General features: G+C 38.5%; 1 protein-coding gene and 1 pseudogene across 2 annotated transcripts; one reads left to right on the top strand and one right to left on the bottom strand.

Annotated features, from left to right (window-relative positions):
- The first annotated feature begins 23,190 nt into the window (after positions 1-23,190).
- On the top strand, positions 23,191-26,515 carry LOC144305104 (myotubularin-related protein 12 pseudogene; annotated as a pseudogene).
- Positions 26,516-43,343: 16,828 nt separating this feature from the next.
- On the bottom strand, positions 43,344-71,631 carry BTLA (B and T lymphocyte associated). 2 transcript variants are annotated; one of them, XM_077883779.1, is made up of 6 exons: positions 71,317-71,631; positions 56,512-56,826; positions 50,616-50,651; positions 49,308-49,448; positions 48,586-48,632; positions 43,344-45,674 (listed from the first exon to the last, which is right to left on the bottom strand). In XM_077883779.1, exons 1-6 carry the CDS (start codon positions 71,402-71,404, stop codon positions 45,399-45,401), a joined length of 903 nt encoding a protein of 300 aa, XP_077739905.1. In that variant the 5' UTR covers positions 71,405-71,631; the 3' UTR covers positions 43,344-45,398. The 2 variants fall into 2 exon arrangements, with proteins under 2 accessions (XP_077739905.1, XP_077739906.1); XM_077883780.1 differs by having other exon boundaries at positions 48,586-48,629.
- Positions 71,632-72,089: the final 458 nt, after the last annotated feature.

Genomic DNA, 72,089 nt, shown 5'->3' with positions numbered 1-72,089 from the left:
CGTACTACAGATTCAGTGAAAAATTTATATCTTGGTGATAAGCTAATGTCTCTAAAACTATTTTACATTAAGCTGGTGGCTCGAAACATACCTTACTCATCTTTTGAAATCACTGATAGATTCTTATAGGATTCAAGTACGGTGGCGCTGATGTTTTCCAAATATTATGGACTAAGGGAAATTTAATTATACCTTCCATATCAAGATGAAAGACCACACAGGCTTATCTGTCCTACCTTCTGAGAGTCCCACTGAAATGATAATAAAGCACCTTAAAACATTGCAAATATGCAATAAATAAGGAGAAAAGGTGATAATATATTTAAAAACCAGGGAGTTTTAACAAAATTATGAAAGATGAATATAGGAGTGCATGATGAAGCAGTGGGGGAAAAGGAGTAGCATAGAACAAGGAAGGCTCCAGAAGAGAGGAAAGTATCCTGAAGCCTGACGCAGAACTCTGGCGAGGCTCATAGTTCAGACAGAATGTTGGGCTGAAACTCTAAATCCAGGCCAACTGAGCTCATTCTACATTCTCTCATTTTCCCAACCACATGCAGCCACCTGGGAAGCCAGCTATTTGCACCTCATCTCAAAAAAAAAAAAGGTACTTCCACAAGGAAATTAAATAAATTATCTGAAATTACCTAATGCAGAGTATTTGGACATCGGTTCCTCCAGAGCAAAGACCTCTACATGTGGACCCTGGGGGTCCTAAAACATAACTGGCCTGCTCTCCACTTGTTTGCATAGTGTGAAAACTACCAGTTAATAAACCCCATCTACATTCTTAGAACAGCCAAGAGCCATAAATCACCTCCAGCTCTGTGAGGAAGTTTGGATCATGAAAAAATAGATCAAGTTAAAATCAAAACTAAAAATCTAATCATTTAAATTAGAACAAAGAGAAGTGACTTATGAAACCAAAAGAAACTTAGATAAAATTCTAGTTAGTATCTCAAGAGATTTGAGACGTTGCTTACATAAAACAAGCATAGGAGACTGTGAAAACAGAAAGACCTTGAAAGACCTCTTGGAAATGACAGATATGACTGATCAACAAAACAAACCAAAGAATCAGTGAAAGGTTTGAAAAATGAAACCTAGGAAATCTCTGGAAAAAAGAAGTAAGTAAAAAAAGAGATGGACAGTCTGAAAGGAAACACGAAATAAATAGATAATCAATTCTGGATGTTCAACAACAGACTAAAAGAAATTTTTTAAACGGTAAATTGACAAAATTATCACAGGAGGAAATGGTTAAAAATATCTAGGGAGAAGATAACTCCCACAGGTGAATGGTAACACTGAAAGGTACTGCTGAATGCCAAGGACAGTAAATGGAATGAAAACCCACATATATCTGTAGAGGTTCAAAATACTGGAGTGAGAGAGAGGGAAAAATTAAACCCAATTATCTAGCAATGAACAAGAAGAGAGATATTTCTATGGATCTCCAGGATTCCTGAAGCACTTCAAAGTCAAGACAGTTCTGGAGTTCAGGACATAAGCAATTATAGCTGAGGAGAATGAGATAAAAAGAAAATTAAATACAGAAATAAACCATATACGATTTCCATAGAGTCGATGACAGTAATTCCTAATTTTTTTTTAAATATTGGGTTAAAATATAAATTTAAGTTCCTAATTTTTTAAAATATTGGGTTAAAATATAAATTTAAATATTTTAAATTCCTTTAAAAAAATATTTTCAGTTGCTTCTAAGTTGATCTCCTATGTACCCTGACAAACCTTCCAATAAATGAAAACCAGTTAAGGTTATCTTTTTCACTAAACCCTCATGATGTTAAGTGTCTAAAAACAAAGACAAGAGATACGGTAAGAGGAACTACCACTCAATTTTTGTCTTTTGAAATGTTCATTGATTTGAAACAGAATAGATTTATTTTCCTACTGTCAGTTTTCATCCTTCTCCTCCTCTATATTTTCTTTTTTCTATTTCTTCTGCTGCTTTGCAAAAGTCATTCAGAGTATCTTTGTGATTCTTTTTTTTTAATATTTTATTTATTTATTAATGAGAGACACAGAGAGGGAGAGAGGGAGAGAGGCAGAGACACAGGCCAAGGGAGAAGCAGGCTCCATGCAGGAAGCCCGATATGGGACTCGATCCAGGGACTCCAGGATCACTCCCTGAGCCGAAGGCAGGAGCTAAACTGCTGAGCCACCCAGGGATCCCCTATCTTTGAGATTCTTACCCCTGCTAATAATGAATTGTCTGCTGGAAATAAAAGTAGCATGGAAATGACACAAAAGTACCTGTTTCTGTGGTCACTGTACCTGGCCTAGCTTTCCTGTCTGTAGCATGAGAGGCTTTGACTAGATACATCCAGCTGGTCTTCCAGCTTTAACATCCCTTCTCTGAATACAATCCTCAAAAAGTGAAGGCCCGGAATTTCTACCACAGAAAACTGCTCCCTCTGGAAAACATTAGGTTCTTAGAATAGTAGGTATGACTGTTCTCCATGGTTCCACGTAGAGACACAGTAAGGGAACATCTGTAACAAGCTTCATCCTCAAAAATCACTTCTTCTATGGCTGTGAACTGCTTTTGGTGTTTTGCAATGCAATCAATCTCAATATGGTTACAGAATTCCTCCACGTATTTATATCATAAATGCATTGTTTTTATCTAAGAATCTACTCTCCTTCCAGGACGTTCATGTACTGACCTGGTCAAATTGCAGAAAAGGGTCACGTTTTCTCCCAGCACATATGGAAAACCTAAAAATAAAACCCCTAATGAACAGGGAGCCACATATTTCTATCATTCTCTGGATTTAGTCATATTCTAGCACTTGTTCTTGTGTATCACGGTATCTTTATCCAGATCTCTCTTCTAGGGTTGTAAGGTAAGAATAGAACACGCAGGTAAATTTGAATTTCAGATCTACAGCACAAGGGTTTTTAGTATGTTCCAAATACAACACAAACATTCATACTAAGCTTTTAGTTACTTACCTGAAATTCTAATTTAACTGGGTGTCCTGAATTTTTATTTACTAAATCTGGCATCCCTACTGTCTTCCCACATAGACAACAAAATTCTTAAGAGAAGGGCCTCTATTTTGTTCACTTCTGTGTCTCCAGTCAAAGCACAGTATTTTCACATAGTAGATATTCAATTTTTGCTGAATAACTAATGAAAATACAAACAAAACAATTATTGCATAAGTAGTGTTAGCAAATATTATTTGTAATCTAGTATTTCACAAGGTGAAAATGAGTCATTCAAGTAGGCTAAACTCAGTGTATGGTTAGAGTAGACTAGGTCATAGGATGACTGCAAACAAATTTTGAGTCTTTAAACGCATGTGAGAGGAATTTCTCTGATGTCTAGTTCAATCTCTTCATGAACCCCTCAACTTCTGATACAGTGTTAAGGGTAGGAGTGGCTTCAACATACTCAGTATATCATTTCTAAGAGGTAAAATACTGAGTTGGACGATCTTGGAAACTCAACTGAACTGAGAAGTTTTGCTCTCTTTAGTAAAATTTTCCCTTGACATCTGGGACTGGTAATCAAAGACATAATTAAATTAATATAGTAATAATCAAATCATTTTCCACAGGCAATTTTAAATTAAAAAAATTTCCAGTCAGTAATAAAGGAACATTTGGGAGGAGATTTTACAGTGAAATACATGGTTTCAGCTTAGGTCGTGATCTCATTAGTCCTGGGATTGAGCCCCAGGTCTGGCTCTGTGCTCAGCAGGGAGTCTGTTTGAGGAGTCTCGCTTTCTGTCCCTCACTTCACTCTCTTCTTTCCTCTCTCTCTAAGATAAATAAATAAATCTTTAAAAAATAAATTTAATTTGCCTCTATGTATCATGCTTGATTTTGTTCATTTTCTTAGTTTTCTCTCTTATTCTAAAGTTGAGGCTATTTGGCTTTTAATTTTTAACAAATTACTGCTGACTGTCTGCTATACTGGTGTTTTAAGGACTAGCTTTTTATAAAAGGAGGTACACTCAACTTGTCATCAAAGACATGTCCATCTGCTACTTTCCAGAATATTATCTTGTGCCAGTCCCCTCTGAGCTTCTGTTTACCCAATGGCAAGATGGAGACTAAGATTCCTGTCTCACACCGTGATTGTACCGATCCAATGGGAATATATGCATAAAAATACAACTGCCAGCTACTACAGATATATTGGGTTCCATGCACTATGAGTGTGGTATGACTATGGGGAAGACAAAAGATAGACACAAGTGGATTCTACTTGGAAGCTGCCACAAGAGCATTTCTCTTGTAAATAGCCTGATATCTGATGATAAAGAATAACTCACCTATTCAATTACATTTAATCCATATCTACAACCACCTTTTGAGAATCTACTATGGTAGAACTAAGAATACTGAGACAAAAGAGATATAATTCCTTCCCAAAAGGAGCCCTGTGTGAATCTCCTTAGAGCTTTGTTCATTCACTTGATTCATCCCTCCAAGAATGTTCATTGTTTGCTGAGTTGACAGCTTCTGCTAGGTACTCGCCCTACAAGAAAGCACAGGACACTCTTTATCTTTGACAATCTTGTGTGAAACAAAATAAAGCTATCTCTCAGCTTCTTCCTCTATTACAAAAAATGAACACTGATGGAATAAACTTTACCAACCACTTGATCCTCAGTTGCTTTCAGTTGGGCCTATAGGTCAACTACGTATCTAAAAAGACTATTAAATATATAAACATATACACACAGGTACATCTTGAGATATTCAGTTCCAGACCACCACAATAAAGCAAATATCACAATAAAGTAAGTCAAATGATTTTTTTTGGTTTCCCAGTGCATATAAAAGTTCTATTTACTCTATACTATAGTCTAAAAAAATGTATATACCTTGATTAAAAAATACTTTATTGCTGGGGTGCCTGGGTGGTGCAGTTGGTTAAGTGTCTGACTCGTAGTTTCAGCTCAAGTTGTGATCTCAGTGTTGTGAGATTGAGCCCCATGCCAAGCCTCCTGTTGAGCTCCTCCCTCCCCCAGTGAGCCCCATGCCAGGCTCCTCACTCAGCACAGAGTCTGCTTGTGATTCTCTCTCTCTCTCTCTCTCCCTCTGCTCTTCCCACTCATGCTGTCTCACTAAAATAAATAAGTCTCACTAAAATAAATAAATAAATCTTTAAAAAATACTTTATTGCTTAAAAATACTATTATCTAGACTTTCAGCAAGTCATAATGCTTTTGCTGATGGAGGGTCTTGCCTTGATGTTGATGGCTGCTGGTGGATCACAGTGGTGGTTGCTGACGGTTGGGGTGGCTGTGGTAACTTCTTAAAATAGGACACAATGAAGTTTGCCATATCGATTGACTCTTCCTCCCATGAATGATTCCTCTGTAGTGTGTGGTGCTATTTGATTGCGTTTTATCCATAGTAGAACTTCCTTCAAAGTTGAAGTCAACCCTCTCAAACCTGCCACTTAGTTGCTTTGGCAACTAAGTTTATGTAATATTGTAAGTCCTTTGTTGACATTTCAGCCACCATCACAGCATCTTCACCAGGAGTAGTTGCTACCTCAAGAAACCACATTCTTGAGATATGTTGCTTCAAAAGAAGTAACTCTTCTTTCATTAAAGTTGTATCATGAGATTGTAGCAATTCAGTCACATCTTTAGGCCCCACTTGTAATCCTAGTTCTCTTGTTTCCCCAGCATCCGCAGCTACTTTCTCCACTGGAGTCTTGAACCCCCCCAAAGTCATTCATGAGGTTCTTTCAAACGCCTGTTAATGTTGATATTTTGACCTCTTTCCATTAATCACAAATGTTTGTAATGGTATCTAGAATGGCAAATCATTCCCAGAAGTTTTTCAATTTACTTTGCCCAGATCCATCATCAGAGGACTCACTATCTATGGCAGCTGTAGCCTCATGAAATGCATTTCTTAAGTAATAAGACTTGAAAGCCAAAATGACTCCTTGGTCCATGGGCTAGAGACTGGATATTGTGCTACCAGGCATGAAAACAACGTTCATCTCATTGTGTGTCTCCATTAGGTCTCTTAGGTGACCAGGTGCATTGTCAATGAGTAGTAATATTTTGAAGGGGGTCTTTTTCTCTGAGCAGTAAGTCTCAGCAGTGAGCTTAAAATACTCAGTAAACCATGTTAAAAACAAATGTGCTGTCTCCCAGGCTTTGTTGTTCCATTTCTAGAGCCCAGAGAGAATAGATTTAGCAGAATTCTTAAGGGCCTAGGATTGTCAGAATGGAAAATGAGCACTGGCTTCAACTTCAAGGCACCAGCTGCCTTAGCCCCTAACAAGTCAGCCTGTCCTTTGCAGCTTTGAAGCCAGCCATTGACTTCTCCTCTCTAGTTATGAGTCCCAGATGACTCAAAGAAGTCCCAGACTTCTTTCAATAGAAGTCTGTTTCATCTGGGATCCCTGGGTGGCGCAGCGGTTTAGCGCCTGCCTTTGGCCCAGGGCGCGATCCTGGAGACCCGGGATCGAATCCCACATCGGCTCCCGGTGCATGGAGCCTGCTTCTCTCTCTGCCTGTGTCTCTGCCTCTCTCTCTCTCTCTGTGTGACTATCATAAATAAATTTAAAAAAAAAAAAAAAGAAGTCTGTTTCATCTATGATGAAAATCTGTTGTTTAGTGGAGCCACATTAGCTAATCACCTTAGCTAGGTCTTCTGGATAACATCCTGCAGCTTCCACATCAGCACTTGCTGCTTCCCCTGGAACTTTTCTTTATGGAGACGGCTTCTTTCCTTAAACCTCATGAACCAACCTGCTATCTCCATACTTTTCTTCTGCAGCTGCCTCATCTCCTCAGCCTTCACAGAAGTCTCTGTGATTAGTTGTTCTGGATTAGTTTTCAGGTCAAGGGAATGTTGTGGCTGGTTTGCTCTATCCATATTAACAGTAAGACTGTTTCACTTTCTTATCATTTGTGTGTTCACTGGAGTAGCACTTCAGTCTCCTTCAAGAACTTGTCTTCTGGATTCACAACTTGGCTAATTATTTGGTACCAGAAGCCTAGCTTTTAGCCCATCTTGGCTTTCATTATGCCTTCTTTGTGAAGCTTAATCATCACTAGCTTTTGACTTAAAGTGAGAGACATGCAACTCCTCCTTCACTTGAACACTTAGAGGCCACTGTAGGATTGTTAATAGGTCTGATTTCAATATTGTGTGTCTCAGAGAATAAGGAAGCCCAAGGAGAGGGAGAGAGGTTGGGGAGAATCTTAAAAAGAAGAAAGAAATACTAGGAGAATTATCCACATGTAACACAGAGACATGAAGTGAGCATAGGCTGTGGAAAAATGGCACAAGTAGATTATTTTTTAAGATTTTTCATTTATTTATTCATGAGAGAGAGAGAGAGAGAGAGAGATTGAGAAGTAGAGACACAGGCAGAGGGAGAAGCAGGCTCCATGCAGGGAGCCCGACGTGGGACTCGATCCCGGGTCTCCAGGATCACACCCAGGGCTGAAGGTGGCACCAAACCGCTGAGCCACCAGAGCTGCCCAAGTAGATTTGCTCCATGCAAGGTTGCCACAAAATTTCTATTTGTAGAAAATGCAGCATTTGTGAAGCCCAATAAAGCAAAGGGTGACAAAAGGAAGTATGTGTATCTGTGCTTGTGGTACAAATGTATACATTTGTGGTACATATGATATTAAAGTTGTGGTACAAATGTATACATTTATGCACATATGATATTAAAGCTTGTTGATCACTACTTTGTTTCTAGATGAAAAACAGACTGTTAAAATGATTTCTGGACTTTGCCAAAGATTTATGCGGAGCAGCATAGCTATCATATGTGCTTTTGGCACCTGCCATTTCAAGGTCAATTGTTTTTCCCCTTCTTCCATTTCCCCTTGCCAAAAGACTGTGCTATTCTTTTTCACTCTCTGTCATGGTTTATTGGTACTAATTAGCCTAAGATGCTAATCGGTGTTCTTAGAATGCAAACCACAACATGTATTATGTCTACGATAATTGAAAAAGGAAACATAGTCTGGAGCTATCAATTTTATTGCTCCTTTCAAGTAGTGTTGGTTGATGTTAACATTTTCAATGCCTCATCATTTAATATGGATAAGTTGGATACTTCTGGAATAAAAAGTATAAACTCTGGAAAAACTTATTTTTATTTTTTTAAGATTTTGTTTATTTATTCGTGAGAGGCACGGGGGGGGGGGCAGAGACACAAGCAGAGGGAGAAGCAGGCTCCATGCAGGGAGCCCAATGTGGGACTCAATCCAGGGTCCCCAGGATCACAACCTGGGCTGAAGGCAGTGCTAAGCCGCTGAGCCACCCAGGCTGCCCGAAAAACTTTTTAAAATGTGCAAATGTATGCATATTCCTATATCTTTCATATAGTTTCTAAAATATATACCCATGTACATTTACATTTTATCCTTCTGTGTATGAATATACATATAAATGTACATATTTAAAGGAGGACACAGGTGTAAAGTGATACTCGAAAAGTGGCCCCCAAGACATCAAGTATTAATGCCTAGAACCTGTAAATATTACCTGATTTGGGAAAAGGTTCTTTATACATATGATTAATTTAAGGATCTGGAGATGGACAGATTATCCTACATTTAGCCAGTTGGGCCCTAAATGCCATTACACATATTCTTACAAACGGTAGACAAAAAGAGATTTGACAGAGACAGAAGATGAGGAGGCATTGTGACCAAGGAAGCAGAGATTGCAGTGATGCAGCCACCAGCCAAGGATTGCTAAAAGCCAAGAGAAGCTAAAGAGGTAAAGATCAGATTGCCCCTAGAGCTTCCAGAGGGAGCACAGCCCTCCTGACACCTTGATATTAGCCCACTGAAGTTGATTTCAGACTTCTGACCTCCAGAACTGTGAGAGTATAAACTTATATTGTCTTAAGCTACCAAATCTGTGATCATTTCTTACAGCAGCAATGGGACACATACACACAGTATGTACATCTCCTCACTTAAAACCATCACCGTACTTGAAAAGAAAAAGGTGCACCCTCTTTGAAGGAACCAGAGTGGGGAAGAATCTCTAAAAGACAAAAATCATATTGATTGAATTCATTAAAAGTCATCACCCAAAAAAATCTGTGCTTAGTTAAACTTTGAAAATGTGGGATTTGGTGTCCACAAGCTCCATGCCTGGAGGATAATGGGAACCAGAGGCAATGAACATTGGGAAGTAGGGTCTTTGGGAGATGATTAGGTCATGAGATTGGAGCTCCCTTAAGTGGAATTATAAAAGAGCCCAGAGAGTTCTCTCAGCCCCTCTGCCCTGTGAGGACTCAGAGAGAAGACAGCCATCTATGAAGCAGGAAGCACATGCTCACCAGGTACCAAATCTGCTGTTCTCCAATCTTGAACTTCCAGAACTGTAAGAAATAAATGTTTGTTAAGTCACTCAGTCTATGGTATTTTTTTGTTATAGCAATATATATATACATATATATATTTTGAATTGAGACACAACCCAAATATTCATCAATCGATGACTGCATGAACAAAATGTGGTGGATCCAGACAAGGGAATATTATTCAGCCATGAAAGAAATGCAGCAATGACACATGCTGCAGCATGGAAATGTGATGTTGAAAACAACATTATGCTAAGTGAGGAAACCAAATGTGCAAAGCCACATATTGTAGGATTCCACATATATGAAATGCCCAGGATAGGAGAATCTATGGACACAGAAAATAGATTCTTGTTGCCAGGAGCTGGGGAATGACTGCTAACATGCATGGGATTTCCTTTTTGGGGTGGTGGAAAAGTTCTGGAATTAGGTAATGGTGATGTCGCACAACCTGGGAAACACACGAAAAGCCACCTAATCATACACTTTCAAACAGTGAATTTTATGTTATGTGAATTCTAGCCCAATAAAATGACCAAAGTAAATATGATCTGAAGATGCTAAGGTTAGAATCTAGCTGCCAACTTTAAAATCTTTTCATTTTCACCGTATATTTGAAAATGCCAAAATGTCGTGAAAAAAAAAATAGAGGTCTGACTTTCCTGATCTTAATCCCTATTTCATGGCCTGGATTTTAATAGATCTTTCTTGCTTAGCAGAACTTTGCATCTGATCACACCATGACTCCCTCAGCTCACCTCATTACATGCTTGCCACTCAGCAGGGCATGAAAGAGAGACACAAGCATGGCATACAGATCACCTTTAAGTAATACCTAAAACCAACAGCCTGGAAGAGCAGACACCCACACAAGAACGCACCTTCCCAGCCGGAAAGGGGGGGTCTGAGGAAATGGAAATCCACTCAAGGATTCTGAGCCAGAAGGAGGCAGAGAACAGGGAAGGAGAAATGAAAGTAGCTCTAGCCATGAGACTTTCACACTGAGCCAAACTTCTGCCTCAGTTAGGATTTTAAAATTGTTTCCCATGAACACAGACCCTATTCTCCAAATGTGACCAGCCTAGGACGTAGAGAAAAAGCGAAACTTTCTAAGTGGAAAGTGGGAGCAGAGAGAGAAGAAATCCTTATGCCCATAAATTTTGTTCTCTTACAGGATAAGAACTTGTCGAGGCAACAGTATCCTGGGTCTCCACCATGATGTAAGCCTCTCAACAAGGTGTGGCCAACATCACACAGTTAAGATACGTTAATATAAAATTCATGTGTTTTGGGGCTTAGCTGTGATCCATTTGCTGAGTTCCTATAAAGACATGCCAACATCTGGAAGCTTACAGTACCCAGAAGTGGCATTCTTCCTGTGTATTAAATCTACCAGATATAATTGGAATGTTAATTTTTTTCTTCAAATATTTTCCACTTCCATCTATGACCATGGGTTCCTCTACATTTAGTATTGAGTGGCTACTATTATTAGAAGTTCCCAGTGAGGAGAGAAAAATTAGAAAGGAGAAAACACTTGTATTTGAAGTGAGTGATTGGGTAAGGCTTTGAAAATCTCCTCTACGGAGGAATGCAATGAGCAGCGTCAGAATCTGGTGCTACCAAGATTTGGGGAGATAGAGAGTTAGACTCACAGCTCGCCTGATAAAGATCAAAATTTACATATATTGCAACCAAAGCAGGATTGGAGTAATAGCTTAAATATGCGGCCTCAGTGAGTTCCGGAGTACTTCACCCCAGGCTTACACTGAACCTCCCACACGGTTGGCCTCTCCCTCGGAGGCCAGGCCTGCTCCCCAGCACCAGGAGTAAGGCGACCAGACTCCCATGAGCCTGTCTGCAGCCAGGCAGATCCAAAGTTCATTTTCATCCCATATATTCACTCCTTTTCCCATAGAAGGTGTGAGGAAGGGGAGGAGAATTAGAAGTGTTTCATACGTGACGTTCCCTGTTGAATGGAGTAGAGTAAAAGCTCATTTCCATTTTATAAATATAAGAGTCAGAGATTGTGTTCTTCCATTAGCCATCGACCTATCCAAAACGAATTCTTGTAATAGTGCGCGCTTTGTGACATTTTACTATTTACAAATATCTTTCTCAAAAAAAAAAAACAACAACAAAAAAAAAACAAATATCTTTCTCATAACTATCTCATTTGGCTCTTCCAGGGTTCTTCTGGGAACCTGGGGACTCGAAACAGGAATTCCAGGAGTTAACTGTGAGCACCGCAGTTCTAAGATCTACACATAGATTCCCATGACACTACTGTTCTACGATCTGGGATTGTCATGAATGTCGCATTTGTCATAACATTTCAGGCCCATTTAGCTTCAGTTTAGGACCATATGGCCTAAAAATAAAAGAGGCATTAAAAAAGCAGAGTGTGAAACATAAGTGGGGTTACATAGGCACAAGTAACCAAACGAATCATCATCCTTGACATCCTTCCTTTCCATTAGTATTGATAGTCCCCCTGGCCAGATCCTGGGACTCTTTTCTCATTCTTCCCAACCCCTCTTATCTGGTGACCAAGTTCTGATACATCTACTTCCCTTCCCTTATTCACTTAGGACCTCTCCCCCCACACCTACCACCGCAGGGTTAGTTTCAGCCTTCATCACCTGCTCAGCCCCAGAACCCCGCCTTATCTTGTCCATCTTCTACTCTATGGAAACAGTGACCTTTCACAGACATAAATCTGTTTATGACTTCTCACTCCCAGTGGAAGATGCTGTTAATGGGGTAAACCATTGGCCCGGTCAACTCTTTTCCTTAACACTCTCAGCATAGGGGTGCCTGCATCTGACTCTTCATTTCAGCTCAGGTCATGATCTCAGGGTTGTGAGATGGAGCCAGGCATCGGGCTCTGCTCAGCAGGAATCTGCTTCTCTGTCTCATTCCCTCTCTCTTTTCTCCCCCTCCCCTTCCTTGCACTGCCCCCCACTCCGCCGCTAAAGAAATAAGTAAATCTTGAAAACAAAAAGACACTCCCAGTTTAAGAGGCAGTTGAGTTCCCTTGAATCCCTTGCACCTAGTAAGAGCCACAGTGTATAATCATGCCTCCAGCTCTGAGGAATTCTATTGAATGGCTTCCAGGAAAGTCTTATTATTTTAGTAAAAGCAACTATATTTACACAGTAAATTCTCCCAATATTGGCCAGCACTAGCTCTGAGAGAGAGAGCCAAGAATATTATTCTCTTGCTCTGAAATGCTCTCACAGAAATAGTATGATTGCACTCCTTCCTGGCACTGTGACCCCTTTGCAAGTGCCCTTTCCTTCCTCTATGATCTCGCACTGATCGCAGTTATTGCCTTTCTGACATAACCCTGCTCTCTGTGGTTGATTTTTTTGGCCCAGCAAGTGTACTGTTTATCTATATTGCTGTTAAGAACAGCAGTTATGCTCATGGATTCTTAATTTTTTTTCCCTCAGCTTTATCAAGATATAGTTGACATATAACCTTGTGTAGGTTAAAGGTGTACAATGAAATGATGTGATTTATGTATATATCGTAAAATGGCTCCTGGCAACCACCAATCTGCTCTGTTTCTAGGAGTTTGATATATATTTTTTAGATTCCATGTATGTGTGAAGTCATTGGTATTTGTCATTCTTTGATTTATTTCACTTAACACAATGCCCCCAAGTTTCATCCATATTGTCGAGAATGGCAGGATTTACTTCTTTCTAGCTAAATAATATTCCATTGTGTGTCTCCATATATTTTTTATCCATTTGTTTATTAGTGGACATTTAGGTTGTTTCCATTTCTTGGCTATTGCAAATCATGCTGCAGTGAACATGGGAATGCAGATATCTCTTCAAGATAGAGATTTCTTTTTTTTTTTTTAAGATTTTGTTTATTTATTCACGAGAGACACACAAAGAGAAGCAAAGACACAGACAGAGAGAGAAGCAGGCTCCTCGCAGGGAGCCCAATGTGGGACTCGATCTCAGGGCCCGGGGATCACGCCCTGAGCCAAAGGCAGATGCTCAACTGCTGAGCCCCCCAGACGCCCCCAAGATAGTGATTTCATTTTCATTTCTACCCAAAGGTAGAATTGCTGGATCATATGGTGGATCTATTTTTAGTTTTTTGAGAAACCTCCATACTGTTTTCACAGTGGCTGCACCAATTTCCATTCCCACCAAGAGTTTACGCGGGTTCCTTTTCACCACTTTCTTGTCAGCACTTGTTATCTCTTATCTTTTTTATTTTAGCCATTCTGACAGGCATGAGGTAGAATTTCATTGTGGTTTTGTTTCTCATTTCTCTGATTAGTGATGCTGAGAATCTTGTGTCCTGTTGGCCATTTATATATCTTCTTTGTAAAAATGTCTAATTCAGGTTTTTTGCCACTTAAAAAAATCTCCCTCCCCCTTTTTTTTTTTACTGTTGATTTGTATGAGATCCTTATATATTTCAGATATTGAGGTCACTGTTTAAGCTCCCTGGCTATGTGGGGCCAGAGGTTATACTTCACAGTTGGGCGGTACTGCTGGCCTGGCTCCCTAAGCACAGCTATAGGATGAGCCCTACAGGTGCTCAGATTCTTTGGTCAGGCTTCTGGGTCAAGTAGGACTAGAGACTATAGTCAGCAGTTGGGTAGGGCTGCAAATTTGCTTCCCTGACAGCAATGGGCTCATTGCTTGCATGGCTTGTTGATTGAAAACTTGAATTAGACAGAACTGCCCACCAAGCTCCCTGGTCAGATGTGGACGCTGCCTCGGCTCTGGACAGAGCTGCTGGCCAGGAACTCTGCTCAGGTGCTCTGGACAGAGCTGCTGGCCAGGAACTCTGCTCAGGTGCTCTGCTGCGAGGAAGAATGTGGTCCTTTAAGATCTGGGTGCTGTTGGTGTAAACCTTGCCCCCACTTCTCTCTATCTAATCCCCAGTGATCAAGACTTGAAGACTCCCCCAGTGATCTTCAATGAGTTGAGACCTGAAAAGGCCTCCCAGGAAGTGTTTCACAACTCTGGGGGAGCTGTATGTCCACTTTGGGCTTTTATCTGCTGGGGAAAATGTAGGCCAAGAGGGCACAGTATGGCACAGAGCCAGTCTGGAGGAAGGAAGATTTGGTCAGTGCATAGCTACGGCTCCATACCCTTCTAATGTGGTCCTGGGTCTCTGTGATCCAAGGGAGGTTGCTTCAGCCTCCCCCTGGGTTCTGGGATTTCCTCAATGGAAATGTCTTAGAAATTGAATATCTTGAATATAGTTGTTTGTTGGTCTTCTTGTGAGAGAGACTGAAGTCTGTCATGATATATGCCACCAACTTCTTTTCCTCCATTCCTAATGTCATATATATTTTTAAAGATTTTGTTTATTTATTCATGAGAGACAGAGAGAGAGAGAGGCAGAGACACAGGCAGAGGGAGAAGCAGGCTCCATGCAGAAAGCCTGACGTGGAACTCGATCCCGGGTCTCCAGGATCACGCCCTGGGCTGAAGGCAGCGCTAAACCGCTGAGCCACCCAGGCTGCCCTCTAATGTCATATTTGAAAAGTAAAGAGACACAGGACTAGTCCTGCTGCTGGGAAATGGAATCATATTTACAGTTAGCCCAAATTTAGTTACTTAAGTTGAACTTATGACCTACTCAAAATTACCTTCAGAAATACATACCTTCGGAAATTCATTTATATGACCTTTCTTGGGAACGTATAAATTTAAACCCAGGCTTGGTATCACTACAAAACTTCTCGGTCTTCTTCTTTACATTCTTCCCCACCCACCATTTGCATCTCCAGATCTAGAAATAGATCCAGTAGAGTCCTCATTTAGTTTCTTTTCATATTCAATCATTTGAAATCAATCTACCCCTGAAAATATTCTTTTTCAACAGTTCTTGAGAAACAACGGTTTTGGATGCCATTACAATTTTGTCATGGAACCACTGCTCAAATAGTAAAAAGAAGTGTGGTATAGCTATGCAATATTCTTTTCCTTTAATTTTTTTTTCTAAATTTCTACAGGAAATTCTAAATCTGAGTTCCTCATAGAGGGATAATATTCCTTATGTTCAGTCATTTGGCCTCATTTGCCTGACCATATAGCAAGGCCACTGGCTGCTACTACAGAGTTCCTAAGTATCTAAACCATTACGAGAGGACAGAAGCTTTATTCCACTTTCAGTGTTGACAACCCTCAACTCTGCCCATTGTGTAGATCTGTGTTGCCTTCTTCCCTTAAGGTTAACCCTCTTTAGAGAGCTGCTGATTTCAATACAGCAACATGGCCCTCAACCCAAGAACTCCAGTCAGTGGACTGTGAACAAGACCAGCAAACCTGGCCTTCCTTCAGCTGGGATAAAAATCACAAGATTCAGACAGCAATGGGGCCAGGGAGTCCTTGGATGCCTCTATCATTGTCCCTACCGGTAATAAATCAGTTTGCTCCTATATGTGCTGGACACCCCTGAACATCCCCCTTTGGCATGCTCTTGAGTGTACCACCTCCATTTTATGAGAGAATCTTCTATGCTTATTTTTCCTTACCGGACAGTCTCTTTTGCATCACCCAAGACATGGTTTGTATCACTGACCTCAAATTATTTGATGCTTTTCTATGTAAAGGGAAGTTTTGACCTAGGCCAAGTAACAAGCTGGCAATTATTCTTCTAAATGGGCAGTTTTTGAGTATAAAACTTGAGAGTTATCCATTAAGTAACATATTTTATTTCTGCCAAAAGTGCCAATCCTGCATATATCGTGGTTGTAGTTATTTCCAATATCATCTGAACAATTGGTTCCTAAGAACAGAATAAGACTATCTGTGCCACTGCTTTTTGTAATTTTTTAGAACATTTGTTTCTGCTCAAAAAGTCATTGAAATTCAAATTTCTTTCGGTGAATTATGTCCAACAAGATTTCTAAGAAAAGAATATGACTTTTCCCCAAATCCTAGTAGCCAGTCCTGCTTACCTGTGATATACTTGTTTATTGGCTGGGTGTCCCAGAGATGACTCCCTTCTAACAGTTTGAGGAATGTTGCTAGTTGCTCCAGACCACATAATTCCCGGATTGGGCTGGGCCTTTGATTTTCACAGCAGTTATCAGCCATGATTTCCTTATCATAAGGGTTCTTGTAGCCCAAAAGTCTCTTGAGAATCCTCTAAGGGGGTGATTCTCATGATGTCAGGAGTGTGGTGCTTTCACTTGCTCTTAATAGTGATCAGATCTAATATCATCTCATTAAACTATGACAGTATGTCAGAAAATTCAAATATTTCAGTGTCAAAATAGTAAATGCATATGGTTTCATTCTGTGAGAATGCCAATGTGCTTAGCTGGACCCAGAGATAGAGATTGAAAAGAAGTCAAGACCTAAAATGGCATACTAATCCCCATTAGCCTTTCTACATAGTCTTTACCATATCAGATATTGCTAAAACTATCAGTAAAACCAGTGTCTTTTCATCCTCACAGTCTACTATTAATCACCAGGGTCCATCTGTCCTACATACTAGAGCCAAATAGGACTATTAAGGGAGCTAGTAGGAATCAAATCTCCCACTTCAATTATTTTCATCAAAGAAGTGATCTCTTGAGCTTTCTGGAATTCTGCATTTCTTAATGTTTACTAGAAAAGAGGGCTAAGATGATTCCAAAAGTTTCCATGTGGCCTGACCAATTAAAATTGGGCAAAGGTTGAGGGCACCAAGTTCCATTCATGTATGAGATTATTCCAGATATATAATCAGGTTAAGGTAATGACCACCAAATAACTTTCCAAAGTGCAACATTCCCCCTGTCTTTGTTCCCTTCATCTCTGGCATCTTCCTGACCTCCCAGTTTTACTTTCAGGCCTTTTGGTGTACTTTCTTTGTCTCCTGTGTTTATCAGGGGATTTGTCCTACTAATCAATCTTCTTTCTTGGGAGTTCACTGCTTAATAATTTCCTTACCAAGCAGCAATCATTAGCTGCTCTGTCTTCTCAGCTTACATCTCTATAAGACAAACAAAATACATAACCACTATTTTATGAAGTTAACTGGATTGGGGTAGATGTTCTTAGAACACAGCCAAGAACGGGATTTGTATAAACAAGTTTTGCTGAGAGAGTGATCCTCAAAATGAACCTCTTAAGAGGCAGTGTAAGCAAAAGAGGGAAGTGGAGAGAGATAACCAGGGTGTGACCTCAGGTATAAAATAGCCTGGACTGGATTCCCCAGGGGTGGGGGTGCACTGGAGCATGAACTACACCACAGAGTTGTTTCCCTTTGAGATAAGGGGTTGGTCTAGTATACCTAGTATCAACTAGTCATTCATTGTCTGTAGCCTGTGGTGCAGGAGTTGGTAATCTCCTAGAGAGGTGACTACCATCATCCGAGGGCAATTTTCCAAGGAAAATTGGGTATGGGGCTGTTAATCCACACTTACAACAGCTTGGGGGATGTGTGTAACTGCTGGTATAGCAGGTGGGAAGAGGTTGCAATGCCATCAATATACATGCCCTATTCTATTTCTCAAACACGTAATTGACTTGAGAACTCTCCTTTTTTTTAAAAAAAAAAAGATTCTATTTATTTATTCATGAGAGACACACAGAGAGAGGCAGAGACATAAGCAGAAGGGGGAAGCAGGCTCCATGCAGGGAACCTGATGTGGGACTCAATCCCAGGACCCCAGGATCATAACCTGAGCCAAAGGCAGATGCTCAACCACTGAGCCACCCAGGTGCCCCATGACTTGAGAACTCTAAAAATGTATTAGAGAAGAAACAGAAAATAATTTAGAAATGATGTTGATGAAACCACACATGCACACATAATATGAAGGAAGTTGATGGTATATTTTGTGAAATGAAACAGACTACACTCGGGGTCCCCTCAGAACGGTGGATGCACACAGATTTAATAAGCACAAGCATATTGATAAGTATGGGAGCTCACCAGTTAGAGTAGAACTCTCAAAATTCTGGTGGCAGAAAAGTTATCAAACATACACAATTTGAGCTTTTTTAGCACCCATTCCTTTTGAAAAATCATTACCTGTGCCCAATCAGGTGATTTTCAAAAATCTTTTTTTGAGTATGGTTGTCTCACAATGTTACATTAGTTTCAAACATACAACATAGTGCTTCAACTTCTTTATACATTATGCTATGCTCACCACAAGAGGTGATTTTGGAAAAAAAAAAATCCGGAGCCAGCGTTTCTTTATTTCTATATAAAGATGAGAAAATTGATCTCCAATGTATACATTTGTTATCTATTTTTTAAAATATTTTATTTATTTATTCAGGAGAGACACATAGAGAGAGAGGCAGAGAAACAGGCCAAGGAAGAAGCAGGCTCCCTGCAAGGAGCCTGATGTGGGACTCGATTCCAGGACCTGGGGATCACACCCTGGGCCAAAGGCAGATACCCAACTGCTGACCACCCAGGCATCCCTACATTTGTTATCTATTACAAGCTCCCCATCACTATACCTCTAGCACTCTTGCACTAATTTGTCTCCACCCTGCTCTTCCTCTCTTGGACTCTAAGTTCCTTACAAGTAGAGCATGTGTCTTACCTATTTTTGTACTTAATTCCCAGTGGAAAGTCACTATACCTTTGCCACATAAATGAAGAAATAAATGGAGTACTGAGCTTCTGTGGGTCCACAATTCCATTGGAATAAGTCATTATTACCGTGGGGATGTGTGTAGGATTCTAAGGTACTTTTAGGTTTTCAGGGAATGATTGCTTCTCTTCCAGTAACTATCTATCAGAATTTATGGAGGCAGTTTCACTTTTCAAGTTTGTTTGGTTCACCCTGTTTTCACTTAGGATAAGCAGGCCAGGGATCCCTGGGTGGCGCAGCGGTTTGGTGCCTGTCTTTGGCTCAGGGCACGATCCTGGAGACCCGGGATCGAATCCCACATCAGGCTCCCGGTGCATGGAGCCTGCTTCTCCCTCTGCTTGTGTCTCTGCCTCTCTCTCTCTCTGTGTGACTATCATAAAAAAAAAAAAAAAAAAAAAAAAAAAGGATAAGCAGGCCAAAGTTGAATTCTCATTATGGCTTGATTCTCAAACACAAAGGGTAAAGGGTACAGCTAGGAAATAAGTGGTCAATGAGATTTTCCAGTGTAAACAAATTCTTTGGAAAAATAATATCTAATTTCCTCTTTGAAGAAGTGAGAAGTGAAAGTAAATCTACATATGGGACTTTGACAGAATAGTTTTTAGAGTTATTGACACTGCATTATAGTTGGACAGAACCTGAAAAAAATCAGGAATTTAAATCTTTTAGTTTCAGAAATTAAGCAGCAATACTGAGTGTTTTCCTTATTAGCAAGAAATCAAGTTTTTTCCTGGGGTGCAGCAGAACTTTATTAAAATGCCAAGGGATTTCTTTTTGGAAATTTACCTGAATTAGGGCTTTTCACAGAAACAGCACCAATAGGAGATATAGATATGTGTGCATATATATCTCTTATTGGTTCTATTATTTATATCTATCTATCTATATCTGTATATGTATATACACATTTATGTGTGTGTATATATATATATATATATATATATATAGAGAGAGAGAGAGAGAGAGAGAGAGAGAGAGAGAGAGGGAGGGAGAGGGAGAGAGATTGATTTTAGGGAATGAACTTACAAGTAAAGGCTGGCAAGTCCAAAATCTATAGGATGAGCTGACAGGCTGAAGACCTAGGGAAGAGTTGATGTTGTAGCTCTTGTCCAAAGGCCATCTGGTAGTGGAATCCTTCTTTAGGGAAGGTCAGTGTTTTTCTATCAAGGCCTTCAACTCATTGGATGAGGTCCACCCTCAGATTATGAAGAGCAGTGTTTTAGCTCAAAGTCTACTGATTTAAATATGGATCTAATCTAGAAAATACCCTCACAGAAACTTCTAAAACAATATTTGACAATGGCCTAGACAAATTGACACATTAAATTAATCATCATATTGTCCCAGTCCTTTATAAACCTGTCAAGTGTTCTGCTCCTTTTCTTCTCTCATGTTTCATAGTAAATTTCTCCTATTCTGAGCCTTGTGCGTTTATCCACCAGGTCACCATTTAATTCCTATTCTTAAGTTTTTCTGGTTTAGTGTATTTCACACATCAATCACATCTTCCCCTGAATTAGTTGGAAAGTAAAATGCTCTGTGCTTTTGCTGGCTCTATCACTAAAGTATAACTATTTGGGGAGTTATATTTTTAAAAAGCTGAGGTTAATGTCATAGCAATGAAAAGCAACAATGAGCAAATAGTCATCAACTCATCTGACATTGCTAATGTATGATTTATAGGATAAAGCTCACAGCACAGGTTACCACACACCATTAATCAAGGGAACTAGTCAGAAAAAAATTTCATATAAAATTTCAATGTTTTTCCCATCCCAAGAGTTTATTTTGAGCAGATAGCTTTGGCTTAGAGATTTGGAGTTATTTTAAAGGATATAAAGAAAATAAATGACTTAGGAATATGAATGTTTCTATTTACAGTAAATATCCACCCAAACCAGACAAATAATGAACTGCGAACATGCTCAGAGAGTTCTCTTGCTTCACAACTTTGGTTATTCTTCCCCTTGACCTGAATGAACTTCCACCTGCCAAATTCCAACTCCCTCCGTCAAGGCATAAAAAAAAAAAAGAAGAAGAAAGAAGGAAAGGAAAGTAAGAAAAAAGAAAGAGAAAGAAAAAGAAAGAAAGAAAGAAAGAAAGAAAGAAAGAAAGAAAGAAAGAAAGAAAGAAACAGAAAGAAGAAAGAAAGAAAGAAAGAAAGAAAGAAAGAAAGAAAGAAAGAAAGAGAAAGAAAGAAAAGAAAGAAAGAAGAAAGAAAGAAAAAGAAAGAAAGAAAGAAAGAAAGAAAGAAAGAAAGAAAGAAAGAAAGAAACAGAAAGAGAAAGAAGAAAGAAAGAAAGAAAGAAAGAAAGAAAGAAAGAAAGAAAGAAAGAAAGAAAGAAAAAGTATGTATTACATTTTCTTTATCCCTTCATCTTTTATGGACACACAGATTGTTTTCAATTCTTGGCTACCTGAATAATACTGTAGGAATGCAGATATCTCTTCCAGACACTGATTCTGTTGGATGAGATCACTAGCAAGGAAGTGGTGTCACTACCAAATCTACATGCTGATGATCACTGTGAGCCTCATCCATGTCTCTACTTCTAGACCCCAGGATGTCTATCCCTGCCAATTCCTCCAGTGCTCCCCATGAGGCAAGATGGAAGTGGATCTGCCAGTGGGCCCTCCAGGACCCAGGGGAAGTTGGTTACCTGCCTTGGGCTCTCTTCTACACGTTGAAGAAGAGGGACACCTCTGGGTGTGGCACTGTGCTTGCCTTGTGAAGAGGCAGTGGGTGAAACGTAAGGTGGCTTTTTTAGGTTCTTATTCCTCAAGAGGAGGCTCAGAGTCACCTCCAGGTTCTGAGATTTTCACAAAAGTATACTTGTCTGGGGATAGTTGCTATTTGCTTGTGTGTGTGTGTGTGTGTGTGTGTGTGTGTGTGTGTGTAGGGGAACAGCGCCAACAACCTCCCATTCTGCCTTCTTTGCTGATATCACTCAGAATCTCATTACTGTTTTCTAAGAACATTACCTAGGCCGAATCCTGTAAGATGTATTATATTAAGTCTATCCCTGGAAGAGAATCCATGTTTCATTAGGCTAAAATTTTACATGGACCATGCGAGTCAATTAAGGAGCAGTTAACAATCTAGAATAGGGACAACTTAAGATTTTGGTCACTGTTTCCTCTTAAATTACTATTTTAGTCACTATTCACTCTGGAAAAATGACCATAGTTTTTGATATTTTTGGCTATGATCAAAATCGAGGAACTATCTCGTATTTTTATTAAATGTTATTTTTGGTTTTAGGGTTATCTCCAAACCTCTGCTTATGGTATCCTGTGTTAATTAGGAGTGATAAACCTGGATGAGATATGATAATACGTTTGGGGAATTTGCTTCATGTTAAGAGCTATGTGTGTGTGTACATGTGTGACATCTGTACTGTTTAGTTAGGTTCCTTTTGTGGCCACTGAAGAGATTCTGAAAGATTCATGGTTAAAGCATAGCTAATTTGGAGTGTTTTAAGTTCAATTTTAGAAATTTCTTATTTGAATAATTCAATCATTATAAGAGGTTAAAACTGTATTGTAGCATGATTTAGAGAATTTAGAAAATTGGATAGTTCTCCACAGTAAATAAAACTTCCTTTGGTGATTATGCTATTTGGCCTTTATTATGTGGGTATGATTGTTAATTATCAGTATTTTCAGGTCAAGTGGTTTGTCAGCATTTGGTAGTTTTGAATTACTATAAATATTAAATAATTATTGAGAATCCAAGAGATCAGAATTGAGAAAAGACAGGAAGTACTACATTTATAATTACATAAACTGGATGAACCAATTTCTCATGATCAATTTTTAACTATTTTGAGATGCACAAATATGAAAATTAGTGTATAATCATTGAAAGATATCCAAGTAGGTAAGAGAATCTATGGGACTCTGAATGTAAAACAAAGAATGTTCATAGTGAGGGGCATTTAAGTAATCTCACATGTGTGTGGACTGGCCAATGTTAGAATAATATTGTGAATAAGAACACTGAAAAAATGCTTCTGTTATGTGACTGAATTTATAAAGTAATGAGCGATTCTCATAAAAGTAGCATTGGAAATTGTGAATGACCGTAGAAAATAAAGAAAATATTTTGAGTGCTATAAATAGATATGGCAATTAAAGCGAGTAATTTTGTACAGTTTAATTTGTGTTTGTGGCTTCCAGATTAGATATTTGGAATAGAAGTGTGCAAAGAATAGTGTTCTTATTAACATTAAATTTCCAATTAATAATGATGACGTGGGGGGGCGAGCGATGTCGGCGGCGGAGCCGGATGCGGGCGTCGCCGCGGCCGCCGCGGCCCTGGGGATGGGCGCCCAAGCCCTCGTTCGTGTCGTACGTGCGCCCGGAGGAAATTCATGCAAACGAGAAGGAAGTAACTCTTCACTTGTTGCCAGGTGAACAGCTGCTTTGTGAAGCCAGTACAGTGCTGAAGTATGTCCAGGAGGATTCCTGTCAGCGTGGGATCTATGGGAAACTTGTGTGCACGGACTTCAAGATCGCCTTCTTGGGCGATGATGAATCTGCGTTGGATAATGATGAGGCCCAATTTAAGAATAAGGTTATAGGAGAAAATGACATCACACTCCACTGCGTTGATCAGATTTATGGAGTGTTTGATGAGAAAAAGAAACCTCTTTTTGGACAATTGAAGAAATACCCTGAAAAACTCATCATCCACTGCAAAGACCTTCGAGTGTTCCACTTTGGTCTGAGGTACACAAGAGAAGAGGAAGTCAAAAGGATTGTCAGTGGCATAATTCATCATACCCAAGCTCCTAAACTGCTTAAAAGATTATTTCTGTTTTCCTATGCAGCTGCTGCACAAAACAATACAGCCACTGATCCCAAGAACCATACTGTAATGTTTGACACCCTTAAGGACTGGTGTTGGGAATTGGAGCGGACCAAAGGCAACGTCAAGTACAAAGCAGTGAGTGTCAATGAAGGCTATAAAGTCTGTGTAAGATTGCCAGCATACTTTGTTGTCCCTATTTCTCTTCCTGAAGAGGACGTGCTACACTTTCAGGGTCACAGCATACCAATATGGTGCTGGTCCTGCCACAATGGATGTGCCCTTTTGAAAATGTCAGCACTGCCCAAAGAACAGGATGATGGCAGTTTACAAATCCAAAAGAGCTTCTTGGATGGAATTTACAAGACCATCCACAGGCCACCCTATGAAATTGTTAAAACTGAAGACCTGTCAACCAACTTCCTGTCCTTGCAGGACATCCAGACTGCATACTCTAAATTTAAACAGCTGTTTCTGATAGATAATAGTACGGAATTTTGGGACACAGATATAAAATGGTTTTCTCTGTTGGAAAATAGCAGTTGGCTTGATATAATCAGACATTGCCTGAAAAAAGCAATAGAGATTGCAGAATGTCTAGAAGCACAAAACATGAACGTTCTTCTTTTAGAGGAGAATGCTTCAGACCTCTGCTGCCTCATTTCCTCTCTGGTACAAGTGATGATGGACCCCCACTGCAGAACCAGGGTTGGTTTCCAGAGCCTCGTCCAGAAGGAGTGGATCATGGGCGGCCACTGTTTCCTGGATCGCTGCAACCACCTCCGTCAAAGTGACAAAGAGGAGGTTCCCGTGTTCCTGCTGTTCTTAGATTGTGTGTGGCAGCTGGTGCACCAGCATCCCCCAGCATTTGATTTCACGGAGACTTACTTGACTGTTTTGTCAGATAGTCTATACTTACCTATTTTTAGCACCTTCTTCTTCAATTCGCCTCATCAAAAAGATATTAACATGGGTAGGGAACACCAGGATACACAGAGCAAGCCTTTGAATCTGCTCACCGTGTGGGATTGGAACCCAAAGCCCAGATGTTGCTCAAAAACCCTCTTTATGTGGAAAAGCCAAAACTGGACAAAGGCCAACGGAAAGGAATGCGTTTCAAACATCAACGACAATTGTCTCTACCACCCACTCAATCTAAATCATCTCCCAAAAGAGGATTTTTCAGGGAAGAAACAGATCATTTAATTAAAAACCTTCTGGGCAAGAGAATTAGCAAATTAATTAATTCTTCTGATGAGCTGCAAGACAATTTTCAAGAGTTCTATGACAGCTGGCACAGCAAGCCCACCGACTACCACGGACTGCTGCCGCCTCACATCGAGGGGCCAGAAATCAAAGTCTGGGCCCAGCGCTACCTGCGCTGGATTCCGGAAGCCCAAATCCTGGGTGGTGGTAGAGTGGCCACCATGAGCAAACTCTTGGAAATGATGGAGGAGGTAGAGCGCTTACAAGAGAAGATCGAGGAGAGACACCACAGCCAGGGGGCCCTCCCTGCAGAGGGCCCCTCGTTGCTGAGGAGCTCGGCCCGCTTGTCCTCTTTGTTTCCTTTCGCTCTGCTGCAGCGACACTCCTCAAAACCGGTCCTTCCCACCAGTGGCTGGAAAGCTCTGGGTGATGAAGATGATCTGGCCAAACGAGAAGATGAGTTTGTGGATCTAGGAGACGTGTGATTGTCCACTTAGTGGTCATGAAGGAGGGACGTTGAGGGTTGGGACAGGCATCGAACCCCTTTGCTCTCTGGATGAGTGGGTCACACTGCAGCTTACCACTGCAGCAGGCAGGGAGGCATTTGTCCAGGGCTCTGGAGCAGGAAACCCGGAGCTTCAGGAAAAGAGCTGGTTCTCATGTTTTTATGCTCCTGAAAGACTATGCAATTAAAACCGGATCTCTAGTATTATTAATTGAAAGGAATTATTACTTGACCCATAATCGAACTGTGGCCATTGTCTGATGCATATTATACAGAACCGGCGGTGGCTGGTTTACTACTAGAAAGGGCTTTGGTCTCACATTCTTGGACTCAATATTTTCTTCAGATCTTTTCTGTGCCAAGATAATTTATCCAGTCATTGGGAACAGTGTGTATCTTGCTACCCATCTTACTTCGGAGCAAATTCAGCTTTATCTGATGTGTGTATGGCAAATTGAAAGACTCAAGTAGAGATATTCAGATGTATGGCATTCATTTAAACCCTAGCATTTTTCCTTTCTCTATCCTCTTGCCGGAGAAAAGCTGGGGAAATTCCACTCATGTTACCCATCCTGACATTTCCAGCCGTCCCTCCCCCTGAATAGACTGTGTCACTTTGTGTGGGGCTGGTGAGCTAGCCAACCAGCCACGCTGCCCTTTCTGTGTGCCGACAGCTCCAGGTCTCCCTCTGCCCACTCCGGACCCCTCGCTGCCGTCCCCCCATGCTCCCTGCCATGGTGTGCGGAGTCCCAGGATCTTGCTGCTAAATCTGTTGGTGAAACTGGGGGAATCCCTTTGCCCGAAGGAGCTTCCATTCTTCTGGAACTTCTTCAATGTTTGAAAGTGCTTTGCCTTTTTCTAACAGTGTGCCGAGGCTTGGGGACATTTGTGACGGCAGCCCTCTGCATCAACCCTCACGCGGTCTCCCCGAATCTCTAACCGCACATACGTGAGCAGGATCACTTCAGAACGTGGCTTTCAGAGGGAAGCCATTAAGCAGAAATATCAGAAGTGATGGTTCTCCTTAGTACCTCAATGATTTAAAAGCCATAGAAGAAAAAAAAAAAAAAAAAAAAATAAAAGCCATAGAAGAAACTTGACTATGCCTGGTCACCTTGGATCTGCTGTCTAAATGGTATATATATATTTTTAAATGCAGGAAAGTACACTTTTAAGGACGAGTTGTTTTTCTCTCTCAGTGGAACCCTTGTTAAATCCCACAAAAGGAAAGGGGGAAGCTAATGTTGGAATGTCTCAAATTGAATGTTTGCCTTTTATATACATTTGCTCTCCAGTATAGATCCCAATTTGAATGTTACATGTTTAGAAAAAGTTCAGTTGCTTGAGGGCAATAAGAAATTTTCAAACTATTGACAAAGAAATTTCTCAGTTTGCACTGAATCGTCTTTTTGTATGTAGAAGAAATTGCTTTACTCTTCTCCCCATTTGTGTTGACACATGAGCCAGGTTGGTCTATTAAAATGACAGAGGTTGAGGAGAGGGCAGGACTCGGGCATTGGGGGCCAAACACATGTCCGGTCTTGTTGCCTTAAGCGTCTCACTAGTGAGTTCAGTGTTAGGCTTGCAGTAGGGATTTTTAAAATACATTAGTTCATTAGCTACCTTAACATGCGCTCTGTGGGCCTTCCTAAACTAGCACTAGCCTCCACTTCTCTGCCCCACTGCCTCCCTGATACACTATGGAGCTAACTATTTTTGTTACCATATTATAACGTGAATATTTATACAGTAGCCTCTTCAATCTTAGAACCTTAGCAGTTTTCATTCCAAAAATGCCCGGTGTGATGCTTTACACTCCACAAAGTATGGTTCAAAGGCACAAGGTCATGGCCCTTGTCATAGCAGTTGAATGTGCATTGAAATATTTTTCTATGATTTTTTTTTAATTACAATAGAAAAATAAGCTGTTGTAACATGTGAGGTCATGACAATTTATGTATTTATATTTGAAATCAGATTTCTATAAACTTGTATTTGTGTACAGAATTCTCAGTGGGTTTATATATTGTGACATTTATATTCAAGATTGAGATATGGATTATGCTTAACAGTAAAAGCTGAAATGAGACCTTTACTTTGTTTAAAATGCTGCACTGTGCAAGTTTGGAAATGTACATTAATTTACTGTATATAATATCTTGAGTTTGTTTATACCTCCAAGTTTTTACACTGAAGATGAATTAGCTTTAAAAACATTCAAAACCTTTTTTTTTTTTTTAAAGGGAATAAGCTGTTGGGCTTTATCTGTATAAATGTGCTTTTTATTTTCCAATGTACAATGAAAGTTTATACTTATATTTCACTGCATCATATCTGATTGCAGAAATTAAAGCACAATTTACAAGCAAAAAAAAAATAATAATGATGACGTGGTAAGTAACTCATCTGAAAGCTTTATTTTTTATGGGATAACTTGTTCATAATTTAGGTTTTGAATAATGAATCCTGAATATATGAATAGCTTACCCATGAAGAATGTTTTAATACAGTTATGTAGAAATGCTAGATGTGAGCGGTTCTTATTGTACCATCACTAATCCTAAATGCCTGGAAGTTGAGAAAGTCACAATTTTTATACCAATTTGTGATAAAGCATAGACAGCAGGAAAATGTATTGCTGTGGGAGTAAGCATGAAGAAGAATTTAATATTAAAAGGTTTATGGCTATGTTTGTTCTAATTAGAAATATCTGTAATATAAATAGAATTGAGATAAAAGTATTTTATTTTAAAAATTCTAATAGGGATCCCTGGGTGGCGCAGTGGTTTAGCGCCTGCCTTTGGCCCAGGGCGCGATCCTGGAGACCCGGGATCGAATCCCACGTCGGGCTCCTGGTGCATGGAGCCTGCTTCTCCCTCTGCCTGTGTCTCTGCCTCTCTCTCTCTCTCTGTGACTATCATAAATAAGTAAAAATTTAAAAAAAAAAAAAGAAAACCAAGAAAAAAAAATTCTAATAGACTAACTGGGTTATCAATATTGACAAGGGTTGAAGATAAAGCTGTCAAAATCTATGGGAAATGTAGACTTTTTCAAATTATTTTTATTTTTTAATTAATTAATTAATTAATTAATTTATTCATGAGAGACACACAGAGAGAGAGAGAGAGAGAGGCAGAGATACAGGCAGAGGGAGAAACAAGCTCCATACAGGGAGATATGGGAGATGTGGGACTTTCCCGGACCCCAGGATCACGCCTTGGGCCAAAGGCAGGTGCCCAACCGCTTAGCCACCCAGGGACTCTCTCAAATAATTTTTAAATAATTAAAGGCTATTTAAGCTAATTAAGAGGCTATATTAACTAAAGTTAATATAAAGCTTAAGTTTTTTGATAGATCATTTTATTGTTAATAACATGAATGTAGATATAAAAAGCATTAACATCGAAGTAGACTGGTAGATTGGGCATATAAGACTGTATATATTTGATACTATTACTAAGAATGCAAAGCCTACACTGGAACTTCAAGCTACAAAAGCTAATAAAATACGTGGCATCAAAGTCAATGATGTTAAATATTTGTTTAGGGTACGCAAAGTTGTATAGAGATAATGTTATGCACTCTAAATTTAATAGTGGAGATATTATTCGAGACTGGTAGATGAAAATTCACCTTATACCTACTATGAAACTAGTGAGAAGTTCATTTAAATGGTGTGAGGAGGTGCATTAGATATGATGGCATGAGTGAGTCATAGTCTAATGAGTCAGTATTATTTGCTTGTTGTTACATTATTTTATTAATTTAAGCCTTTTGAAGAATAAGCTCTTATAAGAACAAATGGCAGAGCAAGCATAATTTGTAGATTATATTTTTAGAATACTCAAATTAGTGATAAAAAGACAATTCCTGGGTTAGAAGGCAGGAAGGCAATAGCTAATAGGAAAAATTTTTGTTGGAAATAAGCATGTAGATTCTAATCAAGTCTATATTCAGTGGTTTTTCTGCATATGCACTTAATTATCAGTCATAATACAATAATAACTAATACTAAAGCTAATAATTCAAGAGGAATAATGTTACTATTTGTAAGTTTATTCTTTTGTATTATCCTGAAAATAACTAACTGGAAGTTGATTGTTGTAATTAGGGTTTTCCAGAGACATTGAACCAATAAGATTTTACATATATATGAATATATGTATATATTACATATACATAAAATATCTATATCATATACACTATACAATACTATATATGTATAGTACTATACAACACTATATATATAATACATATATATGTAAAATCTTATTGGTTTATATATATATAAAAATATATATCATATATACTATACAATACTATGAGATATATATCCATATATGTCTATATAAGATATATATCTAGATAGAGATTTACTATAAGGAATTAGGTCACATGGTTGCAAAGGCTGGTAAGTCCCTGAGCAGGCTAGAGTCAAGAGCCCTGATGAATCAGCCTCAGTCTGAGTCTGAAGGCTTAAGAAACAGGAGAACCGAAGAGGTAGTTGTGGTATGAAGGCTGGCAACCTTGAGACCCAGGAAGAGTCCGCATTTCAGTTTGAATTTGAAGGTAGGAAAAAAAGCCAGTCCTAGTCTCAAGTCCAGTGGGAGGAATTCCCTCCTACAGAAGGGAGGATCAGGCCTTCAGCTGATTAAATGAGGCCCCCGCCTATGAGGAGGGCAACCTACTCAGTCTACCGATTTAAGTGTTAACCTCATTTAAAACCACCTCACAAAAACACCCAGAATAATCTTTTACCAAATATCTAAGCACTCTGTGGTCTAGTCAAACTGACACATAAAATTAGTGATGATAGCATCATAGCTCTCCTAAACTAGAAGGATATAATTTTAGCAATAAAGCGATGTGAATGAAATCTTAAAAATGTCAATATTAAGTGGCAGTTTCCTGTCTAAAATGGTATATATACATATATATTCATATATACAGATGTTATATATCTGTTAATTATATTCATTTAACTATAACTTCATTAGTCCTACATTGTTTAAAAATACATTAGAAATGTTGCTCCTATTATATATAAACCACAAAATCCCATCTTTCAAAAAATGTTGTCATACCTACCATTGGAAATGATGAAATGGTGTTTTGAGTATTATTTGTAGCAACATTAAACAAAAACTCTAGGAGAACATTTTTAAGATTTTACTTATTTATTCATGAGAGACACACACAGAGAGGCAGAGACATGGGCAGAGGGAGAAGCAGGCTCCATGCAGGGAGCCCTATGTGGGGCTCCGTCCCGGACCCTGGGATCATACCCCGAGCTGAAGGTAGACGCTTAACTGCTGAGCCACCCAGGCATCCCAATGGCAAGAATTAATTAATGTCTTTTCATTATTCATAAATTGTAAATATATTGGTTGATATTCTTAGTATTAGTAAACTTGACCTATTAATTAAACTTTATCATATGATTCTGGTGGCTGGCCCAGAATTTACCACCGTAGTTTCCCATGGGAATGTGGTTGAGCAAGGTGTAATAAACCACTTCAAAGAGGGTATGAGGCCAGGACCATCTGACCTTCTGTAAACCCAAGGGTATTTTTAAAGGTTGATGGGGGGATCCCTGGGTGGCGCAGCGGTTTGGCGCCTGCCTTTGGCCCAGGGCGCGATCCTGGAGACCCGGGATCGAATCCCACATCGGGCTCCGGTGCATGGAGCCTGCTTCTCCCTCTGCCTGTGTCTCTGCCTCTCTCTCTCTGACTATCATGAATAAATAAATAAAATCTTTAAAAAAAAAAAAAAAAAAAAAAAAAAAGGTTGATGGGTATTGAAAGCTGTAATACTAATAAAAGAACCAAGACCAAGTTTCTATGTTTATGGGTATAAAATAACATTTTCAGCACTTAGATTCAGATTAAACTATATGACTCATTTTTTTTAATTATGGAAAATCCTTCTTATGAGGGCTGTCAGGAGTTTAAGTGCTATGGCAACACCTACAGAATGAAAAACAGTCTATATACATTTTAAAATGCTTCTGAAAAAAAGATCCAAACTACTGAAATAGAAAAAAAAATTAATGATGAAATTTAAATATTTGTCATAGAAAATAAATATTATATTACTTTTTTCTCGTTCTTCTTCCCCAGTATTATATTACTTATATAACTCCCTAAGATAATCAAGTGTTAGCAAGTAATTATCATATTTGGGTTGTAAATTTTAATATTGAAGTATAAGTTTTATTATGCCTTTTGTTTTTAATTTGTGAAATTTACAAACATAAATTTATATTTAAGGTATATTAGTATTTTAATTTGTAGTTATCTACATGCTTATTATACATATATGAGCATGTGTATATTTATGAGGGTATATGTGTATTACATGTGTATTTGAGTGGATATGTGTGTTACATGTGTACATGTAGGTGTGACAATCAGTGAACTTACATCCAAGATTATCACTACATGTGTATTTGCTGGTATATGTGTATTATGTATGAACATGAATAATAGTTTGTGTGCGTATGTATTATCAGATAATATTTGATATTTGTATGTAAAATTCTTGTGTCCATTAGGCATTAATTAATTAAGTAACATCTTACAGAAAATACTGCTGATAACAATTATTTGAAGTCTCGCTACAGATGTTTACCTATTGACAGCCCTTGCCCACCCTAATTTTAAACATATCAGGTGAAAGCCACTACAGTTAAGGGTGATTGTGGGCTGACTGTCATCAGTTCCTGATTATGTCATAGTTAAGAGAAAATTGGAGATTTTAAATAGGAAGTTTCTGAAGAAAATACCAGATGCCGCTTTCCATTATAGAACTGTGGAGAAGGGTCTTATGTAAATGAGTTGCTGGTTTCTTGATGCTTGGTTAGTAAAGAATTCCATTGGAGATCGTATGCATAATGATAAGGTCTTCATAATGGTATATGATATGTACAATTAAAGGTTTAATCTTATGTAGTTAAAAAATTTAACTACTAGAATTTAGAAACTGTTTTTATTTTATTCTATTTTTAAAGATTTTATTTATTTATTTATTTATTTATTTATTTATTTATTTATTTATTTATTTATTTTAGAGCAAGAAGGAGAGAGAGCCTGTGTGCTCAAGGGATTGAGGGGCAGAGGAGAGGTAGAGGGGAAAAATATCCCAAGCAGACTCCTGGCTGAGCACAGAGCCTGTCATGGGGCTTGATCTCACAACCCTGAGATCATGATGTGAGCCGATCCAAAATCAAGGGTCTGATGCTTAACCAACTGAGCCACCCAGGTGCCTCGAGAAACCATTTTAAATAGCAAAGAAAAGCAGAAACAAAATTATAGATGAAATCTAAATTACAAAATAAGAAATGATTCTTGTAAAATGTCAACTCTCCTAATCTCTGAATGTAATTTAATAAACTAATAAAAACAATAGTAGGTTTAAGGGTAGTGGTGATATTTTTGTTTTTTTAATTTTTTGTGTGTTATTTTTAGAGTCAATCAAAATTTGTTGAAGTACATATTAAGTTACTTTTACGGATTTCTTATGACTCATAGCCTAGATGAATGGTTTTTATTATTTCAAATACCTTCATGTCATATTTTAATTATGGTTTGAGTATCAGTGGACTCATTAATTCAATCAACATATAACACATATTATTTAATTCTAGCAGAGCCAATGAAAAGGAAACATTCACAAGAATTATATTTAAATTATCTACATTCAAAAACACTATTTTAGGAAATATAATTCTATCAGAATTCAGTAAGAGCAGCTGTAGAATCAATTAAGTAACTGCAGTTATGTTTTTAAAAAGATAAATCAAACTTTTAAAAAGAGACAACTTGCAAATGTCCTGCTGTGATTTGGGGTGCTTGGGGTTGGCTGCTTTGAAAGCTAAATCAGATCCACCTGTGACTCCAGATCCCTGAGGCCTCACAGCCTAATCCTCCAATTCCTCTAGGTCCCAAATACCCAGGGGACCTTCTGATGCTCTAGGACCTGTGGCTCAGGATTGTAAAACAGCAGAGCCAAAACAGCCACTTGGGAAAAGGTAGACTTAAATCACTTCTGTTATTTTTATTTTCACTAAGACCATTTTCTTAGTCTGTTGAGCTTTTTATCAATCAATAGAGCTGTCAAAGAGAAACTTTCTTTTTTTATTTCAATATTTTATTTATTTATTCATGAGAGGCAGAGAGAGAGAGAGAGAGAGAGAGAAGCAGAGACACAGGCAGAGGGAGAAGCAGGCTCCATGCAGGGAGCCCGATGTGGGACTGATCCCAGGATTCCAGGATCACACCCTGAGCCAAAGGCAGGTGCTAAACCGCTGAGCCACCCAGGTGTCCCAAAGAAAAACTTTCTAAAGCTCTTTCTCTCATGGGAGATAATCTAGTTTTGATTTAAAAAGAAGTGGACTTTTCTAATTCTTTCTCAGGGATATATGTATAGCAAACAGCCTTGGAAGAGAGATAATGTCTGCCCCCAGAGCAAAGGGATCAGGTTACTCAAGTTTGGAGTTCCCGCTGATTGCACAGGCATCCATCTGGGCACATCCTCATCATCCTTTGGGCTTAGGGGGCTGGGGGAACTCACACAAGTATGCTGATGCTCGTGTTGTTGCTGTGCCATGAATGAGAACACCTTTTTCTCTGGTCCAGGTCTCTCCTGTCTTCCCACAGCACCCATGAAACTATAGCAGATTTAACTTGTCAACTTGCAAGTAAGGTAAAATCTTAGACCTTTTATAGTTCTTGACATTAAACTAAAATGTATATATACTGTGTGATTCTATTTGTATCAAGTTTAAAAGCATTAAAACTGGCTACCCCCTCTCCATATATGAACAACTAGTATATGGTGTAAGAAGTAGGGATGGTTCCCTTGGGGAGCAGGGGTATTGCTTGCAGGAAACATTAGGGGAGCTTCTGATATGCTGGCCATGTTCTGTCTCTCAGTCTGAAAGGGTACTGATTACAAAACTCATTAATTCAAACTCAACAATCTTTGTACTTACTTATTTTTGCCTTTTCCCTCTTCTATGAATGTTTTACTTCTACAAAGGTTTAACTTAAAATTTAAAAAAAGAGCAGAGGTAGTGACCAGGATTGCCACACCAATGAATTAAAAAACATGTAGAACTAATTATCCACAACTCAAAGAAAAGGGAAAACACACCAAATATTATTAGCCAAAAGATAAGGAAAACAGAGGAGAGATCCAAGAAGAAAAACATGCTTTTAGTTGAGATTTCAGAGGTAGAGGAGAGTCAAAGATATATGGCTATTTGAATTTCAGAATTTCAAGGATAGAGAAAAATTTCTGCAATTTTCTAGTCAGGAAAAAGAAAAAAAAAAGTTACCTAAAAGGGAAAAAGAATTGTATTTACAACAGACTGTTCCCATAATACTCAATGTCGGAAGCAAATGAAACAGTAGCTGGACCATTTTGAAAAAAAAAAAAAAATTACCCAAGAAGGCCAAGTTACCATCCATCCATGTGACAAGAGAAATAGACTCTCAGATGTGGGAGGATTCAAAAACTGTATCACTCACTTACCTTACCAATATATATATTGGTATATATATGGTATATATATATTGGTATATTCCAGCTGCCCAAGAAATGAATCTAAATCGATGTCCAAGAACCAGGAAGACCTAGTGCAGAGGTCAAAACAACCATTCAAAGAACACTGAAGAGTTCTAACAAGTTTCTAAATTGCTCGGAGATGGGTACATGGCACACAGGCCCTGCAGATGGCCCACTAGCGGCATGCCCCTGCCGTGGTTCTGCCCCCTGTGAGTGAGAAATCTACGGAGATTGAGAAGCAATCTTTGCAGTTGTTGGAGTTGTGAGCCAGGAATAGACTACAGAGCCCCTTGGCCCTCTCTCTGCCTGACTCCTTCTAGCTTACCGGCCTACCCCCTCACCATGTGTAGACAACTGGTATAAAGCAACCCCAAGACGTTTCCATCAGGCGAAACCAAGACCAACTTCTGAAGCTCGTCCTTTAAGTTCAGGTATTAGGTTTGTCTGAGGTCCCGTCCTTCACATAATCCCTCTGCCATATTTAGCCAGGAGATCTAGGCGAAGCCATTCCCTTCCCCGCATGTGTCCCAGCAGGTACAATAAAGGTACAGATGGCTGGCAGTTTATATCCACGAAGCCACCTGCTTTGACCATCCCCAGCTGAACATTCCAATAGATATGATGGGAAGAGGCCCAGGAGAAGGCTCTGGCCAGGCTCCTAGAGCAGCTTGCATCAAACACGTCCATCAGGTGGATTTGACTTCCTATTCACGCTTACAAAGCCTCACTCTTTAAACTGATAATTTCACTTCTCCATTGAAATGGTTTACCAAAAGAGAGAAGCATCTGTCACTTCCTGTTGTTGAATCTGTACATTTAAATGGGGATAAGAGTTTTATCTTGTATGAAACATCCTTGTTTGTTTTAGTGTAGTCAAGCTGCTATAACAAAATGCCATTAACTGGCTTGTAAACAATGAACATTGATTTCTCCCAGCTCTGAAGGCCGGAGGTCCAAGATCAGGGTCACAGCATGGTTGGGGCAGGGCTGTCTTCAGGTTGCAGACTGCACATTGTATCCTCATATGGTGGAAGGGAGGTAGGTCTCTCCGAGGTCTCTCTTATAAGGCATTGCCCTCATTCAGGAGGGCTCCCTCCTCACCCTAGTCATCGTCCAAAAGCCCCAGGGATTGATATCATTAGCTTTGCGGTTCAAGGTTTTATTTTTTTATTTTTTAAAAATATTTTATTGATTCATGAGAGACACAGAGAGAGAGGCAGAGACACAGGCAGAGGGAGAAGCAGGCTCCCTGTGGGGACACCGACATGGGACTCACCCCAGGATCACGCCCTGAGCCTAAGGTAGGTGCTCAAACTGAGCCACCCAGGTGCCCCTTAACTGAGATTTAAATTGCAGATCTGTTTACTCCTGCCCTAAATCTCTCAGTTTTTGTTTCATGTATTTTGAAGCTCTACTATGAAATTCGTACACATTTAGAATTGTCCTTCCTACTTGAGAGACTGACTCTTCCATTACTCTGAAGCGTCCTTTATCTCTGACAAACTCCTAATCTTGAGTTGTACATTCTTTTTTTTCTATTTCTGAACATCTGCTTTATTTTTTTAATAATAAATTTATTTTTTATTGGTGTTCAATTTGCCAACATACAGAGTAACACCCAGTGCTCGTACATTCAATGATAACGCAGCCTTTACAGCTTTATTGGGATGGATGTTTGTGTGATATCTCTCTCTACCCTTTTACTTTTAACCTACATAGTTTTACTTAAAGTGCATTTCATAGAAACTCACGACCTGAGCTGAAGGCAAATGCTCAACCACTGAGCCACCTCTGTGCCCCCCTGCTTTTATTTTTTTTTTTCAATTTGAAAGTTTCTAACTAATTGGAATTGGGTTTAAGTTTACTATCTTAATGCTTGTATTTACTTGTCCTATATGTTTTCTGTCCATTTTTCCTTCTTTCTTGACTTCTATTGAGTATTTAATATTCTATTTTTATCTCCTTTGTTGGCTCCTTAGCTTGAGTTATTTATTGAAAATTTAGTGATTGGGACGCCTGGGTGGCTCAGGGTGTGAGCCCGGAGTCCTGGAATTGAGTCCCATGTCAGGCTCCCTGCATGGAGCTTCTCTCTGCCTGTGTCTCTGCCTCTCTCTCTCTCTCTCTCTCTCTGTCTCTCTTATGAATAAACAAATAAAATCTTTAGAAAAAAATAAAAAATAAATGTAGTGATTGCTCTAGGGATTTTAATTTGCATCACTAACTTATCACCCTGTATTTTAATACTTCCATTTACCACTTACCCATTCTTTGGACTGTTACTGGCCTATATTTTACTTCTACATGTTCTATAAAATTCACATTACGTTATTATTTTTCTTTAAACAGTCAACTATCTTTTAAAGAAATTAGAAATAGGATTTCAAATGTGTCCTATGTTTCTTTACATGTTTCTCATGTTGCTTTGTTTCAGTAGTCAGATTTGAAATAGTTTTTAATAGAAAAAAATCATGATTTTATGCTTAGATTTCTAACTCAAAACTTAGATTTCAGGATTCTGAACATCTTTAATTTAAATTTTGTTGTACAGGAAAACTTTTTCTTCTAAATATACTAACATAATTATATATTTGCTTTATCCTGTGTTTTCCACATATTTAATTTTTTAACATTTATGTATGTATGTGTGTGTGTGTGTGTGTGTGTGTGTATTTGAAGTAGGCTCCCTGCCCAATGTGGAGCCCAACACAGGACTTGAACTCACAATCTTGAGATTAGGATCTGAGCTGAGATCAAGTGTCAGATGCCTAACCAACTGAGCCATCAAGGTGCCCCCACATATTTATTTTTAAAACAAGAATATCAGTGTAGCTATGAATAATACCAAATGCAGATTAAAATATCTATATGGTTCTTTTTGTTCTTATAATCTGCAGGGATGTATAGTTGAAATACTGATCAAGTCACATATCATAATTATTTTATATGCATGGTTATCAATCTGATGCATAAGCTTGATTCAGTCTGTTTTCAATTTGGGGGCATTTTTTTTCTTTATGTATTGTTATTAACTATGCAACTAATTTTCATGATCCAGATTTAAAATTAAAACCCTGTATCAACCTACATTCACTGAAAGTCTCATTTCTATTCTTGACTATTCCACACTATTCTTTTCCCCCCTCCAAGCAGTACCCATAAAAATTAAATTAACAAATGATAAAATTAATTAATTTTTGTTTTCATTTTCAAACATGTATATATTTATATGTATATGTCTGTGTATATATATATGCATGTGTATGTGTGTAGATATGTTACATCTTCTGCTAATAGCATTTTTGAGGTTTCTGAAGTAATGTAAGACCCTGGAGATACTTGCAATGCAGAATAGGGCAGTACCTTTTTTACGACAAAACCTAACAGTTTGAATTCAGAGGTTGTTCTAGCCTCCTGGAGAATCATAAACCACACGGTTAGCATATTTTTAAAAGAGTTGCCAGCTAAAAGTGATGAAAACTAAGATATTTTGTGATATGTGGGTTTTAGCAAATGGGACACCTTCTGATTTTCCCAAGGCCACCAAGGTGCTTTTATAACTCAGGAGTAATGAGACTTACCTTAACTGAAATTTTGGTCCAGTGATTTTCTCTTGAGCATCTGGGCCCTTTTTTTCTTGGTTTCATCACTGTTGTCTACTTGGTTTTTTCAACACATTGATGCTTCTCAAGGGGAGGGAAGATGGAGCCGTGATGAGAAATGTCAGGTCTGCCCAAGCCCCATATCTGTCCCCATCACTGTTGCCGGCAACCTCCAGATTCTCTAATTCCTCAGTTTCACACAAATATGTACACTTGTTTTTTTATCTTCAGTTTTGAGCCCACCCCAGGGACCAGGCCTGAGTAAGACCAAAGTTAGAGACTCCTACATTCAAATGCAATTGGCACAGATCCAACTCCATTCTGGCTGCTGGGCCTTGTGCTGGTCTTCTACCCCAGGCCTGATCTCTGGTCACTGTTTTGGATTACTGACATCCTCATTATGGCCTGTCCATTTTTGTATCATCCTTTACATTCTTACTCTGGTGACCAGAGTCCTTGACATCAGCATCAGTGCAATACTCTCCAATGTAGTTTGAAATCCTTGCCTGATACAATTCCTTTCTTCTCTCAATAGCCCAGAACTACTAACTGGCATCACCAGCTTACACAATGTTATGCAGTGATTACAGGGTTTAATCCAACAGTTCTGGGTCAGCTTCAGCAGATAGATCTAAGGCATAATAGATTGAGTCTAGAACAGCGCAAATCCTTCTTTAAGCTCAAGTTGATGCTGCAGTAAGAAAACATAGGTTCTGGAATCAGATTGCTAGGTTGCGATCCAGATTGTACCACTTATTGGCCCTATAAACGTGGACAAGTTACTTGACCACTAGGTGCCTGTTTCCTGATCAGAGGAATGAGTATGACAACTACCTACTCCATAAGGTGATCATGTGAGTTGAGCAAGTCATACATTTAAAAGGCTTAGAACATTGCTTGACACATAGACAAGCACTCAATAAATAGTAAACAGATATCTGTTAGGATAAATAGTATTATTGTCAAAAGATCATCAAGAATCACAAGAGGTGAAATATTGTCTAGTGATTATTAATGCTTGGTTATGAACCATAGAAAGCCCTGGAGCACAAGACTCAATTTAATATAGCAGTCGACCTATAGGCTCTAGCTCCACTATGGATCCAACTCTCCTAGGATTACTTCCTTGGAAGAGATTCATGGTAATATTATTTAATTTGCACTTATTACCTTGAGATACACACTACATATTAATATCACTCAAATAAAACTTGAGATCCAATCTCTACATAGAGTATCACTCAAAGAAAACACAAATTCCCAGCAGTTTGAAAAACAATTCAACCTGTGGTTGTCCAGTTTGGAGATATTATCACTTTTAGACATTTTAAGGGTAGCTTGAGAAGGTTGGAGGTTTCTAACCTGATAAAATTCTGGCCCATCCCAACCCTCCTTTTTTTAACCTCAAATAAAATTATTTCTCAATTGTCAAACTTTGATTAAGACTTGAGTAAGTTTATAATATTGTCTAAAATAAAAGTGAAGTGTATGACCATATCAGCATGTTAGTTACATACATTTTGGACAACCAAGAAGTATAGAGAAAATAGTTGCAATTGAGCTCTCACAGTACATAAAATGTTTTGTATAATATAGAGGAAAGCACTTTGTAACTACATATATATTATTTAGATGACAATTACAGCTAAAATTTGGCTCATATCCTGTCACTTCCTCTAGTAACTTAATACCCAGCAGGCACTTATCAAAATTAGGGAAAAAAGAATCATTCTTTTGCTTGCCTCATATTTTACTTTAACTTGTGAAATAGGGTCTTCCACTGATCTACTCCCTTGCAGACTTCTTCTTATGGAAAGAGGAGAGATGAACGGAACCTCTCACTCTTTTTACCAAGTTAACTTTGGGATGGAACCCTTGCATTAAAGGCTAAGGAGGCTGTCATCACAACCCTGGCTCTCATTCATTTACAACTCGGAAGGCTTGAGACAGACACATCTCCCACATGGCTGGTTGGGTGTTTCTTTTTAAATCTAACTCTTCCTATGTATATATAAGTCCAAAGCCAAGCAAGATTTGAGTGGAAGAACTGGTATGAAACTTATGCTGTCATTGGACCCAAGCCATGCTCACTAATGTACCATTACCATTAATACTAACCTTTCTCTCAATCTGACTTCCGTATGTTTCAATTGATCAAAGACCGGTAGTGACAGGGGACTGAGAACACCTCAACTATCAGATTACTTTTTGTTGTTTTTGTTCAGTTTCTACTTCTTCGTCTATAGAAGCGTGCTATAAGCAGTGATGAGCAGTAATGGAATCTTTCTCAACCATGTCACTTCAGAACCTAACAAACTAGTAGGCGCTTAGTATGTGGTCATAGATTGTTTGCAGATAAAGCGATTCCCATGGAACGTTTACCCTGACTGACTTCAGAATGGGGCCTGATTTTTAAAGATTAATCCCCAGAACTTGCTTTTGAACCTGTCACTTGATTTCTAACACAGGATTTTCAGTTCCTGTGTTCTCAAATTCAGGGCAAATATTCTATAAAGTAGTAATGTTTTCTTTCTCACCTGCCATTTTTACTTTCTGGGCTGGGTGGTGAGGCTCTTCCTGTTCCTGCCTAAAATAGAACTTTCCAAATGAGTCTGTCATGAATATAAGTTGGCTTCCTGCCACACCTGACTCCTGGTGGGGAAATAACACCAATCATAACACAAATCATCTGAGCATTCTTGTGAAAAAAATACAATTTCTTATTTAGTAGATAAAAACTGAAATTCTGCATTTCTTTCTTTTTTAAAAAAAATTATTTATTTATTTATTTATTTATTTATTTATTTATTTATTTTATTCATGAGAGACCCAGAGACACAGGCAGAGGGAGAAGGAAGCTCCCTGCAGGGAGCCTGATGTGGGACTCATCCCCAGATGGGGGATCACACCCTGAGCTGAAGGCAGATGCTCAACCGCTGAGCCACCCAGGCATCCCTGAAATTCTGCATTTCTGACAGCTCCCAGGGGGTTCCCGTGCTACCAATTTGAAGGCCATCCTTTGAGTAGCAAGGGATTAGATGACCCACTTCACAAATAATATCATCTACCCTTTAAACATTATTTAATTCTACTTTGTGCCAAGGACTGGGATGAGACACTAAAAAGAAATGTAACCTAATCTTGACTTGTGAGAAGCCCAGAGTCTAATATGGCAGCAAACATAACAAATAACTGCTAACATGATATGTTTGTTAGGAGAATGTAAAGACAAGCCACAAACGTGGGACAAAATAGTTGCAAAAACCGTATTTGATAAAAGATTGCTATCCAAATTAGACAACTCTTAAAACTCAACAGTAAGCAGACAAGCAACTCAATTTTAAAAATGGGTGAAAGATCTGAATAGATACCTCACCAAGAAGATACATGGATGGCAAGTAAGAATATAAAAACATGATCAACTTCATATGTTAATAGGAAATTACAAACTAAGACAAAGAGATATTTCTCCACACCTATTTAAATGAACAAAATCTGGTACACTGACAATAACAAATGCTGACGAGGATGCAGAGCAACAGGAACTCTCACTCTTTGCTAATGGGACTGCAGAATGGTGCAGCCACTTTGGAAAGCATTTTGACAGTTTCTCACTAAAGGAAACATGCTCTTACCATATGATCCAGCAATCACGTTCCTTAGTATTTGCTCAAATGAGTCGAAAACTGATGTTTATGCCAAAACCTGCAGAGGGACGACTAGAGCAGCTTTATTCATAATCGCCAACTTTTGGAAACAACCAAGATGTCCTTCAGTAGATGATTGGGCAAATAAACTGTGTTACATCCAGACAATGAGATGTTATTCAGTGCTAAAAAGAAATGAGCTAGCAAGACATAAATAGACATGGACTAACCTTAAATGCATATTATTAAGTGAGAGAAGTCAAAGGCTACATAGGATTCCAACTATATGACATTCTGGAAAAGGCAAAACATTGGACACAGTGAAAAGGTGAGGGGATTCCAGGAGTTTGGGGGGAGGGAAGGATGGATGGATAGAGCACAGAAGAGTTTTAGGGAGGTGAAACTATTCTGTACATTACTATAATAAGGGACACGTGTCACCATACATTTGTCAAAACCCATAGAATTAAAATAGCAAGAGTAAGCCCTAATGTAAACTATGGGCTTCAGTTGATAATGATGTGTCAACGTTGATTCCTTGATTGTAACAGATATACCATGTCCCACTCTGGTATAGGATGTTGGTGGTGGAGGAGGCTGTGCATGCATAGGGGCAGGGAACGCGGGAACGCATGGGGATTCTTTGTACTTTCCACTCACCTTTACTGAGCCTAAAACTGCTCTTAAAATACACACACACATAGAGAGATAGACAGACAGACAGGATCCAGCCAGAGAATTAATTCTGGAGCCTAGAAAGTCTTGATTGGTAGGCAAAAGTAATCAAATCAACCACATATGCCAAACTAGCCTCTATACGGGGAAACCTGCATTAAATTATCTAGGGTGTCTTCTGAAGATTGTAGAGCCATATTCTGGATCTTCTGAATCAGAATTTCTTAGCGCTCGGGAGTTGGTCATCAAGTTTATCAAGTTCTTGAGGCTGTTTTTAAGCACCATAAGGCTTGACAATCACTTTTCCACATGCATTTTTTAGTACAAAAACTAATACTAAATTGATTCCAAATAAGTTTTAATAACTATTGTTAATGAAATAAGCCATGTGAATAATACTGAAATATATTTATTTGAGAAGTACAGATATAATTCTGACACCTTTTATTAATAAGCAATAGAAACATAAAAGATTTGGAATTGTGGCAGCATGGTACAAATGTAAGAATAAATCATTTGTAGAGATGAAATCGTTACCAACATTATCTTTACTATAAGACATGCTAAGAATATCCTAAAAAATAGACAGAAATATGTTGTTGCTTAAATTCAAGAAAATTATGAAAGAACTCTTTAGCTGTGTGTTTATCTGATAAGGGCAGCTAAACGTATCCTCCCATACTTCCTGTTTCTATATTTAAGAATACCGCAAACAGTTATTCTAATATATCTTTTTAAGTAGTTGCCTATAAAATGCAGCTTGGCTGAAAGAGCCCACCTAGAGCAAGTTGCTCAAAATTCCAGGGACAGCACTATCATACTGGAGAGATAACACTGACTCTAAATCAATGCTCATAATCCCAATCTAAGGGGCAAAATCTTAATGCCACTATTGTTACGGAAGAGAAGCCCCACCACAAAAATCTCAGTTTTATCTTTACGGTATGAGAAATTCTATGAGATATCATACTCTTATCCCCATCATTTCAAACATTATTTTCATATATTTTCTTTAATGACCCATTTGCTCTAGTATCTTGAACTTTTTAGGAAACCAATATGGAATGTCCATTTTGTCAGTTTCTCTTCTTACCATTTCTGTAAGTCACCTAGTCTTCTTTCTAATACACGCACACATGCACACACACACACACACACACACACACCACATTCATTTGTGCAGAAGTTCACATATTTGTTCCAATGGATCCCAACCTTTGCTGCCCACTTTGTACGAGGTCTACTGCCTTATGTAGTAGCAGCACCTGAGAATCCTAATAGCCTCAAGTTGTCGAATAAATTTGTAGGCTATTTATGAAATAATTAGACTCAAGTACTCTGGAAATTCAGAAAATTTAAAACCACCTCTTCTTGCTGTACTCAAGTGGCTGCAACTACAATATTTTAAAATGAATTGTTATGAAGCTATACCACTTCGTTATGTATGATGTTCCCTGACTCTTTAGTAAGAAGAGCAGCAAGATACAGATGTGCTTAATGAAAGTTTGGTGACCTGTACTGGCCAACTAAATATTCCAGACTTTTCTCTATTCCATTAATTGTGCTATCAGGTCAACCATGAAGCAGTTTAAGCTATCTATCTCCACTTGCCTGACGATACTTACTTTAACTGATTTTTATGTTTATTTAGACACCCACAAGTATATTAATTCAGCAGCATTACATCACATTTATATACATTAGTCCAAGTGACCCAAACACTGAGTCACAACCTTGTTTATAAATGCACCACACATTAATTACTCCATTAATACCTATGTTTGCTTAGCAGTGTAACAGGGTAGATAAAACCATTTGTCCGTCAGGGAAGGGGAACATCTACTCTACATTAGTTGGTGTATTCCACATCTTTATTGCACAATTTGTTCTTTCCATTCTTTTCTTATATCAAGTCTGAAATGATTTCTTCTTTACATTTAAGAAACCCTAGCATGAGATGGACAGAGGAAATTTTCTCCTGATGGAAGAACAACCAGAAACATACTATCATTACTTTGTTGATGGTTGTGTTAGTCAAATTGGGACATTCTTTGTCAAGAGAGTGTAGTGAGCTGATCCAGATGACACAAATCTCTCTTGCCTACATGTGTCTCTTATCCTCAAAAAATATATTAACTTTGTACATTGGGTAAGATGTAGCTAAGTTTAAATGTTCTACTACACTGCTACTCACAATATCACTCAGTTTTGGAGGGAAGGGTTTTTGTGTTGTTGTTCAAGGCTATAATATAAAAAAGTTCCCTCAGAACTTCTGAGAGAACTTTGGTCATTTGTCCTATGGACCCTTAAGACCTAAGCACCAACATGAGCCTCCTTAAAGTGAAACTTCTCAGGTCGAAGAATATTATTTGACATTCTGTTGGGCTCAGATAATGGTGTCGACATGCTGATCATTCAGTGATCACTGGTTGGAGATCAGGGTTGAGTTTAACTCCTCACACATATGGCTGCATATTCTGTAGGTGCTTCTTTCACATTCCTTGCTTCTCTTGCATTTATTCCAATGACAGAATGGTTCAGAGAGGCATAAACAACGCTCTGTTTGTTTTCCTCCAGACATGGGTTAGAATAAACTTCAGTCTCTTCCTGGACCCTAAGCCAAGGGTCATTATCATAAGTACTAGTCCCTGACGGCAGTGTTTGGGGATTTTGCCTGGTTCCCGCTTCAGTTTGCTCATTCCTAAAGAGCTGGGGAACATCAACCTATAAGAGAAAAAAAGATTGCTTTAAATACCACCTAAGGATGCAATAGTGCATACAATCAGCAAACTATGAGTACATGCTACATTGAACCAATGCATCAGCAGAAATAATTTACTCTTCCTCATATTCACTGTTGACACCTACTAGCAGATTCTTGCTTGCTAAAAGATGGAAGGTTTAAGGCCACTATGTTCCTCCAGAGTAGTTATTTTATGCTTTATTATTAGACACTGTTGAAGTCACAGAACAGTTCCAGCTATTTAAGAACGCTGCCTGATAAAAATGAAGAAACCTATTTTATTTATTTATTTATTTATTGAAGAGACCCATTTTAATGCTAAAAGTTGTTACTTCAATTTTTAAATCCCAGTTCTGTCAGTCAATTTATGTTCTTGAAGTTTGGCCTAACTCCTTGAAGGCATCGAGTTCACAGTCTTTGACAGTCTACATGCCTTGTCAGGCAACTTTGTTGTCCTTCTTTTATATGTGAAGTAGTACATCTCCTGCTGCTCCTTGGCCAAATTCCTCCATATATGCATGTATGGTCCTATCCTGAGAAGCTGAGCATTAGCTGCTGAGTATCCTGCTTCCTTCCAGTGAGGTGGCTGCCCAGAAAATAACACTAAGGCTGAATGATTGAACAAGGTTTTACCGTATCCAGTCTCTTGGCTCAGCTGAAAAATGCCCTAACCTCTATTCATTAAAATCTCTAGAGAAGCACTGAGGAAGAAAACTGTCATGTGACCTAATAAATAGCCAAAAATCCTCAATATATCAACAGGATTACTGTCATACTTTTACAATGTGTCTATGTCTGTCAACTCAGTTACTAGGCTCCCTTCCAAAAGATGGCTGGTTTCCATGAAAAACTTAATTAGAATGAATGAGGTAGAAGAAAACATGGTGCACTGTGGCTGACCCTATCCTGTGGCACCTCAGCAATGTGGGTGGAAGCCACAGAGGCTGGTGCACCATACTGTAGTCAATAGAGAGGACAAACACCAAAGCAGCTATCCTACTGTATATTTGTATGGCATTTTACCATTTACAAAGCACTTAAAAAATAGACAGCTGAGTGTTTTTTAGTATTCAAATGCATTTATACCCTCCAGGGACTACTGTGGAATAAGACGAGAACTTTGGCTTTTATATATACCTGCCCTGTTTTTACCAGTTCCTTTCTCTTCTTTGGATTTCAATCCCACTGATTCCAATGCAAGTCCCTTCCTAGGAAACCTTTAGTCTCAGAGACCTACATGACATCACCTTATTTTCTGAAATGCTGACCAACTCAAATGGGACCAGAGCTCTGAATTCCTGTGAAAGACACAGACTTCTTAAAATAAGATTCCCGAATAATTACACACACAGAGAATACCTCTTGAATTCAACTTCAGATCATAAATAATTTATCCAGCCTACACAGGAAGAAATATGACTACATTTTAATCAACCTGGGCTTAACTTCAACAAGAAACTATTTAGATTATCATTTTAAATGGTTTCATGGATCTCAGTTCTGATCGCAACAGAATGTAATTCATTGTTTCTCACTACAGGAAGAAAGAAAACAACATTTAAGAAAATTTTCCTGCTTGGGGTACCTGGGTGGCTCAGTGGCTGAGCATTTGCTTTTGGCTCAGTTCATGATTCTGGGGTCCTGGGATCGAGTCCTGCATCGGGCTCCCCGCAGGGAGCCTGCTTCTCCCTCTGCCCTTGTCTCTGCCTCTCTCTGTGTCTCTCATGAATAAACAAATTTTTTAAAGAAAATTTTCTTACTTGAAGAAACAGAACTGTAGCCCCCAACAAAATGTTGCCTACTGCTGCTTACTAAAAACTTAATAGGAGTTTACAAAGTTGAATGTATTTGGTTTGATTTAAAAGTGGGCAACCTGATGGGGAAGTCTGTCATTTAATATAGTATGTAAAATTATTGGCTATATCTGCCTTTGACATTTCTGGAACTTTTGAGAAATTTACTACTTCTTCATCTCTACCCTTACACTCTGAAACATGCACACACACACACACACACACACAGACACAGGTTCCTTTGCAGTGCCTAACATATGATTATTTGTTTTCAACTGAAGACCTTCCATAAAATGTTTTCAGAAATATATTGCCTCATTTTGTTTGTTTTGAGTTCCAATACTCACACAACATTGAACCCAAAAGAAAAAGCCTAAGTTTATATTCCAAGAACTTGTGGGAAAATTTGATCCTGCCTCCAAAATGCCCTTTGCTTTGTCCGGGAAGTCTCCTCCTTGATGAGCCCACATTCATTACAAGAGAGTTTTGCATAATAATTATACATATGGTCATGCTTCTTTATCTGCTTGTGATCTATGAAGAAATCACACATCACTTTATGAGATAATATACAGTTCATTCTTTCATTAACTCTCAAGTCTTTCCCAGAAAGACTTTAAGGTATTTTTTCAAGAATATACGAGCAGTCTGAAATTACGTAACAGCTCAAGAAGAGAGGCAAAGTTGTATATCCAGTCTCTGACTTTTCTCCTTCAGTTCTACACTGCCCCTCATGTTCTTCCAAAAGACCTCTTATTATGAGATTTGTTAATCCTGAAGAATCTTTACAATCCAAAGAATTTTAACAATCCAAGCTCCACTAAAAAGAAAATTCAACAGGGCCCTGTTCAGCCTTCCTCTGATTACACCAGCTAAGATGTTGAAACATTTTAAACATGAACTGTTTAAAGGTGGCCAAGATGGAGGTAAATGTAAAATAAACACATTTTATAAAGTTAAGTCAATATATAGAGAGCATTTGGACAGCTCCTGGCACAGGGTAAAGTGTTCCATAGCCTTATTAAATTTGAAATAATATATTAAGGTTAACATGGTATAATCTAGATTGCATTTGTTTTAGTAGACATATAGAACATACCACGTTAATTTCCCTTCCTGCTGTATCAGAAGGCTTCTTTTGTTCTGCTGGAATTCAAAAACAAAAAATAAGAAACCAAGAAGAGTAAAGAACAACGCAAAATTCTTCCCCAATTGCCTGTAAGTTAAGGTTGTGCTAAGAATATAGTTTCTAGAATCAGACTGCTAGGTTGGAGTTCAGTGTCTAGAGCATAGGTGGGATGCTTCCCCACCCATGTCCACCCATTTGCATGCCAGTGGCGGTGTCCTTTGGGGATATTTGGTCTTCATTGAGACAAGGCATGATGGCATGTGGCTATGAAAAAGGGGATGAGACTAACTCAAATCAGACAAATGGACTTGAGAGATTAGTTCTCTTTCAATACCCTTAAAGTTTAGAATAGTTTCTTGTTTAATAAATTTAAGATTCACCTAAGTAAAAAAAAAAAAAAAAAAAAGATTCACCTAAGTAGAATGGGTAAGTCCTAGCCATCTGCCCTCCTAATCACAACCCCTGCCTGGAGCACTGTGCTGTGATGATGATGCTTCACCGTGACTGGGAGGGACCTGAATTAACCCATCTGTCTTTTTGGTAGAACGATGAGTTGTCCCCGAGGATATTATCCATGGTTCCTCACAGGATATCAGGAAAGAAAACAACAGGAGCCAACTAAAAATTAATCAACCCTAATAAGTGAACCCCAAAGGTGTGGCACATAGCAGAAGGTAGAAAATAAAACCCACCTTGGTGCCTTCTAAGACAGCAGAATAGGTAGAAACAGGTAATGAGAAGAGGCAATGCCCCCAAAGGAAGCAAACTATAAAGCATCCAATGTTTGTTCTCCATCACTTCTGTGGAAGGTGGTCCTGAGGCACTGGTTGTATCTGAAATGTGAGTCAATGCTAAAGACAGTTAAGAAATTGGAGATATAATAGGATCAGTAATCCCTTCTGCATCATCACAACTTAAATGAAGGAGATATTTCCAGCTTCTCTTTCTCTTCTGGAAGCTTTCTGCAAGAACCCTGGGCCTCACTGTCATCACTCACATCTTGCCTTATTGATGGGCATATATATGTGGGTGGCTCTGGGTTATAATTCATCTTTTGTAAGAATTTTTTATTCTACGAGGGTTAATCCCCTCTAAAAATACCCATAAACTGCTCTCAGAAAGCACTTCACAAGCTCTTTCATTGACATTGTCTTATTTAACTGTCATATTCACCACTAAAGGAAAGTAAGGAAGACTTTATTTTTATCCAGTTTCATGCCTTGATAAAAGTATTATTGTTCAGATCGCCCAAGGCCAGAGAGCTAGTGAGTTGCAGTTGGGACTCAAGCCAACATGTTTCTGATACTAAAATCTAGTTGCCTTCACACAATGGCTTTTTGTGGTCTCATAACTCTTTGGGATCTCCAAATACTAAGTACTTTTCTTATCCCAAGATATCTTTGTTATTGCCAAATGTGCCTTGCTGGACATACAGCTGGTGCTCATTGCTATGATCAATGTTAACCTCCATTAAGGTTCTGTTTGTCCGTGGTACGTTGCAATTCATTGATGAGTCATGAAACAGCGTAATAGATCACAAAAAAAAAATTAGAAACATGAATCACAGCAGAATAGAAAAATATAATACATTACACATCATTAATTCTGTATATATGTTGACTTTTTACACAGGAAATTTTTATTTATAGTTATATTAACATCATTTTCTATTTTCTTCCGCATGTGTTTGGTTTGAGGTAAAGGTGGTCAGGAGCTACTGAGGGTAGGAAAACAGTGGTTAGATAATTCAGAGTGGTAACAAATGCTGTATTGTTCATGCTGCAGCTGCTGCTTGGATTTGGACAGCAGCCAAGTCATTACCAAGATGACCAACACAGCTGTCTGGGGGACGGGTATAGATAGAAATAAGGAGGAAGGTTCCCACATAGATAACTTAATGCAAACAAATACACTCAGTTGGGAAAACGCAACTTCTATTATTTCTCTGACCACCAAATAATCTAGTGTTCTTAATTTTGTTGGACTAGTTTGCTACTTACTTAGTACAGGGTGTTCTGAATTATTTCGAGTCCATTCTGAAATAGAAAATCCAGATAAAGAATTGAAATCGTTATGAAAATAATACTTGGGATCCCTGGGCGGCACTTTATGGACACAAAGTAAATCTCTGGGTTTATTTTGAAGCCTGATGAAAGACTAAATACAACACAATCTTTGTCTGCTTTGATTCCTGCTTCCCAATTATTTAAGTATAAGGATAGGATACAGCCTCTATGACACATTCTGACACTTGAAAAAAAAACAAGATGTTCATTCAACAAGTGCTTAATGGGGCATAGAAGGCCACAAAGAAAGGATGTGTCTGATGACATGCTGAGTATCATTCTGAAACAGATTGTGCCTCCCACTTCCTGCCCACTCAGACCATCCCCACTTTTCTGCTGGGAGGATGACCATCTGCCCTTGTGAAGTTCCTAATCAGGGACTGACCAAGGGCATATTGGAGAGGATGGAGTTGCAGGCCAATGTGCATTCCCAGGACTGCTTCCCAGCTCCGTCAACTTTTTTCCTGGAGCTTTGCTTTGCAAAGCATTTTTCTTCATTCTGGGAGAATATTCTGGGAGAATATTGCTTTCCCAGTAGCATCAAGTCCTGACTCTGCCAAAGCCCTGTTCTTAACTTATTCTCTTCTTTTCTTTTTTTAAACATGGACCAGTTCTTAACTTGAATATAAAAAGAAAAGGAGAGTCAGATACAAAAGCAGGAAAATTTCCAATAGTCCCTGAGAAAGATATTTCAAGAGGAGAAAATTAAAAAATTTTTAAATCATACCTCCACATTATTTTTATGAAAAGCATCGTCCTTGACAACCTCTTAATCATAGGGCACAAACTGAAGGTTGCTGGAGGGGAGCCGGTTGGGGGGATGGGGTAATTGGGTGGTGGACATAAAGGAAGGCATGCGGTGGGATGAGCACTGTGTGTTATATAAGACTGACGAATCACTGACCTCTCCCTCTGAAGCTAATGATACATTATATGTTAAGTAATTGAATATATTTTTTACTTATTTTTTTAAAGATTTTATTTATTTATTTCACAGAGAGAAAAAGAGAGGGAGCACAAGCAAGGGGAGCAGTGGAGGAAGAAGCAGGCTCTCCACTGAGCAGGGACACAACATGGGGCTCAATCCCAGGACTCTGAGATCATGACCTGAGCTGAAGGCAGACATTTAACTTACTGAGCCACCCAGGTGCCCCAAGTAATTGAATTTAAATAAAAAAAAAAAAAACACCACAGTTTCTGCCTCCCAGGACACTATAATTCTTCATGGTATAAAGAACATTTCCAAAAAAAAAAAAAAAAAACATTTACATACATTACTGTAGTACAAGAAAATGTCTGATAAATGAAAGGCACAGACCTTAAATGACATGAAATTTGCCAGAAAAGAAAGATCACTTCTCCTAAGATGAACTCTGGAAGGCTTCATTAAGAACTTGGGAAATGAGCTGGGCTCGACAGAAAAGTAGAATTGCAGGAGGTGGAGGCAGATAAGTGGTGATAGCAGCATAGGAAGGAACATGGCGAAGACATGTGATGGCAGGGAGAGCTATTGGGCTGGAGCAAAGGCTCGAAGTGGAGTCCACAAACACTCCAGAAAGGCAGGTGGCAATGGACTGTGGAAGGCCTTGAATGCTCATTAAGTGCGAGCCCAACATTAGAAGCCCTGAGGATGCTCTGCCAAAGACTCAATAGAGGAGTGGCATCATGGAAGCCATTTATTAGGCAAATTAAGTATATTAGGAAGATATTTGGCTGAGCTGAACCAAAAGAGAAAACACTAAAGACACAGAGTCCATATGGCTGATTGGAATATTTGGAAGGAAGATAGTGAAGGGTTGAGACACTCATGAAGCTGTAGGAGGGAGGCAATCCCAGACTGCAGGTTGCTGACAGATAAGATTCGAAGGCCAAAGCGAAGTCTTTGGGAATCCCCTCAGGTCAGGAGCATTCATTCACAAAGTGATAGGAAATTTAGGAGAGTACAAAGTCAGGAGAATAGAAATCTCCAAAGGGAAACTTCAAAGGCCCTTCGTGTCTCACCGTTCCCTCTTTCTCTCTCATCTCCAGCGTGATCCTAACAAGCGTATCCCCGCCAAGGAACCGAGTTCCAGGGAGAAGCTGCCTCTCTTCCCTTTGGCCCCCATCTCCCCAAGAGGGACAGATTGTTGATCCTAATTTCAGCCCCTACTTGATTCCTAGAACAGGCACCTTCATGCATTTTACAAACTGTGCCACCATCTGTAGTGACTGGAATGACCCCACTATGGGACAGAGGAGACAAGTAATACCCCTGAGACAGTTCCATGTCAGAAGCCATTATTGGCTTGCCCCTGACACTGGCTAAATTCCTCCCTCTTGTACAGAAGGGGATTGGTTCCCATGAAGGAAAACAGAATTACACAAGAAGGCTGTTTTACCAAGGAATGTGAACTCAATGCCACTGCATTTAATTTAATTAATTAATTATTTTTTTAAAATTAAGGATTTTATCTATTTATTTGAGAGAAAGAGACAGAGATAGCTACGAGATACCATAAGCACGGGGAGCACCAGAGAGAATGGGAGAAGCAGGCTCCCTGCTGAGCAGGAAGCTTGATGTGGGACTTGATCCCAGAACTCTGATATCATGACCTGGGCCAAAGGCAGACGCTCAACCAGCTTAGCCACCCAAGGAACCTCCATTTAATTTTATTATACATTATATAAATAATCTAATAGTGTTCAATTGCTGTATTTTCATAGTATAATTAATATCTTAGGAGTAATGTTTTGCAAGTTTTGCTTTTTTTTATCATTTATTTTGCCAGTTAAAAAAGTAATATTTCTTTAAAAATTCAATACCTTAATATGTGAATTGCTCTATCAAGAGCAATTTTCTCCAGAAAGCATTCTGGAGGGAGAAGCAGGCTCTCTGCAGGGCGCCCAATGTGAGACGTGATCCCAGGATCCTGGGAGCATGCCCTGAGCCGAAGGCTCAACCAATGAGCCACCCAGGCAACCTAAAGGTTTTAAGTTTTTATGAAGTACAATTTACTTATTTATGTATCTATGCTTTTGATGTTGTATGAAAAAAATGACAATTCCAAGATCATGAAGATCTACTTCCACATTTTCCTTAAGGAAACATAGGATTAAAATTTTATACGGCTTTTATTGTTTTAGTTCTTATTAAATATCTGATCCATTTTTACTTATTTTTGTATATTATATGAAATAGAGTTCCAAATTCATTCTTTTGTATATGGGTATCCAATTGTCTCAGCACCATTTATGGAAGAAACTATCCTTTTCCCATTGAATGGGTCCAGTAGCCTTGTTAAAAGTCAATTGGCCATTTCATTGTGGTTTTAATTTGTATTTCCCTGATGATGAGTAATATTGAGCATTTTTTCATGTGCCTGTTAGCCATTTGCATGACTTTTTTGTAGAATGTCTATTCATGTCTTCTGCCCATTTCTTAACTGGATTATTTATTTTGTAGGTGTTGAGTTTGATAAGTTCTTTATAGATTTTGGATATTAGCCCTTCATTGGATATGTCATTTGCAAATATCTTCTCCTATTCCATAGATTGCCTTTTAGTGTCGTTGGTTGTTTCCTTTGCTGTGCAGAAGATTTTTATCTTGATGAATCACCTCACACCTGTCAGAATGGCTAAAATTAAAAACTCAGGAAACAACAGATATTGGCAAGGATGCCGAGAAGGGGGACGTTTTCTTGCTCTGTTGGTGGGAATGCAAACTGGTGCAGCCACTCTGAAAGACAGTATGGAGGTTCCTCAAAAAATAAAAAAACAGAACTACTCTATATCCCAGCAATGGCACTACTAGGTATTTATCCAAAAGATACAAAAATACTGATTCAAAGTGTTTCATGCACCCCAATGTTTATAACACAGCTATCAACAATAGCCAAATTATGGAAAGAGCCCAAATGTCCACCAACTGATGAATGGATAAAGAAGATGGGGTGTGTATATAGAATATTCCATTCATATATATAATATTCTAGTATATATAATGGAATATTACTCAGCCATCAAAAAGAATGAAACCTTGGCATTTGCAACAAACATGGATAGAACTAGAGGATATTATGCTAAGTGAAATAAGTCAACCAGAGAAAGACAAATACCATATTATTTCACTCATATGTGGGATTTAAGAAACAAAACAGATGAACATAGGGGAAAGGAGGAAAAATAGATAAAAATAGAGAAGGAGGCAAACCATTAGAGACTCTTAACTGTAGAGATTGAGGGGAGATAGGTGGGGGGATAGGTTAAACGGGTGATGGGCATTAAGGAAGGCACTTATTATGATGAGAACTAGGTATTACATGTAAGTGATAAATCACTAAATTCTACTCCTGAAACTAATACTATACTGTATGGTAACTAAATTGAATTTAAATAAAATCTTGGAAGAAAAAAATGTAAATTATCTAAAGATGTATGGATTTATTCTGGACTCTTAATTCTATTCTATTGATCTGTATACCTATCCTTATGGCAGTACCACGCTCTTTTGATTATTGTAATTGAGTAGTAAATTTTTAAACAAACAAGCGCAAGTCCTCCAACTTTGCTCTTCTTTTCCAAGATTTTTTTTTTTTTTTTTTTTTTTTTGCTATTTAGATCATTGCAACTGTATGTAAAGTTTAGGATCATCTTTTTCATCTATGCAAAATTTAAAAAAAAGGGTTGTTGGGATTTTGATGGGAATTGTATTGAACCTGTAGATCACTTTGGAAGATATTGCCATCTTAACAATTTTAAGTCTTTCAAAGTGAACATGGCATGTTTTTCCATTTATTTACATCTTTAATTTCTTTCAGGCATGTTTTGTTCAGTATACAAATCTTGAGCCTCCCAGGTAAATTTATTTGTAAGTATTTTATTCTTTTGGATGCTACTATAAACAGAATTGTTTTTTTTTTATTTTCTTTTCAGATTGTTCATTGCTAGTGTTTAGAAATACCATTGATTTTTTAGCTGATCATACAACCTTGATGAATTAATCTATTAACTCTAGTAGCTATGTGGATTTTAAAGGGTTTTCTATATATAAAATCAGGTCATTTGTGAATAGAGATAGTTTCACTCCTTCCTTTCCAATTTTGGATGCCTTGTATTTCTTTTTTTCTTGCCTAAGTCTTCTGGCTAGAATTTCTAATTCAATGTTGAATAGAAGTGGCAAAAGCAGACATCTTCATTGATATGATGTGGGATTTTCATAAATCAAACGTGTTTATTTATTTTCCTCTACTCTGTTTGCTGTCCATGTTTTATTCAGTTTGGTTTTGCTCAACTTAACCTCAACCTGATGTTTGAGCCTATTGAAGGCCTCTGGGAGGCACTGGGGAGGCAGCTAAAACTATAAACATCCTCAAAACTCATCAGGGAGACAGGCTTATTTGTGCACAGTTTGTTCTCTGTGCAATCTACGAATCACTAACAAATTATAATTGAACACCACAGATATGACTTCAAGGATTTATTATCAATAAAAGTGAAGGACTGGTAAGTGGAAGAAAAAAGAAAAGAGGACAAAGAATAGAGAACTGTCTACTACTATTGGTATTTACTTGGTAATTTTTTCTATTTTTCGGTGATCTACTTTTGGATTTATAGAATAAATGCTATACTCCCTAGAGGCATAATAGCTTTTATTATATTTTTTCTCTATTTTCTTCTACCTCACCTACCCCAAAATTGCACACACACTTGCTCACAAAGATCACAATCTGAGGAGTGTGGCAGCCCCCTGATTTACATGACTTCAGTATCTAACATAGTTGTTTGAGAACCTGGGTGCTCCTTTTTCTTAAAACAGACAAAAAAAAATATGAGATAGTCTTGTAGAACTCACCTGTCACATTAATGGTTACTGAATGGCTTTCCACATGTCCAGATGGAAAATCTGCAGAACAGCGGTATGACCCGGTGTCGCTAGGCAGCAGGGGATTAAAATGCAGAATAAACACTGAAATATTCCCCTTTTCATTCCAATTCTGACGTTTATAGTCAAGAGGTTGACAGGTTTTTTCTTCAAGCTTGCACCAGCTCACATTAGGTCTGTTAGTACAGTATTTCACAGGGCAATTCAGAGCAAATGAATTCCCTGCTGAGACAGTGTGTACGGAATATCTCTTTACATACAGTTGTTCATTACATGCTTTTTCCCCTGAAAGATAAAAACAAAATTAAAATCAAATAGGCTCTAGAAAGACCAGATATTTGCCACCCAACAGTTTCTGCCAAAGACTTCTCAAATACGATTTTATAATTTTCCTGGATAACATTTTTCAGTATATTAACCCTTACTAGCAGAGTGTCTGGTACATAGTAGGCACACAATGAGTATTTGTTGAAAAAAAAAATTCGTCAATTTCCAAAATATTACTGATCGTTTTTGTTGCTATGAAATGTTTTATTATTTTGTGGCTATTCCAATAGTAGCAAAAAATAAAAGCAATTTTCAGTCAATAATTTATTATATTCCAACATTAGGGAACCCCGGGTGGCTCAGCAGTTTAGCGCCACCTTCAGCCCAGGGCGTGATCCTGGAGACCTGGGATCGAGTTCCATGTCAGGCTCCCTGCATGGAGACTGCTTCTCCCTCTGCCTATGTCTCTGCCTCTCCCTCTGTGTGTGTGTGTGTCTCTCATGAATGAATAAATAAATAAAATCTTTAAAAAATAATGATAATAATTTATTATATTCCAGGGGCTGTTAAACCATACTAAGTATTTGAACTCTAATCTGCACAACAAAATATATATGTTATTATTATTATGAAACCTATATTACAGATGTAGGAAAGCATTTGCCTAAAGTTATATGCTAATAGCTTAATAGCATTCAAACAAATACTAGAATCCATTACTCTGTAACTCACTAACCATTACTCTGTTACTGTTTCTTGAGTAGTAATCACATTTTCTATTACTAGTTCTGATATATTCCAAAAAGTGGGAGAGAGGAACTTTTGTAGACAATTATTTCCTTATTATACTTGAAATTAGAAATTTTCTTTACTTGTTTCTCAAAGGCCTTAGCGCTGTCTTGCAATTTTTTCCATGACTTTTTCTATGTAGAACACATGCAACTCAAGATAATTGTTGGATGATAGGACGTTCTGACATAACCTGAATGTTTTGTCTTCTGAAAGGGCAGGAGGAACAGTGATGCACCTCTTTTGGAAGTTCTGCCTATTGGCCTAACCTAATGGAAGTTGTCTCCCTCTGTTTTGGTGGAGAGAGCTTTTTCCTGGAAATGAATTTTCTGTTATCTTCTATGAACCTTCTGTTAGCAATTGTCAATTGCATAAAAAATCTGCAGCCAAGAAAAAAGAATTTTTAAAACTATATTTTTGAATAAGTTCTGTTTCTTTTAACTTACCATGAAAGTATTTACCCGGAACCTCAATATTTAGGATGTAACTGGGAACCAAGATACATGAAGAAGTGTTCACTAAACAGCAAAATAGATACTGCAGGAATCCAAACTCATCTCCCTCTATACATAATCCTTACAATTCCATTATCATTGCCTAATTAGCTTAAGAGCATAATTGTGTTATATGATACAGAGTCACAATTATACTGAGAAGACTGAATCAACAACAAACTTTGAATTAGGCTTAATATATCCCTTTTTTTGAAACCAAGAAGAGTTCAATCTATACAAAGAATTTAATCAGAAATGGTCACTTCAAAAAACATTTTGGCCTCCAAAGGGTCAAACCTCAATTACTTTAAATGTAAATGTATGTGGAAGTATCCATTCTCTGTTAATTGTTGGATTATATTGTCCCTTTGGAGACACATGCACGTGAGCAAGAGAAATGGCACCAATTTATGACAACTGTTTAATTTCTTTTTGCATCAGTTGCATCATGAGTGTATATAAATCATAGAATATTCTACTACCGAACGGACTCCCAGTGCTAGTAAAACAAAATAACTACAATCAGCCAGATTCCTTTATGAATGTTATAGTGGCTCATACTTTTTTATTTTTCCATTAGAGTTAAGGTCTTAGAGTGTCTTCTCTTTAAGTTCCTTTTCCTACAGCCTCATGTTTTTTTTCTTGGCTCTGTCTTTCCCTGTTCTGAACTACTTTCTCAGCAATATATCCAATACATCCCCTTCATAAATTTCTTACTCTCACCTTCAGTGGTTCCTCTAAACAAATGTACCATCTCATGTAAGTATAATTGAGATAATAGCATAATTCTCTTTTAAGGACAAAGCAGGCTAAGGATGAATTAGGTGGAGGGCAGCTTTTGGCCCTGCCTTGCACATGCTGCTTTACTTAGCTTAATGTTCCACTTTATTTCTACACCCTTACCCTCATAAATAGTCTCATTTTTAGCTATTTCCTAACCTCCAAAAAAGCCTCTCACTATATGATTTCTGCTCACATCTCATCAACTTCTGTTCAGAAACTTGACTGAGTTTCCAGGAACCAGATAGAGAACTGCAAAGAATTTTCAGAAACTTTTGAGTATTTCTATATTTATAAATGCATTGAAACTTCAAACAAGTTTACTTTAAGACTTATGTTTCTGTCACTTCCAAAAATTCAAAATAAAAATGAAAGCAAGCTAAAAGCCAAGTTATAAGGATGAAGTTTTCAAAAACTTGAAGAGAAAGGGTGATTTACCAAAAGGAAGTGCCTAACAATATAACACCTGGATGTGGTTAGACTTACAACAAGAAAGTGAAGAGACCAGAAACAGAAAAGCCAAGTGAAATTCGAATTTCCAGAACTCCATTCTTCCGCCTAAAGTTAATAGACTACCTCAGCCTCCTAACTTCCCTTTTCATGTACTTGTATAAGTCAGTCAGAGTTTATGGGGCCTAGAAATTGGTGCCAACATCGTGGAAAACAATGAGATAGTTATAAGCAAAGACCTTCCTTCCCTCAAGGAGCTCAGCATTTAATGGATGAGACAAGAATTAACTAACATAGTCACTTTCCCAGAACAAACTTACTATTTACCACTCTTTTTCTCTTCAAATTTATCTGAGCTGAAAGCAGGGTTCAGAGGGACCCTGAACAGTTGTTAGGGGGTATAGAAATAAGTAAGACATGATGTCTTCCTTCAAAGGGCTTGCCTTCTAATGGGAGATAAAGACGCTTGACAGATGGGAGAATGAAATGACACTATAACGTGGTGCAAACTGCTTGGGTGGGTAGAGAGCTAACCTCAGCTGGGACTATTGGGACAAGGCTTAATGGAAAAGCTCTACTTGAGCTGAACCTAAGTGAATGCATAACCCGTTGATAGAGTAGTGAATGGGACAGGGGACGTATTTTCAGACTCAGGACATGGAAGGGCAAAGGCAGAGAGGCCAGGAATCTCATGGCAGATTCAGGGAATTGACACACACTTGGATCATGGGTTGCTCATGTAGTGGCATGGAGACCAGAGATTGTTTCAGAATAAATGCAGTAAGCATTAGGTGGGCCATGTTTAAATTTCACTTATTCACCACGAGAAAATACAGAGCCTGATTCTTTTGGGAAATTTGTAAAAGTCACATAAATAGCTAAAAACTAGAATATTCATTCGAACATGGTTGCTCAAATACTAACACGTCATGTAATGTTGAGATAGCCACCTAGTCTCACTGGTCTTCAATCTCTGTAAAACAGGATGAAAATAGAAAAATTCTTACCCACCTTCCCCCCCTATACAAACACATCCACAACTTCACCTCTAGCAATGTGTGACTGACATGATAAAACCAGCTCTAAGTTTGTGTCGCCTTTCCATTTAGCCATCAGTCTGTCACCCAGTGCTAGTAGCACGAGTGAACATTCCTTCTAGTCCCAGCCCATGTGGCTATGTGCATGGGGGAGCACACAGAGCAGGGGTGGAGAGGAGGAGAGTCAGCTGATGGTCCTGACCATATCACCAACTCCCAATGGCATTATGGAAACATCGCTGTGGTTCCTGCATATTCTTATCAGCAGGGTGAGGATCACTGGCTGTCTCATTGTCTGGCACAGAGATTTTTCTTGAATGGAGGAATGACTAGATGAATGAAGGCTTGCCAACAGGCATTAAAAGTCATCAAGAGTACTCGCTCTTTGTACAAAGAGGGTATTAACATTTCGCATCCCCCTGAGACTCGAACGGATATTTGTAGTGCAGGAATGCTACACAGAGCTAAATGGCACAGTTCTAATTCCTCGTGGGACAGGAATGTTGACACTTGGCTGCTTGTCCTGAATTATGTATGGCTATTTCATAGCATTCAAGAAATCAAAAGCTGCCCTGAGGGGTTAAAGGAACATGTTCTAAAGAGAGGTGAGGATCACAGTTGCTTTTGGATGGATGTACCAGCCAACATTAGTTGTTCATGCTGTTGTTCTCAAACATTCATAGCTTATGGTGGGGAATTTTCAATATTAAAAGTAATTCAAATAAACATACACAGAAGAAGGATGAAACCTCTACTATCCTCAGGCTTTCCTCTGATGAAGTACCCTATCCCTTTTTAAGTCACTCGAAGTTTTGGAAGACTCACATTTTAAAGTTCCTTATGAAAATCATGACTGTTTATTACAGCACACATATTCCATGACGAGGACCTGTCTAGCATATTTGAGGCTCAGAGTGCACCATTTCTAACAATCACCTCCTCTCTATGGAAAAATGTTTTCAGAGATTATTAGTTGAAACAATAAAATGGCCAGAAAAGAAACATAGACAGTGAATATTTCCTTTCATGGAACTTCATATATAAAACCATGCATGTTAAAAATATTTTTAAAACTTTAGAATCAAAAAAGGGAAAAGGCACACAATTATTTAATTGATAGTTTGGTAACTACTTAAACAGTGTGAACTTTGATCCTTTAGTTAGTCATATATCGTAGTCTATATAAATAATTTTCCAGTAACTAGTAAATGAATTTTACGAAAACCGAAATTCTACAAAAGATACAATGTAGGCAATTACTGAATTGTACCATGAATGTGAAGTTTTATTTTGATTCATTTAATTTTAAAATAACACTTTAAATAGTAGAAAACATTTCAGTCATATGGAAATTATTCAATAAAACGTGAAGTTTTAAAACTTCAAAGCTGAAGTTCATACCTGAAAACAAATTACACCGCACAGTTTGTACTGCTTCACTTTTAGATTTTAAACAAATAAATATTCAAAGTGGTTGCATAGAATGAAAGCGATGAAACAGCTCCCATTCTGTTTCTTTGGCTGCATGGTCACTGCGGTGTTATTTATTTAAAATCTATGTTGAAATGAAGGAATATGTAGAGGCACAGGTATCAGAGACCCAAACTGCTTGGAGCAAGCTCAGGTGATTCTGAACATTATAAATTTACCCATGAAACAAATACAAGAATCTGTGTGTCCAGAGCCAACTCTGTAACTGGGAAGTTCTCTGAGTTAGCTTTCGTGTAGAATGCAATGTTTATCAAAAGGGAAGTACTAAAATGTGTTAATTTGGAACTTAACATACGTATCATTAAAATCTAGCAGTAACTATAGCAATTATTTAGAATTTAGACCAAAGATATTTTTAGGAGGAGGAGTATTTTATTGCTGCTATTGTTCAGAATTGCTGGCACGAGGTGATAATTAAAAGTAGCTTTATTTGTTTTTAAATTCTGTACATATAATGTCCCAGGGATGGGGCCTTCACTCTATGTCTACTTAGTAAGGTGACAGTTTCTAATGCAAAGGGAATGCAAAAAGAGACCTCTATTGCTCTTTAATTTTCCCTTCAGACTTTTTTCTTTCTTTCTTTTTTTTTTTTTTTTTTTAAACAAGGTACAATCCCTCAGAGCTTTCCAATTTCTTAGAGGGAAAGAGCCCTCTGGCTAGGTCAATCTGGAAAGGCTTCAAGAAAGAGGGTGAATCCCCTCCAGTCCCAAATCCACCCTAGGGCAAATCTGCTCCACCTTCTATTATCACAATACCATCACCTACCTTTGACAGGGCCAGAACACAGGAGCCCTCTTGGTTTCTCCCTTCTTTCCTTCCCCTTTCCATCAGTCATCAAGTTGAACTGATTCAGCATCCAAAATATCTTTCAAATTTATTTCCATGACACTGGCTTAATTTGGGTCTTATTTTGATTCATGTGGATTATTGTCACAGTCCACCAACTAGTCTCCTACATTCCAAGCTTGGCCTTGTCCCGCCCCCCTCCTGCAACCCCAGTTATTTGCCACATCACTGTCACAGTTTGCATTCTCAAAATGGAAATCCAGTCTCAGGATTTTGTGCCTAAAACCCTTCAGAGATTCTTCAAAGCCTGCGGGAAATGTCCAGAATTCATCAAATGAAATTTAGTCCCTGCTTCCTTTGGCAAACCCACCCCTCCCCCACCCTCCAGTAACCCAAGTCTGCTGGACATCCCCCCCGTCACACTCCATGAATGTCCCACGCTGTTCTGCATGACGTGTGGCATTCTTTTATAATTAAATATGTGCTTATGCATCTGTCTTCCTATCATGTTCACAACTTTCTTGATGGGATAGGATAGTACTTGTCTCTGCAGGAACTTAGTATGAAAGAAGAAGGCCTGATGTAGCCTGAGACTTCAAAGAGAGCTCAGGACGAAAATAATTTCCTGTTCACAACTCTGACTAATAATGCTCTCTATGCACTAAGGGAGCAGAGTAGACACCTCTGAGCTCTCACCAAGGTGGTCTACAGGGCACTGAAGTGAAGAATGTACGCATCTCAACATACCCCAGAGTGGTTAAGTTATAACCACTAAAGAAAAACCAGACCTTATAAGTATATAGTGTGGGAAGGCCTGATTTATGTCCACTCAGGTGTGATATTCAAAATATTTAACAAATGCTACTCTGTGATCATCCAGATGCCTGGATCAGCCAATCAGAAAGGTATGCCAGCCACAAACAACTCCAATGGCCCATATCTTCCAGTTGAGCAAGTGTACCTGCAGGTGTAAATACCATCAGGAGTCAGGGAGGGTAGAAAAATTTTAAAACCTATTAGCTCTTAAAAAAAAAGCTTCATGAATATGAATCATATGTGAAGTACAATTATTTCTTATTTTTAAAGACCAGGCACCATGAGGAAAATCTCAACTGAGATTCACTCTTGCTCCATTGAAAAATTCTTACACGTGAATGGAAAGTTCACAATAGTTACATTTACTGAAAGAAATGAATGACTGTAATGAAGGCAGACTGCCTTAATTTGAACTAAGATAGGGTTAAACATAAAAGTGTCAATAAATGATTTTTGAAAACTACAGTGATCATGAAAGATATTAATACATCAATAATTTTCTGTGGCGTGAAGTAGGATTTTTTAGATTCTGTCAGAGGAGAATGTGAGAGACCAATACGCAAAGAACCCAAAAACTTCAGATACATGGTGAGGAGGCTACAGAAGGAGAGGAGTCTTCAGACTAAGAAGGAAAACAAGCCTTCAGAGGATGCCAGTGGTACAATCTGTCTTACTGTGGAGGGCCAGGATGGTGGACAGCAGGGGAGATCTGATGACCACGAGGGAAGGAAAGCAAATATCTATTGCCTTGCAAATTGGTTTTTGTTCAGGGCCCCCCTGATGCAATGGATTGCACAAAGTCAAAGCCAATTCACACACAGCGATAGCAGCCATGTAATCACACATCAAAGATTCTGGAAGGACATCTACCTGGACACATTAGGAATCACATGCACAGCATCAGGAAGCCCGTGTGGCACACTGCTCATCATAAGCTAGCTGGCATAGACTCAGAAAATCAGAAATGTTGTGACATGAGATGAAGGTGGTGGACATACAGACACCGCCAATCTAATGTATGATGTAATGTGGATTAAACTTACTACTTTTACTCTGTGGTAAACAAACCTACTATGTAAGTTGGATATCCCCAGAAGTGCTAGGAATACCTGGGAAACTTGATATATGTATGCAATGTTACAACAGAGAACAGAGCTTCTATTGTAAAGACTGACGGTTGGTAATCTAAGCCAAATCCTGTGTCACAGTCTCAGGGGTTCAATGAAAACTGACCGAGTCTCAGTCCCTACCATGAGATGAAAGATACGTATGTCTACCTGACAAACAACATGCCGTGTAATATAGATCAAAGACATAGAATTAATATGAAATAATAGTTCAGGTTTTTCATCTTCTCTGTGGTTATTGTCTGATAATTGGTCTTTAGACAGGGTTAGGCATCTCTTCCTTATCTAAACACACATGTGCAAGCCTGCACACATACAGAGAGAAAGAGAAAGATTCTCATGCACATACAGTTCCTTTAGCAGAAATGGAACTGGAAAAGATTAAAGAATTAACTTCACAACAAGAATGAGCGTACTATAAATCTGAATTCATTCCATTTGCTTAAAATACAAAGGACAAGAAATGAGAAATTTGAGAGGATTTTCACAATCATCTCTACTACCATTTCCTCCTTAAAAATCTCATTATGCTTGTATTTGAAAACTTTCTTTAAGTTTGCTTTCATGTGGTATTTATTTAGCACACTTTGAGGCAATTTCTTCTAGGGCTAGAATTTCTCATTCTGTGATATAACTATCTGGGGGAAAATTTCTAGACTATCTTTTCAATCTAGTTTAATTGAGCAATGTAAGACTTTAAGCCATGTATCTCTTGGTTTTACACAAGTTTGGGATAAGTCTAAAATTGTTTTGTCTTGAAATAGTCATTTTAGTATTTGCCATAGCTTTGTCTAACAGTCAGCAAAGCTTACACAGTACCTGTGCCACTTGCTCTCCTTGAGATATTAGAAGACAAGACCCACAGAGAGCATTAGTGGTTATCAGGTCAGGCAGGCAGCACAGGGATAGCATAAGTCACATTCAGGAAATCACCTCCAGAATCACCGCTTCACATTCATTGTCACTTGCTCACAAGCACACAGCACCTCACATTATCAAAGTGCTGCAGAACCTACCCATCCCAGATCCTCCTGATGGGAGGAAGATAGGGACATAACTAGTATTTTTGAGTTCTTATTATGTGCTTTTCACTTTTAGGTACCATACATATATTGTTTCATTTGACCCTTAAAATCTTATTTGGTACTTACAATTATTATCTTAATTTTTAAGTTGGAGAAACCAAGTATTAGAGAAGCTAAGCCACTTGCCAAAGACAACCAGCCAATAGGACTTCAAAGTCAGTACCGAGACTTGAGCTTAGGCCTGGCTAACTCCAAAGCAATAGCTCTTATCTGTCAGAGCAGTTGTGGAAGTAAATGAGAACACATAGAAAGAGTTCTTAGCTCTACGTTTGGTTTGGAATAAACAACAAAAGATACAGGTATTATTATTATTTATTAAGATGAATTTAGGGAAGTGACACAGCAGTTGAGAAAAGCCTGCAGGTGGTAGAAACAGAAGAGAAACTAGGAGGTCCACCTCAAGTGCTTCTGCTCTGAGTAGTTATTCCCAAGTGGGTCAAGAATCAGCAGTGATGCATGATGACTGGTATATACATTGGCCAACAAATATAATAGACTTCAAAAAGGCAGTATATCCCATAGAGAAATGTCCGTCTGTATGAGAGATGAAATCCTACAGAATTATACTAACTGGGGGCGCCTGGATGGTTCAGTCAGTTAAGCATCTGACTCTCGATTTTGGCTCAGGTCATGATCTCAAGATCTCATGAGATTAAGTCCCATGTCTTAAGTATGGAGTCTGCTTAAGATTCTCTTTCTCTCTCTGCCCCTTCACCCCTCTAAAAAAATAAATAAAAATAAAAGTATTATACTAATCATCAAGGCCGGCCTTGGTCAAAGGTGGGAAGTAAAAGTCCTTTGTGTTTGGATACTTTTTCAAGCTTTCCCTCAGTACTTCTCACTTCTTGCTATCAAGTGAAAGATGTCTGTTTGTGGTTCTACCCTATTGGTCATTGACTTTGTCTCTCCAGCCAAAGAATTCACATATGTTCCATTTCTGGGCAGAGTCCTGCCCACCCTATCAATAAGAATGAGTATCTAGTAGAGTATTTGTTGGCCAATTCTGCAATTCTCTCTGTGGCGTAGTAAACGTTTTTAGCCAGTTTAATTAGCTCTAAGGTACAATGACTCATTTTGACAATGTAGACTATATTTCCAGAGGACTTTGAGTGCCTGCTACTGGGGGGGGGAGGGGCTGTTCTTCAGAAATGCTAGGCCCCCCACCTTGATCACATTGTGTTCTGGAAGAAAAGTAGTGCAGAAAAAGAAAAAGTACAGCATACCTTAGGAGCCGTGGCCAGTAGCATCAAAGAGAGCCATTGTCACTGTATCAGAAATCAGTATAAGTATTTTTAATATTACCTTTAGTGATAATGTGGTTACCTGTGATGCTCAGGGTAAGCATGGGTTATGTGTTACCTCAAAGACACAGGGAAAGTCCACTTCTACTTCTTTCCCAGGTACTTCCTCTCCTTCCTACTACACTCTACCACAGAGATCCCAGTGAGATCCACTGGTTTTTTCAGAGCCTTAGAAGGTACTTAACAATATCCATGTAAGCAGAAACTGTCAATTGTCCCCCAATAATTAATTCTCCTCTTTTAATATGGTAGAAGGAAATTAAAATAGGGCCACAGCCTCCCAGCTAGAACCCAAGTGCCCCAGCCTGCCTTATAGCCACTTTTGGACAATGAGCTGCCACTGACATATGTGAGTTCCAGGTTGTGTTCACAAGATAAATATGGCTAACAGGAAGGAGAAAAGGAGAAGTTAGCTCCACCAGCTAAACCTGAGGTTTCCCTATGACTAGCCTAGATGGGCCCTCTGACACTCTCTCAAACTCTGTTCAAAGTGAACCCCAAATTAGACAAACTCAGATTCTGAGCATTCAAGAACGATGGTCTTGAATGTGCCACAAGCAGACACCTGCACACAATAATTTCTTCTGTAGAGATGAGCATGTAAATCAGAGGCCATGACCATGAAAGGGTAGGTGGGTAATATTGAGTTTATTTTGAGGTAAGGGAATGGAGACTATTAGAAAAGTGAAGCAAGGTGCATATGATAGAATGGGTTGCAGAGGCAATGTAACTGAAGTCATATGAGGGCCAAAGCCTTGCTATTATTTCTTGGTAGTTGCCAATGATTGTAGCCAATAATATCAAGAGTTATTTATAGACAACTTTTCTCAACCCCAAATGAGAGATGGTCTCCCAATCCTACTTGAAGGGAACTATCAAGCTAATTAAATTTTGGACTAAAAGAAAAAAAAATTATTAGCTGAAGTAACACAGCACTTAATGATGCATCAAGTAAATCACAGGAAATCCTCAAGATATAAAGGTTAGAATTAATGTATTCTAAATGTCTTATAGAGTTAGTTCACTTAATATAACAGCCCTATAAGATCAGCGTCAATATTGCCCTCGTTGGTTAGATGGGGAAACAGAACCAGAGAGATTACAGTCACAGTAAATGGCAGAGATGAGACACTAATCCAGGTGGTCTGGCTCTAGAGTCCCTAGTCCTAACCACTCTGCCACTACCTTTCCAAGAAACACAGCAAAAAAATGATTTAATTTGATTATGAATGCCTGTAAACATTTTTCCTTCAACAATTCAGAACTCTTAAGTAAAGACGAAATTCACAAATACTAAAAATTAGGTAGGAAAGCCCCAGTGAAGCAAGATAAATGGTATCTGACTTCAAGATTGCAATAGAGGAAATTTTGATAGCATGAGAAAGGAAGCAACAATTAATTAAAGAGCTCCTTGGAGTTAGAAAAGTCTATTCAAGGCTCTTCTCAGCACAGCGGGTAAACTTTTTATGCTTTAATCCAGGAAGTCCTTTAGCTGCAGAATGTTTTCCTAGAATTTATATAAAAGGTACTCATATTTTGTGGAAGGCGTTTTTGTAATAACAATACAGGCATTTAGCAGAAGATGGAACTCTACCTCTAGCATACCAGGTACACATTTCAGTAGGAACAAAGAGAGCCATAGAAATAAGCCTGATAAAGACGCTGTGTTACAAAAGAGGAACCTCAAAAAATGGTAGGTAGGTGCAGAGCATTTTCTGCCCTGTTTTTGCTCTGATCCAAGGATATGGCCAGTTCTTGGTGAAGTGACAATCTGAATGGGATGTGGGGTATGGGACCATGGACCAAATGGACTTATCACAATGAAGGAGAAAGGACACAGACAAGAGCCGAGGGGAGACTCAGATCTAACTATCACGTTCTTGATGGAGCCAAACTCTAAGTGTCTACTGGTACTAGACCAGATTAGGATTTTTTTTTGTAACAATAAGCAGTGGTCAAAGATTTCCTACCGCCTTCATTTCAGATCATATTAATGCCAAGTAGTATGCAGACATTAATTGCAATACTCCTGCCGGCTTGAAGATGGAATCCTTGGTTGATCCTCAACTGAACAAGTGGTCCAAAGCCTTGCAGCTGGAGCTGCTCCTGGTGATGCATTTCCACTTGCAGCTTAGGTCTTCCCAGTATAGTCTGCCCATCTGCCCATGAAGGGAAGGTACTGACACCTTTATTACTTTCATCAGGGCAGGAATCAAAATTATAGCCAGATACCAAGGGGCAGAGCTCCTTCAGGTTGTTTCAAGAAACACAAAAAGCAAGCAAATATAATTTTATTATAAAGGAGGACCTTAAGCAAGAAATTTGTAGAGAACATAACATATTTTCCAACTTCACGATAGATGTTGCCTCATTCCTGGGAAGAGGCACACAGATCTCATATTGCTTTTAAGTAAAGCGGAAAAAAATCTACAAGGATTAAAGAAAAACTAAATTATAAATTAAAAAAATGAAAAATTCAAGCATTTTGAACTGTGCCAATGTAATGAATTCAGTAATTAAGCAAATCACAGGAAATCCCCAAGATAAATAGGTTAAAATTAATGTGATTTTAAGGAATGGAGCCATCAGCTATCTGTAAGAACAAATCTCACCAAACATTTATCTCAACCCAAATCTTAAATTTAATTTAAGTAATGCTTCAATCTGCTTTATAATATGCCTGGTTGGCACTTTGTCTGAGGCTTTCCATTTCATTTCCCAAATAATTCTATTCTCTATTGTTGGGGTCAACTGTATTGTGTATTTTATTTATTCATATTTTAGTTTTAAAAACTCAATTATTTTATTTTATTTTTTTAACTCAACTATTTTAAATGATAGTATTAACACTTATTTCCCATTTAACTGAATTTTGTGGGGGCTGTTGGTGGAAATAATAATTAGCAAAAACACTACTGACATTTATTAGTTTTTATTACATGCACTTGTTATAACAGGCACTTCACCCATATTATTGCACTTAGAGTCTTCACAATAGGCCCATATTTTAGGTACAACTATTATCTCTATCTTACAAATGAGGAAACCAAGGATGAGAGAGAGTAAGAAACTTGACCGAGGTCACACAGTAAGTGACAGAGTCAGTAAATGAACCCAGCCCTAACCCTCCAGTCTGGTTTTAGAAACACACTGAGAGGCAATAGAAGTTGCTCCCAGTGTGCTATAGCTCTGAAAATTCTTTTCCTCCACTTCACAGAGGATAGTTTATGTGCTCTTCAAATTGGTATGAATTCTATTTAATATTTGACTCCAGTTATAAGCTGTGTGATTTTGGGTGTCTGATGGAAAATGAAAAACCCCACCAGTCATCTAAGCACCTCATCAACGTAGTACCAAATTACTTGCACACACAGAAATGCTTAGGTGACTGGGGATTTTTATTCTGAACCTGGTTGTGTGCCATCCTAGCATCATGAAGACACATTCCAAATCACACAGTTCCAGAACTTAGAATGACATTCTAGAGGATTTTGGTCACCACATTTTCCGATTTAAAAACCACAGCACATACACACTGATTAGAGAATGTGTGTTTGTGGGGACAACAAGGCTGAATGTTAGAATTCAGACCTGAGAAAATCAGAAATTTCTGCTAGCTATTTAGTCTTTCCAATAGATGGGCCCCTGTGTCCATGTAAGGGAGTAAATGGACTCACCAGAAGAAAGAGATTGCTTTTTTGCCTACATAAAATCTTTGCAGAGGTGGCCACGCATAATCTATGACCTCAAGACCTCAAGCTGTTTTCTGTGCCACATGACACCTAAGTAGGAACCATTTCCTTTCAGTCTAATAGAAACAATGACGGAATGCTCGGATCCTAGATCTCTAAGCTTTTTTTCTCATTCAGTATTCTCCAGGCACACACCCCACTAAGGAATAGCACAATTCTATTTAGTGACATTATTCAAGAGTAACCACAGAGTCCGGTGTAATCCCAGGTGTCTAACACCCACCCTGTTGAACACTACAGCACTCTCCTTGCTTCCATCTCAAAAAGACAAGCTAATCAGTCATCATCAGGATGGCATTCAGAGCATTTTTGCTTCAGGTAGTGATACATTGGTACCTTATGTATAATGTCCGCCCAATTCTCTTTCCTTACTGTCAGAATATGTTATTAAGAAGATCAGCCAAGCCATGACTTGAAAATCATGTTCTTATCTGGTTGATGTTCTAGAATGTGCTCAGTGAGAGAATCTTACCATATGGTTTTATCTACCACTATCCACTTGACATAAAAGAACACATCCTACTAACATTGCAAGCAAAAACATGTCCTCCAAAACCCCCTGGGAAATAAAACAAGAGACTATCCACGTAAGGGCCTTACCGTTGATACTCCAGATGGCCAGATGTGGGATTAGGACAAACACCCAAAAGAGTTTCCCAATTCCAAGCATGCCAGGTGACGTCTTCATTTCTTGTGCATATCAGGGATGGAATATCTTCACATGTAGAAGACTTCCCTTCCTCCTTTAAATTCTTCAGGATTGAACCACGTTACCTACCTCAGTGACATCTGTGAAATAAATAGAGAAGAGCACGGAGGAGGTAGGAAGCGCCTGAATGGCTTATGAAACAAAGTGAACAGAAAGACGTGTACTCTATTCTGTGGTTTTGCTTCTTGTCAAATCGGCTGTTCACTTTCAAGCACTGTAATGTGCAAAGCGGCTCGGTCCTTAACTTCTCCTTCCGCTTTACCACATTTTTTTTGCCCCACATTGAGGTTTTTCTTAGTCAAAGTTCAGTGACATGAAAAATCACACTCTAAAGCAATCTATATTGCTGCAATCTTTAGGTTGAGATTTTAGTCAAATTAAGGGCTGGGAACTCATGGCCAAAAGTACCTATGGTAAGTATGCCTTTTTCCCCCTTTTCATAGCTTGAGATTATGAAACTTCTTTTATGTGAAAGCTTTTAGATTTTTCTTCCTAAACATCATGTCATGGCAAGATGAGAATGCTTATTGTCATTATACCAGTGATTTATCTGAGGTTATGGAGAATATGAGTGACAGGAAGCACTTCCTCAACAGATGAGGGAAGGACAAGTGTCTTTAATCTGTAGATAGATATCAATGGAACAAGATCATAGGTAATATTA

Source organism: Canis aureus, chromosome 35, assembly GCF_053574225.1.
Source record: "Canis aureus isolate CA01 chromosome 35, VMU_Caureus_v.1.0, whole genome shotgun sequence".
In the NCBI taxonomy this organism is placed as follows: domain Eukaryota; kingdom Metazoa; phylum Chordata; class Mammalia; order Carnivora; family Canidae; genus Canis; species Canis aureus.
The sequence above is the reverse complement of the archived record's forward strand: the minus strand, read 5'-3'. Positions and strand labels throughout refer to the sequence as shown.

Bases quoted from the DNA above. Each gene is read 5' to 3' on its own strand.
- BTLA (XM_077883779.1), bottom strand. From the start codon at position 71,404: ATGAAGACGTCACCTGGCATGCTTGGAATTGGGAAACTCTTTTGGGTG. The intron at 56,827-71,316 runs GTAAGGCCCTTA...TTTATCTTTCAG, and splicing joins GGCCATCTGGAGTATCAACG to GGGAAAAAGCATGTAATGAA. The intron at 50,652-56,511 runs GTGAGTTCTACA...TTTCTATTTCAG, and splicing joins AGTAACCATTAATGTGACAG to AATGGACTCGAAATAATTCA.